Consider the following 72089-nt stretch of genomic DNA (forward strand, 5'->3'; position numbering starts at 1 on the left):
TACAAAAAGGAAATTAATACATCTCTCTCTCTCTCTCTATATATATATATATATATATATATATATATATATATATATATATAGGATTGTGATCAAGATAGAACCATTCTTAAATGTAGAACCATTCTTAAACGTAGAACAAATGCCAAACGAAGGTCGTTAGATCTTTTAATCCAATGGTGTTGATTTGCACAACAACTTCCCATTACAACCAAAACTATTATTAATGGGTGAATGCAGATAAGTGAAAAAATAAAGCATGCATGGACTCTTCTTCGTTTCATTCATTCTTCGATCAACATGTGAGTTTTTTCACATGTTGAGTCCGGAATGTCGTGAAAACATAGTCTAATATGTATGATTTTTAATCTTGACCGTCATTTTTTCCTCATCCAATGAATAAAATATGTAGAGTTCTAGGTTCTACACTTAAGAATGGTTCTATCTTTAACGCAACCCTATATATATATATATATATATATCTTGTATTCTATCACTCTCTCTCTCTCTCTTTGTGTGTCTCTCTCGTCCCTTCATCTTTCACACCATAAATGAGTCTATCGCGATTTCTCTCTCCTGTCCTATATTTCATTTTCTAATTTGTGAGCTGATGCTATTCCTTTAACTTTTGCTTTAAGATTTTCAAAAAATGGTGATATTAGTTCAATAAGAATTTCAAATACATGAAATAAGAACTATGAAACAAAGATAACCAATAGAAATAATTAAATAGATTCAACATCATTATTTCTTAGTTATATACCCATAATACTAAATATGAGATTTTATTTCATTGTAGACCACACCTAATAAAATATTTTACAAACACACTCCAGTAAAGCATTGGGAAAATATATTTCTTCTTGATTGTCTCGATTCATTGTTTCACAGGTGTACAAATGATGTTTTCTAATTTAGTTTAACACATTTTGAGGTACAAATAACAACAATAAAAAAACAAAAAAGTACATCAGCAACTCCTCAAAATCCTGCCAAAAAGGGTACCACAGTAATTTCAACCAACTCCCACTTTAAGTAGTATATATTTTACTACTTCTTCCGTTTCATATCCATTTCATAATAGTGGAGTCATTTCTATTTTTAGTAAAAGTCAAGACATTTTTTCTCACTTACTTTTCTATCTCTCTAACTTTATTACCTTTTTATTTAATACATTAGTATATCATATTCTTAATCTCTGTGCCGAAAAGAAATGTCATCATCACTATGGAACGGAGGAAGTACTAGTACACACTAGATTTATTTTCAATATCACCTATTATCCTCGATGGTTCAATTTATAATTTTTTATTACTTTAAATAAAATCACATAATTGATCGAATAAGTATTCATGGATTTTGACAATATTAAAATATGTAAATATATAATATTTAAATTAAATTTTCAATTTTTTTTATATCATAAAATGTACTCCTTCCCTCCCATTAGGCTATTTAGGGATATATGTCTCTAAAACCGTGAACTATAATTCAATTATGGTATTTTCCACAAATTTGAAAAGTGGTTTAAATAATTCAAATTTTAGTACTTCCTATGTCCCATTGAAGATGGCCTATTTTTCTTTTTAGTTTGACCCAATCAAGATAATTCATTACAAAAATGAAAACACATTTCTTTCTACTTTATTCCATCTCTCTTACTTTACTCTCTCCTCTCGTGCCGCCCAAGGAAGGGGTCATTGATAAGTCGTATTCTAGGCCTAGGTTACGGGTCAGTATGATGTGCATAATTGAATTATATCTGCAAAACTAGTTGCTTAAGCGTGCAGGGTAAGCGTTCTAACCAGTAGGCAGAGTTTCAGACACTTCAAGTGAAAAGGGCGTCAGGACGATTACGTACTGACCAGTATTCATGCAAAAATGGCTCGAGATGGAGAAGGAGGATAGCTGGGACTGCTCAATCACAATTAAGGGCAAAGAAGTCATCTCACCGCAAGGTCTTACCCTAAAAATCAAGGGTAAGCCTCCCTATAAAAGGAAGCCACTTGGAGAGAGAAGGGGATTATTCATCATCATCACTTTTAGGAGAGTTCTCTCGGAGTTTAGTCTTTCAGCCCAGTCCAGAATCTCGTTCCTCGCCACTGCCATGGTCACTTGAAGATCTAGATGTTCCCGGAGTTCCAAATCGTCCGTTCCAGCCAGCAAGACCGTAGCTTAGAGATTTCATCGCCCGGAGTGGCAAAACACTTTTATTCGCTTTCGTAGTTTAATTTACTTGCTTTCTTACGTTGGATCTTTGTTGCTTTTGGATATTTTCTGCTTTTGAAGTACTTGTTGAAGATCCGAACGTGTTTATGCTATGAAGTTGATTTCCGTTTCGGTTATTGTGTTGATTTATTTTCCTTCCTATTCCGCCTAGTTAGCTTAGATCTAAGGTTCCTTGTTGTTTAAGTGCTGAATCTTTTCTTTCCTTGTTTCCGTCGCAATTTCCTTAGTCAAACGTGGAACTGTTCGATCGTAAGTGAATCGTTGCATGTGAAGTTTAGTTTGAGTGCGTTTCGCTTCCTGTTGACCAGTACGCGGAGTTGCAGTTTCTGTGTTTTGATTTCAGATTTGGTGTTCTTATTTGTGGATCTGTGTTCGCGATTTGATAAACTGTGTTTCCGTGTTGAATCTGGAATTATTTTCTGATTTTGGTTTGTGTTGTTGAAGAAGATGATGTCCAAGTCTAATGTTGGGGACCACTTTGCTTTTTAGATGCTTTTTGCTTTTTGTCGTTTACATTTTAGTTATAACCTGCAGATCTGTCAGCCTAGTCACCATGACTACCACTACCCTGTTAATATTCTGTCTAGCCCAAAATAGAATCCCGTACTTTTCAAATATTTTCTGTTACAAAAATGTCTCCCCATTTCCACGCACACAGCTACACCTCTACACTTCGTTCCCCATTCTAGTCAGTAGGAAATTACCTTTAAGTTCTTGCCTAGGTAGAGACTCAACCCGAGCGTGGTAGCTAACCAAACTATCCAGAATATCACCACAACAGTTTTAACGCACCATCTCTGTGGGATTCGACCCTTACCACCACTATACTGATCAGTAGGAGTGGGTTGAGGAATTTTTGAAACCAGGGTCTAGGCTTAGTTAGGATCTCTATCCTGACCAGTAGGATATATCCTTGCTTGAACGACACCTTAAGCGCCCTGAGCGTACCAAGAAAAAACCCGTTTCAAATGGCGCCGTTGCCGGGGATGGATGGCGTTACTAGTTACTTTTGTGTGTGATACTTTGGCGTATATATTGTGCATAATCTTCTTTTTATTTTCTTTTCATTTCAGTTTATGAGAAGCAGTTCGGCTCCTGACCAGGGGAGACCGAAGATACTTCAGCGAGGATCTATACTCGTAACCACTCGTTCTGGCCTGTCGACCACCTTGTCTGACCTAGGCACGAGTAGTGACGAAGAGAAGGGCACCATAGAGGGACCGATACCAGAAGAGATACCACGGTTGGAAGGCAACCCAAGGGAAATGGCCAACCAGGGAGATGAGGACCCGGAGATCGGGACGCTGAACGCGCATACTGAAGGAGAACCCCCGCAAGCCATAGTCGTTACTCCAGGGCAAACCGCCTGCGATGTGAAGCCTCATGTGATCGCGATCCTGCCTACGTACTGCGGGAAGAGCTACGAAGGGCCGTATGAGTTTCTTCATGAGTTTTGCAAAATTTGTAGGGCGCAGAGGAGACCAGTAGGAGCAACTGAGGATGATTATAGGCTGAAGGCTTTGCCATTTGTGCTCAAGGGGGAAGCTAACACCTGGTTCATGCGCCTGCCCCCCAAATCTATTGAGACTTGGGCCGATTTCAAGTCAGCATTTCTGGGCGAGTTTTTTCCGTCATCCAAGACAAGCGCGCTGAAGATTCAAGCTTCGATTCCTCCGCCAATTGTAATCCGTATCATGAATTCTATTGTTTTCTTTAGTTTTTGTTTGTTTTCTACTTTGAACATGAGTAGCTAAACACTTTGTGTAGAATTCTTGGTGAAGATGCATTGATTCATAGTTATTAATCCAATTGACTTCGTTTTTATCTTGCTCTTGTAATTATTTAAATTATTCTTGTGCTTTTTCCTAACAATTGCTTGATCACCAATTGGGAGTGTAGGGTTTCTTAGAGTAATCGGGAGATGAAATAATTAATCTTGAAAGAAGAATAATTCACACCTTAATTCAATAGAACTCGGGAGAGTTGAGGTTTTGAGTGGAATCTGTTATCTAATCGATCTATTGGGAGTTAGGTCTAAGAATTAGAAGGGGACTTCAATTGTTACACTTAATCTACAGGTTTCTCACCTCGGGAGGGGGTTTAATCTACATGTGTGATTGATTCAATAATTCTAGAGACTTTAAATGGTAAATCGATTTCAACTGGGTTAGGCTATGAGTTGTGCATCGGATCCTTGAATTCTGCATATTTCTCCACCATCTTACACAGCTTTCTTAATTGCTTTCGTGTTTAAGTGTTCTATTCTATTCTCTGACTTTACATGCTTTTAGTAGTTGTTAGTTTTAAAACCAAAAATTTCTGATTGTCTGGATAGTAGTTGGAATTGGTTCGTGGTACTTAAGTTGACACTTATTTGTCTCTGTGGGATACGATATACTCTTGCTTGCTAAATGCTACAATAACCCCGTACACTTACGGGTATTAATTGGGTAAAATAAAGTTGAGTCACAAGGGTATGATGAGCCCTTGAGTGATTATTGGGCAAGATACATGGGTCTTTTGGAATCATGTCCCAACCATCGCATGGCGGACATTGAAGTACATCATACTTTCTACGAAGGCATGAACGCGGTAACCAAGGACCTGGCAAATTCATCGTCAGGAGGAAGCTTCACGCAATTACGGGTTAGCGAAGCAAAGAGAGTCCTAAGGAAGCTGCTGAATGCAAAGAAAGAGTATGACCATTCAAGGGAAGGATACAATCGAGAGCGGGCTGCTGTTGCCTCGGTTACTGATCAGGAAAATACACTGGAGCAGAAAATGGATGAGCTGAAGAAGTCACTTCTGAGGGCGATCGAGAAGAGCACTCCACCACCTCCCCCAGCTGGGAATTACAAGGGTGCAGAGCAGGGAAATCAAGGACCAAACTATGATCAGCCTACTGACTTCGGGAATATGGAGCAAGTTAATTCTGCGGGGTACTTCAATTCTAGTGGGCATTGGATTCAAGGTAGGCAACGGGATGCACCATGGAGGGATCATCCAAACATCCGATGGGGTGACGGGAGCCAAAATTCAGAACCAAGGTCAGAACCAGTATAACCCTCATCCGAACCAAAACCCTAACCGTGGACCAGCAAACCCAGACTACCAGCCCAACTGGTCAGGAAGAAACCAACATTCCCAAAACCAAAACCCACAAAACCAGAACCCGAACCCGAACCCTGTCTATGTGCCACCCCACCAGAGAAACTTCCAAAACTTCCAAAATCAGCCAAACCCAGGACCCCAAAACCATCAGAACCAAAATCAGTTCCAAGGCCAGCACCAGAATCAATATCCTCAAGATCAGTACACCCCTCCTGCCCAGTATAACCAATACCCGCCTAATCAAGGCCATCAAAACTCCCAGAACTATCAACACCAAGGGCCAAGTCATTTCCAAAACTCGAACAGGTCAAGGAGATCCGTAGAGGACATGATGGGTGATATGCTAGTGTCACAACAGAGCATCAAAGGAGAATTGCAATCCCATAATGAGGTCGTGCAGGGGATGCAAAATACCCAGAAGGAACATAAGGCGAACATGGATATGATGAGTAGGCAGTTAGCTCAACTGGCCAGTTCAGTGGGTGATTTGAAGGGAAATGCAGGGAAACTCCCATCTACAGTCCAAATCCCCGAAAAGGCAAATGTGAGTAAGGTTACGTTGAGGTCAGGAACCACTTATGACGCGCCTCAACCAAAACAACCTGGTGGAGGATCCAATGGAACGAAGATAGGAGGTGATACCATTTCAGCGGAAGAATTAGGGAGAACTATACCTCGGATGAAAGATCCATTCTTCTTGGATGATACACCAAGTGTACGAGGTGAACCCGACACCCTACTGACCAGGAAGGAACCTCCTCAAGAGGTCGAGCCCAAAATGGAGGCTCAGACCCAGGAACTACCCAAGAAAAACTCCAAGAAGGTTGCTGAGGAGCCAGTAGAGGAGAAAAAAGGGGAGAAACCATTCCCATTCCGATTTGTTACAAAGAGGAAGAAAGAGAACCCGGTTGACTACTTGTCAATTTTTGGGAAGTTGGATGTCACCATACCATTCCTCCAAGCCGTGAAGCTACCCCCTCTTGGGAAATTCATAAAGGACTTCATAGCCGGGAGAGCCCAGAAGGATGGCAAGATTATGGTGGAAGGGATAGCGTCAGTAATAGTGCAAGAGAAGTTGCCACCCAAGAGAGCCGATCCAGGTATGTTCACTCTGCCTATAGCTATAGGAGATGTGAAGGTCAAACGTGCAATGTGTGATTTGGGGGCATCCATAAATGCCATGCCGTTGTTTATCTATAACCAATTGAAGGGAGTTAGATTGTCGAATACTAGGGTGTTGATCCAACTGGCTGATAGGTCGTGCATAAGTCCTGAAGGAGTTTTAGAAAACGTGTTAGTAAGAGTGCATGATTTTACCTATCCTGCTGATTTTTATGTGATCAAAATGAGTGAGCATGAAGCTAGGGAATCTAGTGGAGTGTTGTTAGGAAGGCCATTTTTGAGAACGGCTAAGACAATAGTGGACATGGCCGAGGGGACAATTTGCATTGATTTTCATGGAGAGAAATTCACTTTTGATATCAATGAAGCCATGAAGAAACCGATTGATTCTGAAAATTTGTGTTATGTTGATGTGATTGACCCCCTTGTCCAAGATTTTCTTGAGACCGAACTATTGCAGGAGAAACTCCAAGCGTTAGATGTTTATGAGCAGGCTGACATCGAAGCTGCTGCATGGTGCGATCTGATCAGTAGCCAAGGGTTAACTGATGAGGAAATAGAAGCAGCAATCAAGGAATTCTGTCAGAAATCGGAGTTCATTGGAGCCGCAGGGGTTCAGCTACCAGCCAGTATAGAAGAACCCTCGGAGGGAGATTTAGAAAAAGAAGGAGAGATTGAGAAAAACCCTCTACCCGAAGACACACTTTCACCTCAAGTTGAGCTGAAGAAGTTACCACCAAATTTGAAGTATGCCTTCCTCGGAGAAGAGAACTCATATCCAGTGATCATCAGTAGCAGCCTTACGAAGGAACAAGAGGCTAGGCTACTGATCGTGCTGAGCAAGAACAAGAAGACGATTGGTTGGAGTCTTACAGATTTAGTGGGAATTAGCCCCGATGTCTGCATGCACCACATTAGGTTGGAGGAAGGAGCGAAGGCACATAGAGATGCTCAAAGGAAGGTAAACCCTAACATGCGAGAAGAGATATTGAAGGAGATCTTGAAGTTGTTGTCGCTAGGGATTATCTATTCAGTACCGGATAGTGAGTGGGTCAGCCCGATCCACATGGTCCCAAAGAAGTCGGGCATCCAAGTAGTTCAGAATGAGAGGAATGAACTGATCCCAACGAGCCTAGTCACGGGTTGGCGAATGTGCATCGATTACCGTAAGCTGAACAATGCGACCAGGAAGGACCATTTTCCCCTGCCGTTCATCGACCAAATGTTGGAGAGATTAGCTGGGAAGAAGTTTTTCTGCTTTCTAGATGGGTACAGCGGGTATTTCCAAATTTACGTAGATCCTGAGGACAAGGACAAGACCACTTTCACTTGCCCGTTTGGAACCTATGCATACCGTCGCATGCCTTTCGGCCTGTGCAACGCTCCAGGTACGTTTCAACGATGTATGATGAGCATATTTTCCGATTTGATTGAGGATTGCATAGAGATATTCATGGACGATTTCACGGTTTACGGAGACTCGTTCGACTCTTGCCTTCACCATTTGGATATAGTTTTGGAAAGATGTCAAGCAAAGAGTTTGGTTTTGAACTTTGAAAAGTGCCATTTTATGGTCACCGAAGGGATAGTTTTAGGACACGTGGTCTCAGAAAGAGGTATCCAAGTGGATCGAGCCAAGGTAGATGTTATATCCAAATTGCCATACCCTACTGATCAGAAGGGAATAAGGGGTTTTCTGGGGCACGCCGGATTTTATCGAAGATTTATCAAGGATTTCTCCAAGATCGCCCAGCCCCTTACTAGATTACTTCAGAATGACGTGGAATTCATCTTTGATGAGCAATGCAAGGCTGCTTTCAACCTTCTCAAGGAAAAGTTGACATCCGCACCTATCATAAGGGCTCCTGACTGGAACCATCCTTTCGAAGGAATGTGCGACGCCAGTGATTTTGCGGTAGGAGCCGTGCTGGGTCAGAAGATCGACGGGAAGAGGTACGTAATTTTTTATGCGTCCAAGACTTTAAATCAAGCCCAGCGGAATTACGATACCACTGAAAAGGAGATGCTGGCAGTGGTGTATTCTTTCGAGAAGTTCAGGCCATATTTGTTGGGATCCAAAGTCATAGTGTATACTGACCATGCGGCGATTAAGTATCTGATTGCCAAGAAGGAATCCAAACCACGTTTGATCCGATGGGTACTCTTGTTACAAGAATTCGACTGGGAGGTAGAAGATAAGCGAGGAGTCGAGAACAAGGTGGCAGACCATTTGAGCAGAATAGTGCAAGATGGAAACGGTGACGAAGTGCACGATAAATTTCCAGAGGAACATTTGTGTAAGGTGATTTTTGCGCCCAGAAGAATTGATTGGGAAGAAGTGTTCAAGCTTACTGGTCAGAATGATACGGCAAAAAGAAAAGAGAAGGTAGGGCAGGAACCATGGTATGCGGACCTGGCCAACTACCTAGTGACTGGAGAGCTTCCAGAAGTGCCGAGTGTTACCAAGGCCCAAAGAATGAAGATCAAGAGTGAAGCGAAATACTACTTTTGGGACGACCCCTATTTGTGGAGGGTAGGGTCCGATCAAGTGATAAGGAGGTGCATTCCTGACTGGGAGCAGCGGGATGTTTTAACCTACTGTCATTCATTAGCATGCGAAGGACATTTCGGGTCCAAGAAGAAGGCGAGGAAGATTTTGGATAGCGGCTTTTATTGGCCAACCCTCAACAAAGATGCGTACGAGTTTTGCAGAAGTTGTGAGCGTTGCCAACGGACCGGTGGAATATCTGCCCGGGATGAAATGTCGCAGGTACCCGTAATAGTTTGCGAGCTATTCGACATATGGGGAATGGATTTCATGGGGCATTTTCCTTCATCCTATGGGAATCTGTATATCCTAGTTGCTGTAGACTACGTCTCCAAATGGGTAGAAGCCAAGGCCACAGGCACGTGTGAAGCCAAGGAAGTGGCCAAGTTCTTAAAGAGTCATATCTTCAGCCGATTCGGTGTACCCAGGGCGATCATATCCGATCAAGGTACACACTTCTGTAATCGCACAATTGAAGCCTTGATGAAGAAATACGGTGTGCACCATAGACTATCCAGCCCTTACCATCCGCAAGCAAATGGCCAAGCAGAAATCTCTAACCGCGAGATAAAGAAAATTTTGGAGAAGACGGTGAGCACTTCTAGGAAGGATTGGAGTGTAAGGTTAGAGGATGCTCTCTGGGCGTATCGAACAGCCTACAAGACCCCCATAGGCATGTCCCCTTACCGGATTGTTTTTGGAAAGATGTGTCATTTGCCAGTTGGAATCGAGCATCAAGCATACTGGGCAGTACAGAAAGTGAATATGGATGCTACAGCCTGTGAAGAGGAAAGGAAGCTGCAACTGCAGGAGCTTGAGGAACTTAGATAGGAGTCATTCGACTCCGCCATGTGGTACAAAGAACGAACTAAATTATGGCATGATCGAAATCTGAGAACTAAGGAGCTCCATGTTGGCCAGAAAGTACTACTCTTCCAGTCAAGATTGAAGCTTATGCCAGGGAAACTCAAGTCCAAGTGGACAGGACCTTACATCATAACTGCGCTCCGATCTAATGGGGCAGTAGAAATTTCAGGGAGTTTCTCTAACTCTGAACCTTTCATAGTAAATGGGCATAGGTTGAAAATATTCAGGGATAATAGTGAGGTGGGTGTGGTGGATGAGATTCCACTACAGCCACTTACATCGGTTTCATACTGATCAGTAAGATAGGAATTTGGAGTTCCGCGCGGCCAGTTTCCCTTTGAAAATAGTTTGCATATACTGGCCAAGTTGAATTCCAAATTACCTAAGGAAGTTGTAAATATTGTAAATACGTAATTAATCTTTGCACGCTAGATAATTCCTAAAAATCCAAAAATATTTTCGGGCCTTAATTTTAATTTGAAGTGCACATTGACCAAGGGATTACTTATCTGGTGCTATTTCAAAATTTTATTTAAGTGCCCATTTGAATTAGTTTCTTTTTTTAGGTAAGTATGGGAGAAGTTATGGAGAGGACGAAAATTTGAATTAAAGCTTGTGCAGCTTTTGCAGGGTGGCAGCAGGAAAAATGGCGCGTGAGCAGAGGGAAAAGACGCGCGGACCAATCAGAGGCCAGAAACCTCAACCGCCTTTCCCGTCTGAAACGTCGCGACCGGCTACCCCTGATAACCGGTTACAACCACCTGGAACTGCATTCTCTCTCCCACATAACCATACCGCTTTACCTTTTCCCCCTCACAAACCCTCATTTTGCAATTACACTCTCTCTCGAAAAATTCCTTTTTTATCTCCGCCGACTCCCAACCCTAACTTCCAGATCGTAATTTCCGCTCATGGGTAAGAAGGCATTCGCCAAGAAAAACAAACCCAGCCACCGAGAAACCCCGGAGGCACGACCACAGCCAACCCCACCAGCACCCGTCGCTCAGCCATCGCCCATGGTTTCCTTGGATGCCATGATGGCATTTCTTCGCCAACAGGACCCAACTAGGGACTGGACGGCGGCATTGACTGGTTTTGGTCAAACGGGGGGCGTCGGAACCACATCCAGTGAAGCTCCGCCTGCGCCGGTAAGTCATGCAGCAGATTCAGTACCGGAATCGGCAGAACTCGACGCTATCGCCGCACACTACGACTCCGACTCTGAGGAGCGTAAGAAAAAGTCGAGCCAAGGCAAGACAACTCCGGAGGGGAGCGAAGGAACAGAGAAAACGCCAGAAGCGGAACCGGTATTTCAAGAAGTGAGAAGGCCGGAAATAGATTTGAATGAATCGGCCAGAAAACAAGGCCTCATGACAGACGAAGAATTTGACTCGATTCTGAACAGGGTCAACCGGAGAGAACAGGACACTGCACCAATGGCTGAGGGTCTAGACCTCGCATTGGGGGCAGTAGGAAACAGGGAGAAAGCCACATCAGGAACCATACCGGAAGGCCGACCTTTCCAGTTGGTAGGAGGGGAAGGAGAGGTACCGAGTAAAGAAAAAGAACCAGTAGACCCCCAAGTGAAAGCCGGGGATGATAAAGTACAAGTAGAAGAGGAAGGTACTGCGTCTACGGAAGCCAAGGATGCAGGAACAGAGACAGCAGAGCCGGAAGTAGAGGCACCCACCCCAGTGGCACCTCAGGTTGTAAAACCGATTCCGGTCAGACGAAAACTGGTGGTGAAACTGACCCCATGGCAGACTCGCCCAAGCCGCAGAGGGTATCGCAACGTTGTTTAGGTAAGTGGGCCTCCAGCAGGGCCAAACCGAACACGGTGGAGGACCCCATAGAGATCGCAAGCGAGGAAGAGCGAGCCACTCCGAAAGAGGCTGAAGGTGAACTTGTTCAAGCTACTGATCAGCAAGACACAGGGGTGTCTCCAGTACAGAACGAACCGGGCACGACAACGGAAGGAATGGCTGGGGGACCGAACCTCACATCAGAGTCAGGAAGGTCTGCTGGATCTGAGAAGGACGAGGCCTTACTCCAAGCTGAGGAGGAAGCCAGGTACAAGATGGAAAGAAAAAGGAAAGGAAAAGCCGTTGTGAAGAACAAGCCGAGTACAAAAAAACCACGCACCGTGAACACAGGCATAGTGATCACGGAGGCTGACCCGAGGACCCCATCAAACCGGCAAACACAGAGTGACAGTGAATATGAGATCAGTGAAGAATCTGAATCCGATAGCGATACGACAATGGAAGATGAGGAGTACAAGGAGCAGCAACTCCCTAACGATCATCGGGAATTATTGCATCCACCTGCAGAACCACTCCGATATAAGCGTTGGACGGTGGAGCTCACACATGACGTGGTGGAGGAGATGAAATTTTTTGACTCCAAGGAGCTCCAATCCATCTATCGCACCAAGAACGCAAAAGGCAAGAAGGTTAAGTGTGGAAAGGTAATTCATCTCCCCTCATTAGATGAACTGAAGATTCGGGAATCGTTTCTCGCCCTTGTGCAAGAGTTGGGTTTTGAATGGCTGTTAAGAAATGAGAATTTGAATGTTCCGGTCGATTTGGCCAAAGAATTTTTCGCGACCTTTCGATTCAAGGTCACGACGGATTTGGATGTAGAGTGTATCAGTTTCAGAGTATTTGGAGGTGAGATTAGGATGAATTTAATTGAATGGACTGTTCGACTAGGGATATGCAGTTTGGAGGAGGCCATAGGGCCCGAGTGGAGAGATAGGGAGCGGGGGATTCCCCGCAGGCATGTGGAATTCGAGCCCCAGGTAGCTTGGGAAGAACTTACTCACCCCGGGGCAGGACAATTTCAGTCCACTATCTGCCGATCTATCCATCTCAACGATCCTAAGCTACGCCTGGTTCAACTCTTCTTGGATTACAACCTTTTAGGACAGTCCAATTCGGCAGTCCGGACATCGATGACGGAGCTGTATCTTATGTGGTGTGCCAAGAAAGGCAGAAAGTTGCACTTAGGGTTCTGGACTGCATACACATGTCACCTCATCGCTACCCACCCAGCACGGAATATTTCCCTGTCACGACCGCCCATACAAGGGGTACCACAAACGCGGCGATCGTGACCGACATGCATGGATTACAATTTAAAAGAACAACTTGATTGAATTAAAGAAAGGAAAACAACCTAACTTAAAGATTTTAAGGTTTTATTTTTTTTTTTGAAAGGACATAAGATAAAAAGAATACTTTTAAAAAGTACAACGGAAAAGTTAGACTTAAGAAATACATCAATTAAAAATATAAGTAAAACAAGCATTAAACTTAAATCTCGAAGAATACCATTTTTAAAATGCAACGTAAAACTTGTTTAAAACTCATCACCACCATACATGTTCAGACACAAAAACATAAAGATTAAGGTCTTAAGACACAATTTAAAACATAGCAGCGGATAAATAAGGTTCAAAGAGAGTCAAGGATCACGCCTATGTATGACGACACAACGTATCCTAGGGTCTTTAGCCGGCTCAACATCCACCGCAACATCTCGCTCAACCTGCAAAATTTTTAAAAGAAATTGCAGGGCTGAGTACTTGTTGTACTCAATGGGCTCATGCCGAAAACATTTATCAAGTTATGTCATCCATACCAGTGATCTCGAGTTTTATACGCAGTAAAGAAAATATCACGAGAACACAAAAATGTTTCATAGACTGGCCAGTCAAATATTCTCCCCACTTTTCACATCAATCCAACAATCACAATCACAGTGCGACGAAAGTGTGGCCACCCTATTCGCCCACGAGACCGGCCGACTTGCAAGGACGGCTCACGATCCCACCAGTCAAATCTGGCTCAATCACTAGTGTCGCCACTCTTGCACCTACTGTCTCGGGCGCTTTCACTATTTCCAAACTCATCTTGTCAAACTCGTGAATCAAAGCTTCCTCTTGCGTTAGGAAATAAGCCAGTTGAGGTTGGTTCTTCCTACTCAAGGCATCGGCGACCACGTTCGCCTTGCCCGGATGGTAATTAATACCGCAGTCATAGTCTTTCACGACCTCTAACCAACGTCGTTGTCGCATGTTTAGCTCCTTCTGCTCGAAGAAGTACTTGAGACTCTTGTGATCGGTGTAGATTTCGCATCTCACTCCATAGAGATGATGTCTCCAAATTTTCAGTGCATGCACCACTGCTGCTAACTCCAAATCATGCGTCGGAAAATTCAACTCATTCGGTCTCAGCTGTCGGGAAGCATATGCTATCACCTTCCCATCTTGCATTAACACACATCCTAGTCCTACTTTCGACGCGTCCATATAGACGGCAAAGTCCTTGTCGGGTTCTGGTACCGCTAGGACTGGTGCTGTAGTCAATTTCTCCTTCAATAGTTGGAAACTCGCCTCGCACTCTGGCGTCCAAACCACCTTAATTCCTTTCTTTAGTATTGCGTCATCGGTCTCGCAATCTTAGAGAATCCCTCGATGAATCGTCGATAATATCCCGCCAATCCCAAGAAACTGCGGATTTCACTTGGCGTTTTCGGCGATTTCCAATTCTGTACGGCCTCGACCTTTGCTGGGTCTACTTGAATTCCGTTTGCCGTCACAATATGACCAAGGAAGTTCACTCGAGTTAACCAAAACTCACACTTACTAAACTTGGCATAAAGTTTCTCCCTTTGCAACGTTTCCAACACGAACAGGTGCTGTCCATGCTCCTCTTCGTTCTTCGAGTATACCAACACGTCGTCGATGAAGACTAACACAAACTTGTCAAGATACTCGTGGAAAACTCGGTTCATCAAGTCCATGAAAACGGCTGGGGCGTTGGTCAGCCCAAATGGCATCATGACGAATTCATAATGGCCATAACGAGTGCGAAAAGCAGTCTTAGGCACATCCTCTCGCCGGACCTTTAGTTGATGATACCCTGATCTCAAATCCATTTTCGAGAATACGCCCGCTCCTCGAAGTTGGTCAAACAAGTCGTCAATCCCTGGCAGTGGGTACTTATTCTTCAAGGTCATCTTGTTAAGCTCACGATAGTCGATGCACATCCTCATCGTCCCATCCTTCTTCTTAACGAACAAAACTGGTGCTCCCCATGGTGTCACACTGGGTCGAATGAAACCCAAGTCTAACAGTTCCTGCAACTGAACCTTCAACTCGGCCAACTCCTTAGGGGCCATTCGGTATGGTGCTTTCGATACTGGCGCCGACCCTGGTTCCAAATCAATAGTAAACTCCACCTGTCTGTCGGGTGGCGCTCCTGGCAAAGCTTCTGGAAACACCTCGGGAAAATCTCGCACTACTGCCACGTCTTCCACTTTCAAATCCTTCTTTTCCTCCCCATTCAAGTACACCAGATACGCCGAACGTCCTTTCCTTATCATCGTAGTTGCTTGCAATGCGGAGATTATGGAGGTTCGTCGGTTCATGGAGATCCCATACAAGATAGTCGGCTTTTCGCCCGGGGCTTGAAAAGAAATTTGTCTCTCTTTACAGTGAAAAGTTGCGTGGTTCTCGGTAAGCCAATCCATTCCCAAGATTATGTCTACATTCCCCAAAGGCATGACGTGTAAAAGTCGAGCTACTACTCCTAACTCTCCTAACACAAACTTTAGTCAAACAGTCTTAACTTGGATATGAACCGATTTTTGAATTGTAACAATTGGTTATGATCCACACATCAATGGATAATGACTTCAAGGGTTGAGGGAAAAGAAATGATCAGTTGCATGAGGATTTAGAAATGTAGCCATTTGTCACAAGGCGGTACTGATCATGGTTCAACGAAAATCATAATATGGATTGATAGAATAACATCAATGGGTTCATAAGTTTGTGAAAGGCAATCAAAGTCAAATGGGCTATTGAAAACAAAAATCAAGTGGATTAAGTTTGTTAAGGCAAGGAACAAAATGTAGGCCTTAACTTCATTTTGTAGAAAGAAAGGTTCTATTACGGAAAGGATACATGAACTTAACCAAAAAGAATTTCACTCTGTAAGAAAGAACTTGACATAGACATGGTGACAAAATAAAAGTTGAACAAAAGTTCCAAGAGAAATATCCCACAGAAAAACATGTCTACGAAACGTGATCGTATTGAAGGACATAACTGCAAGCAATCTTAGGAATGAAGGTCAATAGCAAAGGCTCACAAAGTCAAAATATGATCCGTATAAATAATAGGTCAAAGAAGACTACAATCAATCCAAGTGTCCAAAGTTATGAAGGCAACACCACTTTCCAAGAACTGAAAGTGAGTTATGACTCAATGGAGGAAAAGAAACAATATACATCACTTGCAAGGGGTGAATGAAACAAGCTGTTAAATAGACAATGGCTCACGGCTATTTGAAAGGTCCTGAAAGATAACTTCTTATAATCCAAGTAAGAACTGTTGATTAGAATAGTTTGTTCCAGCTATTAAAGTCGCACCTCCTTGTTCATATTTCGCAAGCCGAAACTGGTAACATCGCTCTAAGAACTGTGGATTCCACGCTGAGATTCTTCGTGTCATTGCCGCTAATAACGATAGTTGGAATCCATATCTTCATAAAATTCTTTGCCTGTCATAATGACTATCCTCGTAGGACATGGTTATCATCCTCGTGCTCCTTAGCAGGGTATGGAGATCATCTCCATCGTGCTTCCACTTACGCAAGATTAAACTATACTAATTTAAATCGCGAGTATGATCGCTCGTCGTTGCATGAAAATATCTCTTAGCATCGGTTCTTCTTGTCTCGCACCTTGACTTAAGCGTTTGCCTAAACTTTCATATTCTCGTACGTTTCATTGCTCGGAAAAGCAGTTGTTAAGTTTTCAACTTTGAGCTACGATTCGCGCGGTCAACTAGGCATTTTATTTTAGGTACCCTAAGTTCACAACACAATTCATCATCTCATAGATCATCGTCTACTTCAATTTACGTCATTCATACCTCAAGGTAAACAAACCACATTTTCACATCCCATAGCAAAACACTTTCGAACTTCACATCATATTCAAAACTTTTGAAACAAAATTTCTTTACACTTTCACACTTTCCAAAAAAAATTTTCCACATCTCACTTTTAAAGTAAAAGTTGACTCAAACTAAATCGTAGTTTCGCATCGACTTTCATCATTCGTATAAAACATTCCATAGAATAACACATCATACCTCGCACCTCATAACATACATAACATCACACTTCCACAGCTCAATTTTCCAAACGAAGTAATTTTTTTTTTTTGCAAAACTCATTTTTATTTTTTATTTTTTTTTGAACAATAAACACAACAATTTCCATTGATCAATTAATTTTCTCAAAAGAAAGAACTAACATATTTACATTTAAAGTTCAAAGATTTTTTTTTTTTCAAAAAGTTCCAACAACTTTCCACAACATAAATATTTTTCCCACTAGAACAACTAGTCATTAATATTGCAAAACTCATAACACATTTGCATTGCAACCAAAACACTCATGCACTTCACATATATGTTTGAGACAACATTTTTAGATTACTCATCTTTTCTCAAAAAAAATTTCAACATTCTCAAAACAACTCATTAATTTCCATCTTTCATGTAAAACACGCCATCTTCCCATAATCACATGCTTACGTCATAACACTTTCACACACATAGCACATACTTAAGTCATCATACCAATCTTGCTCATGTCCCACATAATCATACTATACCAATATCATATTCGCACATACAACACGTGCTTAAATCATCTTCTCAATTCATGCTCATATTGTTTTCACCCATAATACACGCGTTTAAATCATCATGCTCACATTCAACATACGTATGTCATCATATCATTTATTCTCGAATTTCAACATGAAAATAACCTCACATCATCACGTAATTACATGCTCATGCATTCTTTTGCCCAAAACATCCTCATCATATCGTCGATTTTATACATCGTTCACACATTTCATCAACAACTTAAAACATACCTCACTTTCCTTGGTTGAGCGTGATGCTTTGGATGTTGAGCCTTCGTGACACTTCTAGTCAATGAGGGTTCACTAACTTAGACTTAAAGTGAAAGAAGACTCTCGGAGCAGAGCGAAAGAACAAAGCTCTGATACCACTCTGTCACGACCGCCCATACAAGGGGTACCACAAACGCGGCGATCGTGACCGACATGCATGGATTACAATTTAAAAGAACAACTTGATTGAATTAAAGAAAGGAAAACAACCTAACTTAAAGATTTTAAGGTTTTATTTTTTTTTTGAAAGGACATAAGATAAAAAGAATACTTTTAAAAAGTACAACGGAAAAGTTAGACTTAAGAAATACATCAATTAAAAATATAAGTAAAACAAGCATTAAACTTAAATCTCGAAGAATACCATTTTTAAAATGCAACGTAAAACTTGTTTAAAACTCATCACCACCATACATGTTCAGACACAAAAACATAAAGATTAAGGTCTTAAGACACAATTTAAAACATAGCAGCGGATAAATAAGGTTCAAAGAGAGTCAAGGATCACGCCTATGTATGACGACACAACGTATCCTAGGGTCTTTAGCCAGCTCAACATCCACCGCAACATCTCGCTCAACCTGCAAAATTTTTAAAAGAAATTGCAGGGCTGAGTACTTGTTGTACTCAATGGGCTCATGCCGAAAACATTTATCAAGTTATGTCATCCATACCAGTGATCTCGAGTTTTATACGCAGTAAAGAAAATATCACGAGAACACAAAAATGTTTCATAGACTGGCCAGTCAAATATTCTCCCCACTTTTCACATCAATCCAACAATCACAATCACAGTGCGACGAAAGTGTGGCCACCCTATTCGCCCACGAGACCGGCCGACTTGCAAGGACGGCTCACGATCCCACCAGTGTACACAGCCCGATAGGGTTTACGGCCCTACTCGGACCCGAATTCGTTTCACAATACAGCCATATAGCCTAACGGAGTAAACTCATACGAACTAGGCATCAGGCACACAATCTCATAACAAAAACACTCCATGGCATGACATAACAGTTAAACCACCCTTGTATCTCCACATAATATTTTTCGGAAAAATAAAGAGGTTTGAAAAGAAAGCCCACCTCGTCTCTTAGCAATTCACAACCCAACTTAGCAACTCTCGATCCTCGAGTTCACGAGTACACAACACCCTTGTCAAAGACCACACAATTAGTTTCCCCCAACAACATATTACTATGCATGTCCTATCGATTCTCTCGTCGTTTTTCTCAAATTCCCGAACCAACATACGTCACAAAGATGGGAGAACACATCGTAACACATTTCGATTTATCACACGTGATCACATCATTTAAACACGTTCCTTGGACATACATGTATCATATAATACTTTTAAACATGAAAATAAGTGTTATTTTAACAAGGCAGAAAACTGGCAGAACTGCGAGACCGTTTTGTAAAAATTACTATAAAATCACCCGACCTCAAAAGATGCTAAATTTTGGCCACAATACAGAGGACACATTAAAGTTCATCCATGAAAATTTTCATATCGAAATCACGTTGTTTAGTCAGTCACATCACATATTGAACTCTCAGGTCGGAACATATAATTTCTGACAGTATTGCGCAGTTCATTTTAAAAATTCCCCATAAATTCATAAGATTCCCAAAAAGGCTGAATATTTAACACAACACAGAAGACACTTCATATTTTCATATAGTTCAAGAATCACATCGATCGGAGGTCATTTGGTCAGTCAAACAGAAAACGAAACATTCATGGCGAGAACTCACGTTTCTGGCAGATTTGCGCAGTCAACTTCAAAATTTATTAAAAATTCATTTTTTGATAGAACGGGCTGAAATTCACACGAGACACAGGAGACACCTTGACGTTTACTCAGTAAAAATTTCGTAGCCAAATTCGTTCGTTTGATGGGTCGAATACAGATCTTAAGTCACTGGTCGAGCATCACAGAATTCTGGTTCAAATTCGGAAATAGGGTTTTTAAAACTTCCACAACACAACCACCGATTTTTCATGCTCGAAAACACATAATCATGCTTACACGTTCCTCATACACATATTTGCATACAAACTCATATTATTCACAAATATTTCGATCCAATACACATGATTCCAATCAACAACGTAAAAATCAAACAAGTTCTTACGAACACACAATTTCCCTCCCGTTAAAACTTGCGATCTATCAAACCTACACTCTCTACGTGCATGTAGGACTCAAGACATGGTTCAAAAGAGAAGGAGGAGGAAAAGTGTGCGAATATACCTTCCTTTGACAAAACGAATCGGTAGAAGCGTAGAATGAAGTGATCCGTCGGAAACTCTTGAAGATACTTTCAATGGTTGCAAGAACAATGGTGGATGGAGGATTTTTGGAGATGGGAGAGTGGGAGAAGATGAAAAAAACGTGTGGGAGAGGGAGAGAATGAAAGTGGCGAAATTTTTGAGTGAATGGGGGCTAGGGTTTTATTATTTGGTATTTATTTGCTAGGTTTAAGTCCATGAATGAATTAAATAAATAAATTGTGAGGAATTAAATATATAGGCCAATGAATAAAAATCCCACAATTATGAAGAGCCAAATTTTCGAAAATTATGGCTGAAAAATTAATAAGGAATTATTTGGTATTTACTTGGAGAGAATTAATTCCACAACTTAGGAAATAAAAATAATGGATACAAGGAAACAAATAAATTAAATCTCTAAGTAGGAAAATTGTGGTGGGGGCCGAAAATTTCAAGGGCTTTGCACAAGGAAATTATTTAAATCCCCAATTAAATAGAATAGGATTTAAATTTGGTAATTTCTTTATGGAATAAGGCTCCCATAAAATAGGTAACAATTATTCAAATTCCCACAAGGAAAATAGTAGTATGGGGCGTGTGACATGGAAGGGAAGTAGTAGAAAAATTATTCACACCCCCAATTAAATAGAATAAGAATTTATTTGAATAATGAGGGATTCCACAAATTAGGAACAAATAAAAATATTCTCCAAATTTTATTGGAGAGGGCCGAAAATTGCTAGGCTCAAATAGTCAAGGAAATATCCCAACTCTCTATTTATTTTGGGTGAAGAAGTAAAATATAACATGATTTAATTGGATTAAATTCAAAAGAAGAGAGTCCATAAAGCACCAATTAAATCGAATGAAAAATAATCCAATCTCCTATTGGAGATTTTCGAAACTCCCAAGGAAAAAGGGATGGAGTTCGAATTTCATGTAGTGTAATTTAGGGTCCATTGGTTTGGATTTAATTTGGAATAAAGTCCCAAAACAATTAATTAAATCCACAAAGAGAAGTACTATTTCATTAATTTCGGAATGACCGGAAGTATCAATTAATTGAATCGAGAAATGATTAATGCATGATCCTATTAATCTTTTCCCCACATTGGAAAACGATAAAAAAACTCGAGCTCATCATTCCACAATTACCACGACAATTTATTTCACGCAAAGCACTTAATCACATTAAATCAAACGTTTCAAAATTCCAAAAAAATTCTAATAACATAATAAAAAGGGTCACAAAAGTTTGGGATGTTACATTCCCTCTGCCATATATTGGGAATCTTTGTGAGAGACAACATCACCGTTTCGGAGGACGAAGACTTAACCCCCTTGACGATGGTGGACGCCCCAGGATTGTTTGATACCCCCCTGTTCATCCGGACGAATACGGTGTACATGAGGCAAGGCGTGCCACACTTCTATGCGATGGGAGAGGAAGCTGTACCCACTGCTCGGTTAGCAGCAGCTCATGAAGCACCGGCACACGACCAGAGGCAAGAGGGGATGGAAAAAGCTGTGGAGGAAATAGCGGAGGAAAGCAGACAGATAAGGGCAGAAATGATCGGATTGGCATCAGACCAGGAACAGCGTCAAACCAGAATGGAGAAGACAATGGACGAAGTTAGAGAGGAGAATAAGCAGTTGAAGGCAGAGATGGTCAAGCTAGCGGGAGTAGTGGAACGGATGTTGGAAGGATCTGCAGAGCAGAGGACATTGGCTCAGAGGCAAGATGCTATGGAGACGTTAGTGATTATTTTAGGAGAGGAGAACCATCGATTGATCACGGAGATGGGCAGAATGGCATCCGTGATAGATGAGTTGTTGAAGGAAGTGACCAGCCGGAAGAAGGAACCAGCTACAGGAACAAGCGGCCATGGAGGCCAGGATGATGAGACCCACCCACCAGAGACAATGATAGAAGAGCCTGAGGAAGAGAACGCCGAGGTGCCGGGAGAGGCCGAGGAACCGGCGAAGGAAAATGAGGATCACACTGGAACGGAAGAGGAAACCCTGGAAAAGCAGCCTACACCACCTGCCCCACGGAGGAGCAGGAGACTTTGCTGGACCACCCCCCACCCTGACAAGTTAGTTTTTAGCTTTCTGTTTGTTTTTAAGTTTTTGTTGGTGTTAGCATGTTTTTGTTTTTTTTTCTTTTTTCTTGTTTCGTACGCATGTTAACTCACACTTAGTCCGTTGCACGGCCTAAGTGTGAGGAGTTTTATATATATGTGTGTTTTGTTGGTCTGTTTAGGTTTTCAAACTCTTCCACTTAGCCTATTCCATAGTCTAAATGTGAGAAGTTTTAGTTTTAATTTGTTGTTTCTGTATGTTTGTCTATGTGTCCATCATACTGGTCATTACCTTTTCCACCTCACAGCCTTATCTGAGGGCAGACACTTGTGAAGTGGGAGGGGGGACGCAATGACCAGTATGATGAGTATGTGTATATGTGTATATGTGTAGTTTTTGTGTTCGTGCTTGTGTTAGTATCCTGTTAAGTTTAGTTTTTTTTAATTTAATTTGTGTGTTGATTGGGCTTAAAACTCAACCGTCTTGAGCTGACGGTGAAGGAAACTGAGGGAAATAAGACATGCTGGAAAACCGAAACCACCCTCCCTAGTACCTCCTAGTCAGGATAGATGATGTGAGTATGAGAGAAAAGCCCATACTTAGAGCCAAACGCGAAAGCCCTCTTCAAATGTGAGTTATAAGCTTAAAGTGGAACCACTTTCCACAAATATTGAAAAAAAGGAGAGGCTGCCACAATTTGCCTAGGATGAAGTGACCACGGGTAGCAAACACTGAAGGCAGTAGGAAACCCCCCAAAAAGAAAAAAAAAAACCCCACCCTTAGAACCTCTTTTCCCAACTCTTTTATCCAGATAAATACCCCTAGCCGCTGGGGCTGTGTGTGTGCAAGGCATGAGGTGAATGAAGCTTACTGGCCAGAAAGATGTGAAAGAGAACAGACTCCAGCTGGGCAAGAAAGTTTGGAAGAAACTCAACCAGGGAGTTATCCCGGGTCCACAAAAAAGAAAAAAAGGGGGAGAGAAGAAGGTATAAGGGTGGCGAAGCCACAAAGGAAAAAAAAGAGAAGAATGTGGAGAAAAATGGTCAGAAACTTGACCACACAAAAAAGAGAAGGAATAAGGGTGGCAAAGCCACAAGATGATACTAACCAGTTGGAAACCCAAGCCAGAAGCGCCAGCTAAGAAGCAACTGATCAGAAGCCTAATGCACACAGTTCCCCCCCCCCCCCCCCACATCAATAAAATAGAAATGTTGAAACTTAGAGCCTTAGGAACATCTACCCCAAAACACTACAACCCAATAGCCCCATCACAAGCCTTTAAGCCCTTCAGTAGCTGCGCGTGAGATCCAAGTCCGAAGCAAGTGTGGTTAAGCATATTGAGAGAATGCGGTCCCAACATTCCCGGTGAGGTATGAGAGACCGAGTGAATCTAGTGTTTGGCCGAGAGTTTGGGCGATCTTGACAAGCGGATATACTGACCAGGAAGGAATGGGGGGTGGCAGAAGTTCAAGGCTGTCTAAGGCCGGATTGTACCAGATCCCGAGGTAAGGGATGGTTGAAAATATAGCCCAATCTTTGTGTTTTAGTTTTATTTGTGTTTGTGTGTTTGTGTGTTTTTTCTGTGTTTGACCAAGTGTTTTTCTTTGCGTCGTTGTAGTATAGAGTCTAGTTTAGGTAGAGTCGGTCAGGGGAGTAACCAGGCTAGAATTCGACTTATTCTTTTTTTGTTTGTTCTTCACGCTTGAGGACAAGCATGTGGTAAGTGTGAGCAGTTTGATAAGTCGTATTCTAGGCCTAGGTTACGGGTCAGTATGATGTGCATAATTGAATTATATCTGCAAAACTAGATGCTTAAGCGTGCAGGGTAAGCGTTCTAACCAGTAGGCAGAGTTTCAGACACTTCAAGTGAAAAGGGCGTCAGGACGATTACGTACTGACCAGTATTCATGCAAAAATGGCTCGAGATGGAGAAGGAGGATAGCTGGGACTGCTCAATCACAATTAAGGGCAAAGAAGTCATCTCACCGCAAGGTCTTACCCTAAAAATCAAGGGTAAGCCTCCCTATAAAAGGAAGCCACTTGGAGAGAGAAGGGGATTATTCATCATCATCACTTTTAGGAGAGTTCTCTCGGAGTTTAGTCTTTCAGCCCAGTCCAGAATCTCGTTCCTCGCCACTGCCATGGTCACTTGAAGATCTAGATGTTCCCGGAGTTCCAAATCGTCCGTTCCAGCCAGCAAGACCGTAGCTTAGAGATTTCATCGCCCGGAGTGGCAAAACACTTTTATTCGCTTTCTTAGTTTAATTTACTTGCTTTCTTACGTTGGATCTTTGTTGCTTTTGGATATTTTCTGCTTTTGAAGTACTTGTTGAAGATCCGAACGTGTTTATGCTATGAAGTTGATTTCCGTTTCGGTTATTGTGTTGATTTATTTTCCTTCCTATTCCGCCTAGTTAGCTTAGATCTAAGGTTCCTTGTTGTTTAAGTGCTGAATCTTTTCTTTCTTTGTTTCCGTCGCAATTTCCTTAGTCAAACGTGGAACTGTTCGATCGTAAGTGAATCGATGCATGTGAAGTTTAGTTTGAGTGCGTTTCGCTTCCTGTTGACCAGTACGCGGAGTTGCAGTTTCTGTGTTTTGATTTCAGATTTGGTGTTCTTATTTGTGGATCTGTGTTCGCGATTTGATAAACTGTGTTTCCGTGTTGAATCTGGAATTATTTTCTGATTTTGGTTTGTGTTGTTGAAGAAGATGATGTCCAAGTCTAATGTTGGGGACCACTTTGCTTTTTAGATGCTTTTTGCTTTTTGTCCTTTACTTTTTAGTTATAACCTGCAGATCTGTCAGCCTAATCACCATGGCTACCACTACCCTCTGAATATTCTGTCTAGCCCAAAATAGAATCCCGTACTTTCCAAATATTTTCTGTTACAAAAATGTCTCCCCATTTCCACGTACACAGCTACACCTCTACACTTCGTTCCCCATTCTAGTCAGTAGGAAATTACCTTTAAGTTCTTGCCTAGGTAGAGACTCAACCCGAGCGTGGTAGCTAACCAAACTATCCAGAATATCACCACAACAGTTCACCATCTCTGTGGGATTCGACCCTTACCACCACTATACTGATCAGTAGGAGTGGGTTGAGGAATTTTTTAAACCAGGGTCTAGCCTTAGTTAGGATCTCTATCCTGACCAGTAGGATATATCCTTGCTTGAACGACACCTAAGCGCCCTGAGCGTACCAAGAAAAAACCTGTTTCAGTCATCTTCCTTGGGACGGAGGAGGTACTACATTTCATGGGTTATGCCTACGGTGGGTCAAACATTATATTCGACTTATACACGTTAAACTGGCTTTGCATGTGGCTTTTTATCATACTTGCCACGAATTTAAAAACCATCTAAAATATCAAAATCGTTTCATCACAGGATAAGTCTTTATTGTCTGGGTTAGGATGGATTAGGATGTGAAATCATGGTTGTTCGGATGGTGATGTTCTCCAAGCGGTGATTTTCTCCCCTACGGTGATGTTATCCTCGTCGTTTTACATTTGCAAATTTTGGTGATATTCTGAGAGATTTATTTTCCTCCAGCGGTGATATGCAGTGAAATTTTAATTTTATTTTCGCCAAACACAAAATGACGTAGTCTTGTGTTCCGGCTACCTAGTCACGCTACCGGCTGCCACATATGATAAGTTTATGCCGGAAAACTATCGGGTCGAATCGTTTAGGAATTTGCGTAACGGAGATTGCAGAACAACCCAATCATTATCCAAATGTGGGCACGCGTAACGGAGATTGTAGAACAACAACGGCGGGAACAAGTACAGGCGGCAGTCCCTAGGACAATCCGACGTCGTCGGACAATTCACCGTAACCACGCCGAAGCTCATGATCGGCTATTCGCGGATTACTTTGTCGAGCAGCCACGCTATCCAGCGGCAGTTTTCCGTCGGTGTTTCAGAATGCAGAAGGAACTTTTCTTGCGCATTGTAAATGCGCTTTCGGCCCGTTATGAGTACTTCCTGCTCCGCACCGACGTCGCTGCTGCAGAAATACACGGTTGACATACGACAGTTGGCTTACGGAGGAACTGTCGATATGTTCCACGAATGTCTTCACGTCGGCGATACTACTGGACGCAAGTGTCTGAAGAATTTCTGTCAGGGAGTGAGAGAGACATTCGGTGACACCTATCTGCGGAAGCCAACTGTAGCTGATTGCCAGTACTTGTTGGATTTAGACAGGAGGACGCACAACTTCCCAAGAATGTTGGGAAGCATAGATTATATGCACTGGCAGTGGAAGAATAGCCCAGCGGCGTGGAGAGGCCAGTTTAACCGGGTTCAAAGGTACGCACCCCACCATCATACTCGAAGCCATTGCCGATCAACGGCTCTGAATTTGGCATGCTTACTTCGGTGTTGCCAGGTCGAATAATGACCTCAACGTCCTGCAGTCCTCGCCATTCTTTAGTCAGCAATGCAAGGGTTTAGGCCCAGCCATCTACTTCACTGTCAACGGCAATCCCTATAAGATGGGTTACTACTTGGCTGATGGCATCTACCCGTCGTGGCCCGTTTTTTCTAAGATGATCAGATGCCCAACTGAGTCGAAGAGGGCTTATTTTACCCAAAATCAAGAGGTCGCTCGAAAGGATGTGGAGCAGGCTTTTAGTGTGCTCCAAGCGTGTTAGGCATTAGTTAAAGGCCTTTAACGTCTATTTTACTTTGGAGATCTCGCTGATATCATGTATGCATGCATCATCATGCATAACATGATAGTTGATGAGGCTCATTTCACGCATGCGTTCTGTCATAAAACTATCTCAAATTTTATGAAGTAACGTCTAATTTTGAGCCATCTGTGTATGAAAGTCCGCCATTTTCAGAAAATGAGTTGATCAACTGGGCGGACGACTGAATCAGGAGAATGAGTCAAATTTGCTGCGCAAACGGATAAAGTTGGATAAGATGGCATGCAGCGGGAGCACCTAAGTAGAAGACTGATGCGTCACACAAGAAAGATCCCCAAGGGTGAAAGAGCAGGTTTGTGTAGGTGTCGTTCAAGCAAGATGCATCCTACTGATCAGTAAGGAAACCTCGGCTAAGCCTAGAACCTGGTATCAATAAATCCTCAACCCTCTTCTACTGGGTAGTATAGTGAAGGTAGGGGTCGAATCCCACAGAGATGGTGACGGTTGGAAAGATTGCGGTGATATTTTGGATGGTTTGGTTAGCTACCACGCTTGGGTTGAGTCTCTACCTAGACGGGAAATTAAGATGGTGTCCTACTGACTAGGAAGGGTGAATGGTGGTCGACATGTAGTGGTGTACGTGGAATTATGGTGAATGCGGTGTAACAGAAAATATGCGGAAAGTACTAGGTTTCTATAAAAGGCTAAACAGAAAAGCAGGGAATAAGTGGTAGTTGTGGTGACTAGACTGTCAGATCTGTAGGGTATAATTAAAAGTAAAGGACAAAAGCAAAAAGGTATCTAAAAAGTAAAGTAGTCCCCAACATCGGATATGGGCATCATCTTCTTCAACAAACACAAACTAAATCAGAAGAAAAACAAACCAGATTCAGCACCATTAAAAACACCGATTAACAACTCAAGAACACAGATCTACAAATTAAAGCTTAAACAAACAGATCGAAACCCGAAACTGCGATTACGCCCACTGGTCAACATGCAAGTATGCAGAAACCACGTGAACAGGGCTTTCCACACTTAACTAATTCAGATATAAAAACTAAAGACAATCTAGGCTAGCGAACACAGAAAGTTTAACTATGTAACTTAAAACATGCTATTCAACACTGGAGATTACCGTAACAGCTAGATCTAAATTATCTAGGCGGAAAGAAAAGAGAAAACGAAACGAACCAAAACGAAAACAACTTCATAGCACTTAGAAAACGTTTGGAATCACAACTAAAACTTTAAAGTACGAAATTGTTTGAGAACACAGCAGATCCAACGAAGGAAAACTAAATGCAAAAACTAAGAAAGCAAGTAAAAGGTGTTTTGCCACTTCGGGCGATAGAACAGTAACACGGCGAAAACAAGCGGGCTGGAACGAGAACTCTGGAACTCCGACGAACTACTGGAACTCAAGTGACCATGGCTGTGGCGAGGAACGAGAAACTCGAAATATAATGTTGAAGGACTGATTGACCGAAGAGAGATTGCTAACTAAGTTTAGGAGTTAACTAACTACTTGATGATCATTCTCTCTCCAAGTGGCTTCTTTATATAGGGAGGCCTCCCTTGATTTTTAGGGTCGACTCTCGGCGTGAAATGACTCTTTTGCCCCTTGCTAGCGGTTGATCTTCCCAGCTATCCTTCTTCTCCATCTCGAGCCTTTTTGGCATGCATACTGATCAGGATGGCAACATCCCGACGCCTTTTTCTCTTGAATTATTCCGAAGCTTCCCTACTGGCTAGAACACTCAACCTGCACACTTAAGCAACTTGTTTTGCAGATAAAGTTCAAATATGCACATCATACTGACCAGTAACCAAGGCCTAGAATGCGACTTATCAAACTGCTCACACTTACCACATGCTTGTCCTCAAGCGTGAAGACAAACAAAAGAAGTAAGTCGTATTCTAGCCTGGTTACTCCCCTGACCGACTCTACCTAAACTAGACTCTATACCACGACGTAAAGAAAAATACTTGAACAAACACAGAAAAACACACAATCAAACATAAAAAGACTAAAACACAAAGATTGGGCTATATTTTCAACCATCCCTCCCCTCGGGATTAGGTGCAATCCGGCCTTAGACAGCCTTGAACTTCCGCCACCCCCTCTTTCTTTCCCAGTCAGTATATCCGCTTGTCAAGATCGCCCAAACTCTCAGCCAAACACTAGGTTCACTCAGTCACTCATACCTTACCAGGAAGATTAGGACTGCATTCTCTCAATATGCTCAACCACAATTGCCTCGGACTTAGATCTCACGTGTAGCTACTGAAGGACTTAAAGGCTTGTAATGGGGCTATTGGTTTGTAATGTTTTTGGGCGGATGTTCCTAAGGCTCTAAGGTTCAAAACTTCTACCTTATTTGATATGGGAGACCTGTGTGCACTTGGGCTCCTGGTTAGTAACTTTTCTTTCCTGGCGCTTCTGGCATGGGTTTCCTACTGATTAGTAGCTCCTTGTGGCTTCGCCACCCTTATTCCTTCTCTTTTTTTTTTGTTTGTGGCTTCGCCATCCTTATACCTTCTTCTTCTTTTTTGGGACCTGGGATAACTCCCTGGTCGATTTTCTTCCAGACTTTCTTGTACACCTTTCTAGCAAATAAGCTTCATTCGCTTCATGGCTTGCACACACAGTCCCAGTGGCTAGGGGTATTTATCTGGGTATAAAGAGTTAGAAAAGGGGTTCTAAAGGTGGGTTTTTTTTTTGTGGGAGGGGGTTTCCTACTGCCTTCAGTGTTTGCCACACGCGGTCACTTCGCCCTAATCATTTTGTGGAAAGTGGTTCCACTTTAAGCTTATAACTCACATTTTAAGAGGGCTTTCGTGTTTGACTCTGAGGAAGGGCTTTTCCCTCATACTTGTGTCATCTATCCTGGCTAGGAGGTACTAAAGGGGGTGGTTTCTGTTTTCCGGCATGTCTTATCTCCCTCAATTCCCCTCACCGTCAGCTCAAGACAGTTGAGTTTTAAGCTCAATCAAGACAACAAATATAAAAAACTAAACCTAACAAAACACTAACACAAGCACAAACAGAAACCACACATACATCATACTGGCCATTGCGTCCCCCCTCCCACTTCACAAGTGTCTGCCCTCAGATAAGGCTGTGAAGTGGAAAATGTAATGGCCAGTATGGTGGACACACAGATAAAACAACAACACAACATATTAACACTAAAACTTCTCACACTTAGACTATGGAATAGGCTAAGTGGAAGAGTTTGAAAACCTAAACAGAAACCAACAGACACAAAACACATATATATACAAACTCCTCACACTTAGGCCAGGCAATGGGCTAACTGTGAGGAAACATGCTTACGAAAAATACAAAGAAGAGAACAACAGAAAGCATGCGCCCAGAAACAAACCCTTTACTTCTCACACTTAGACTATGAAATAGGCTAAGTGTTAGGAATGGGGTGTGCGCACATACACAATTTATACTACCTAAAAGCACAGAAAACAATAAAAATACGAAAAACTAAAGAGAAAGAAAAGAAAAACTAACTTGCGGTCGGGGGGTGTGGTCTATTTGTGTCGCCTGCTCCTTCGCGGGGCAGGTGGTGCAGGAGATTGTTCCTTCTCGGTCTCAGCTTGCTTTTGTCGTCCTTGGTGCGGTAAGCGGCCTTGAGCTTCTTGGAGTCGAACAACTTCATCTCTTCTACCACGTCGTCAGTGAGGTCAACCGTCCACCTCCGGTATCTTAATCTCTCTACCGGTGGGTGGACTAACTCTCTATGATCATCCAAGAGCTGCTGTTCAGTGTACTCCTCATCGGCCAGAGAGATGTTGCTGTCGGAAGATGATTCAGTGCTGGTTGTATACTCGTCGTCACTCAACTCCCGCCGGCTTGGTGGAGTTCTTTGAGTTGCTTCAGTAATGACGATTCTGGTGTTCACGATACGCGGTTTCTTGGTACTAGGCTGTTTCCTCATAACGGCCTTACCTTTTCATTTCCTCTCCTCTTTGTATCGGACTTCCTCCTGGGTAGTGGGGCTACTCTCTACCTTGGCGTCGTCCTTCTCCGGTCTTTCGGGGCTAACTGCCTTGGATGCGAGGTCCGGACCCTCAGCCATCCGTTCAGTTTCCACACCCTGATCCACTTGCACCAGAGAGGGTTCCTCGACCACCATTTCGGCATCCTCTGGGTCGGCAAAAGGTGAGGACTCCTCCCCAGGTTTTGTGGGAATTGTCCGTTCGTCGTCACTCACGATCTCCAGTGGATCTGCCGCCGTGTTCGGTTTCGCCCTGCTGGATGCCCACTTACCCAAACATCGTTGTGACACCCTTTGTGGTTTGGGCCGGTCTACCTTGGAATCCGCCTTCACTACCAGTCTCCGCTTGACGGGAATCGGCTTTACTACCTGAGGTGCCATTGGGGTAGGTGCTTCTACTTCTGGTTCTGCTGCCTCTGTTTCTGTTTCCTTGGCTTCCGTAATCGTATTACCCTTCTCTTCTTCCGGCTGGTATGCCGGGCTTTCTGGATCACTTACTCCCCTTGTCTCTTCACTCACGCCTACTGCCTTCGAAGCGAGGTCTAGACCCTCAGCCTCCGAGGTAGTAGCTTGTGCTGCTTGGTTCACTTGGTTCAAAATGGAATCGAACTCCTCATCAGTCATAAGAGTCCGCTTCTGGGCTGACTCGTTCAGATCTAAGTCCTCCCTTGCCACTTCTTGAGATACCGGCTCCGTTTCGGGTGTCTTCTCCGTTCCGCCGCTCCCCTCTTGAGTCATTTTTTCCTCATGCTCCTCAAGGCCAGAGTCGTAGTGGGCAGCGATGGCGTCGAGTTCCGCCGAATTCGGTATCGAGGTTTCCGATGGCGCGGTCGCCGAGGGAGTTCCCTCCTCTGAATGTACTACTGTATGGCTGACCGGCGCAGGCGGAACTTCACTTGTTGCGGTTCCTACGCCTCCCGTTTGGCCAAAACTGGTCAGCGCCGTCGTCCAGTCCCTTGTCGGGTCTTGTTGGCGCAGAAATGCCATTATGGCGTCTAAAGAAATCGTGGGTGGCGGCTGAGGTGTAGGCGCTGGTGGGCTTGGCTGCGGTGGTTGTGCCTCCGGGATTTCTTGGCGGCGGGGTTTGATCTTCCTGGTGAACGCTTTCTTACCCATGATTGAAAATTGCGATTTGGTGTTGGCAAGTAGGGTTCAAACTGGTGGAAATGGGGAAGAAACTTTTGGGAGAGAAAATGTAAATGAGGGTTTGTGAGGGAGAATGGGTGAGACGGTATAGTTATTTTGGAGAGAGAGTGCGGTTGTGGGTAGTTGAAACCGGCTATGGAAGGTGACCGGTCGCGTCGTTTCAAGCGAGAGACGGTTGAGAATGCCGGATCCTGATTGGTCTTCTTTCTGCTCACGCGCCTCTCCCAGCCGCTGCCACCCTGCAAAAGTTGCACCAACTTTAATTCAAATTTTCGTCCTCTCCATAATCCCCCCTATACTTACCTAATAAGGAAAATAAATCAAATGGGCCCTTAAATAAAATCTGAAATAGCACCAGATAGGTAATTTTTTTTCAATACGTACTCCAAATTAAAATTAAGGCCCGAAAATATTTTTGGATTTTTAGAAATTATCTTGCATACGGAGATTAATCGCTACGTATTTACAATATTTACATTTCCCATAGGCAATCTGGAATTCTACGTGGTCAATGCACTTATACTTGCAAAAGAATAGACCCCGTGGAATCCCAAATTCCTATCCTACTGATCAGTATGCGGCCAAAATTCATGGTTGCAGTGGAATCTCATCCACTACACCCACCTCACTATTCTCCCTAAATATTTTCAGCCTATGCACATTCACAATAAAAGGTTCAGAGTTAGGAAAACTCCCTGAAATTTTCACTGCTCCATTGGAACGGAGTGAGGTGATGACATAAGGCCCTGTCCATTTCGACTTGAGCTTCCCAGGCATGAGCTTCAGCCTCGACTGGAAGAGTAGTACTTTCTGCCCAACATGGAGATCCTTGGTCCTCAGATTCCGGTCGTGCCACAATTTGGTTCGCTCCTTGTACCACATGGGTGAGTCGAACGATTCCAATCTGAGTTCCTCCAACTCCTGCAATTGCAGCTTCCTTTCCTCTTCACAGGCTGCAGCATCAAAATTTACATGTTGTACTGCCCAGTATGCTCGGTGCTCAATTCCAACCGGTAGATGGCACATCTTCCCAAAAACGATTCGGTACGGGGACATCCCTATGGGGGTCTTGTAGGCTGTTCGATATGCCCAGAGAGAATCTTCTAACCTCACACTCCAATCCTTCCTAGAAGGGTTTACAGTCTTCTCCAAGATCTTCTTTATCTCGCGGTTAGAAATCTCCGCCTGACCGTTAGCTTGCGGATGGTAGGGGCTTGATAGTCTGTGGTGCACACCGTATTTTTTCAGTAAGGCTTCAATTGTGCGATTACAGAAATGTGTACCTTGGTCCGATATGATCGCCCTCGGAACTCCTAACCTGCTGAAGATATGACTCTTTAAGAACTTGGCCACCTCCTTTGCTTCACACGTGCTTGTGGCCTTGGCTTCTACCCATTTGGAGACGTAATCCACCGCGACTAGGATATACAGATTGCCATAGGACGACGCAAAAGGCCCCATGAAATCCATTCCCCATATGTCGAACAGCTCACTAACAATTACCGGAACTTGGGGCATCTCATCTCTCGCAGATATCCCACCGGTCAGTTGACATCGCTCACAACTTCTGCAGAACTCATACGCATCCTTGTTGAGGGTTGGCCAATAAAAACCGCTATCCAGAACCTTCCTTGCCGTCTTTTTAGATCCGAAATGTCCTCCACATGCTAACGAGTGGCAATGGATCAGAACGTCCCTTTGCTCCCAGTCAGGAATGCACCTCCTTATCACTTGATCGGATCCTACTCTCCACAGATAGGGGTCGTCCCAAAAGTAGTATTTCGCCTCACTTTTGATCTTCATTCTCTGGGCTTTAGTAATACTCGGCACCTCTGGAAGTTCTCCAGTCACTAGGTAGTTGGCCAGATCTGCATACCACGGCTCTTGCCCTATCTTTTCTTTTCCTTTTGTTGTATCGTACTGGCCAGTAAGTTTCATTACTTCTTCCCAGTCAATCTTTCTGACTTCAAAAATTACCTCACATAAATGCTCCTCTGGAAACTTGTCGTGCACCTCTTCGCTGTTTCCATCTTGCACTATTCTACTCAAATGATCCGCCACCTTGTTCTCGACTCCCTTCTTATCTTCCACTTCCCAATCAAATTCTTGTAACAAGAGGACCCATCGGATCAAGCGGGGTTTGGATTCCTTCTTAACAATCAGATACTTAATCGCTGCATGGTCAGTATAAACGATGACCTTGGATCCCAACAAATATGGCCGGAACTTCTCGAACGAATACACCACTGCCAGCATCTCCTTTTCGGTGGTATCGTAATTTCGCTGGGCTTGATTCAGAGTCTTAGATGCATAAAAAATTACGTACCTCTTCCCATCGATCTTCTGACCCAGTACGGCTCCCACTGCATAATCACTGGCGTCGCACATTACTTCGAAAGGGTAGTCCCAATCAGGAGCCCGTATGATAGGTGTGGATATGAGCTTTTCCTTGAGAAGGTTGAACGCAGCCTTGCATTGCTCATCAAAAACAAACTCTACTTCATTCTGAAGAAGTCGGGTGAGGAGTTGGGCAATCTTGGAGAAATCCTTGATAAATCTTCGATAAAAACCGGCGTGCCCTAGAAAACCCCTTATCCCCTTCTGATCAGTGGGGAACGGTAATTTGGATATCACATCCACTTTGGCTCGATCCACCTGGATACCTCTTTCCGAGACAACGTGTCCTAAAACTATCCCTTCGGTGACCATAAAATGGCACTTCTCAAAATTCAAAACCAAACTCTTGGCTTGACACCGCTCTAGAACTATGTCCAAATGATGAAGGCAAGTATCGAAAGAGTCTCCGTAAACCGTGAAGTCATCCATGAATATCTCTATGCAGTCCTCAATCAAATCGGAGAATATGCTCATCATACATCGGTGAAACGTACCTGGAGCGTTACATAAGCCGAAAGGCATGCGTTGGTATGCATAGGTTCCGAATGGGCAAGTGAAGGTGGTCTTATCCTGGTCTTCAGGATCCACGTAAATTTGGAAGTAACCGCTGTACCCATCTAGAAAACAGAAGTACTTCTTCCCAGCTAATCTCTCCAACATTTGGTCGATGAAAGGCAGGGGAAAATGGTCCTTCCTGGTCGCATTGTTCAACTTACGGTAATCGATGCACATTCGTCAACCCGTGACTAGCCTCGTTGAGATCAGCTCATTCCTCTCATTTTGAACGACTTGGATTCCCGATTTCTTTGGGACCATGTGGATCGGGCTGACCCACTCGCTGTCCTGCACTGATTAGATAATCCCTAGCGACAACAACTTCAAGATTTCCTTCAATATTTCCTCTCGCATGTTAGGGTTTACCTTCCTTTGGGCATCTCGATGTCCCAGCAGCGTTGACTTGCTCCATATTCCCGAAGTCATTGGGCTGATCATAGCTCGGTCCTTGGTTCCCTTGTTCTGCACCCTTGTAGTTTCCAGCTGGGGAAGTTGGTGGTGCATTCTTCTTGATTGCGCTCAGGAGTGTCTTCTTCAATTCGTCCATCTTCAAATCCATCTTCTGTTCTATCTTCTGCTCCAGGTCAGTAGACAAGGCGCTGGCAATCCTTTCTCTGCTGTAACCATCTCTAGAACTACCGTACTCCTTCTTCGCGCTTATAAGTTTTCCTAGGACCCTTTTAGCTTCGCTGACCCTTAGCTGCGTGAAGCTTCCTCCTGACGAGGAATTCGCTAGGTCCTTTGTTGCCTTGTTCATTCCCTCATAAAAAGTATGATGTATTTCTATATCTGCCATGCGATGGTTGGGACACGCATCCAAGAGGCTCATGTACTTCGCCCAATAATCGCTCAAAGGCTCATCGTACCCTTGCTTCACACTAATGATCTCTCTCTTCAGCACGCTTGTCTTCGATGATGGGAAGAACTCTCCTAAGAAGATTGCCTTGAAATCTGCCCAGCTCTCAATGGAATTGGGGGGTACTCGCATAAACCATGTGTTAGCCTCCCCTTTTAGAACAAATGGCAAAGCCTTCAATCTATATTCATCCTCGGTCGCCCCTGCTGGCCTCCTCTGCGCCCTACAAATCTTACAAAACTCATGAAGGAACTCGTAAGGGCATTCATAGCTCTTCCCGCAGTATGTAGGCAGAATTGCGATAACATGGGGCTTCACATCACAGGGAGTCTGCCCCGGGGTGACTACTATGGCTTGCGGTGGTTCTCCCTCGGTATGCGCGTTCAGCGTACCGATTTCTGGATCTTCGTCTCCGTTGGCAGCCATCCCCCTTGGGTTGCCTTCCAACAGTGGTATCTCTTCTGGTATTGGCCCTTCTATTGTGTATTGCTCATCGTCTCTACTCGAACCCAAGTCAGACAAAGCCGTCGACAAGCCGGATCGAGTGGTTACGAGTATAGATCCTCGCTGAAGTATCTTCGGTCACCACTGATCAGGAGCCGAGCTGCTTCTCATAAACTGAAATAAAAGAAAGAGAAAATATTGTCCACAATATACACGCCAAAGTATCACACACAATAGCTACTAATAACGCCATCCATCCCCGGCAACGGTGCCATTTGAAAGAGCAGGTTTGTGTAGGTGTCGTTCAAGCAAGATGCGTCCTACTGATCAGTAAGGAAACCTCGGCTAAGCCTAGAACCTGGTATCAATAAATCCTCAACCCTCTTCTACTGGGTAGTATAGTGAAGGTAGGGGTCGAATCCCACAGAGATGGTGACGGTTGGAAAGATTGCGGTGATATTTTGGATGGTTTGGTTAGCTACCACACTTGGGTTGAGTCTCTACCTAGACGGGAAATTAAGATGGTGTCCTACTGACTAGGAAGGGTGAATGGTGGTCGACATGTAGTGGTGTACGTGGAATTATGGTGAATGCGGTGTAACAGAAAATATGCGGAAAGTACTAGGTTTCTATAAAAGGCTAAACAGAAAAGCAGGGAATAAGTGGTAGTTGTGGTGACTAGACTGTCAGATCTGTAGGGTATAATTAAAAGTAAATGACAAAAGCAAAAAGGTATCTAAAAAGTAAAGTGGTCCCCAACATCGGATATGGACATCATCTTCTTCAACAAACACAAACTAAATCAGAAGAAAAACAAACCAGATTCAGCACCATTAAAAACACCGATTAACAACTCAAGAACACAGATCTACAAATTAAACCTTAAACAAACAGATCGAAACCCGAAACTGCGATTACGCCCACTGGTCAACATGCAAGTATGCAGAAACCACGTGAGCAGGGCTTTCCACACTTAACTAATTCAGATCTAAAAACTAAAGACAATCTAGGCTAGCGAACACAGAAAGTTTAACTATGTAACTTAAAACATGCTATTCAACACTGGAGATTACCGTAACAGCTAGATCTAAATTATCTAGGCGGAAAGAAAAGAGAAAACGAAACGAACCAAAACGAAAACAACTTCATAGCACTTAGAAAACGTTTGGAATCACAACTAAAACTTTAAAGTACGAAATTGTTTGAGAACACAGCAGATCCAACGAAGGAAAACTAAATGCGAAAACTAAGAAAGCAAGTAAAAGGTGTTTTGCCACTTCGGGCGATAGAACAGTAACACGGCAGAAACAAGCGGGCTGGAACGAGAACTCTGGAACTCCGGCGAACTACTGGAACTCAAGTGACCATGGCTGTGGCGAGGAACGAGAAACTCGAAAGATAATGCTGAAGGACTGATTGACCGAAGAGAGATTGCTAACTAAGTTTAGGAGTTAACTAACTACTTGATGATCATTCTCTCTCCAAGTGGCTTCTTTATATAGGTAGGCCTCCCTTGATTTTTAGGGTCGACTCTCGGCGTTAAATGACTCTTTTGCCCCCTTGCTAGCGGTTGATCTTCCCAGCTATCCTTCTTCTCCATCTCGAGCCTTTTTGGCATGCATACTGATCAGGATGGCAACATCCCGACGCCTTTTTCTCTTGAATTATTCCGAAGCTTCCCTACTGGCTAGATCACTCAACCTGCACACTTAAGCAACTTGTTTTGCAGATAAAGTTCAAATATGCACATCATACTGACCAGTAACCAAGGCCTAGAATGCGACTTATCAAAGGGTAAAGAGCAAAGCAGACTTTTCAGAGAAAAAATGCCCTAAGGATCAAGATCTCACGCCTTCCAATTAATGAAAATAGAGAAAGAGGAAGGAGGCAGCTTCCAACCGGTGACGCTCATTAGTCTTCAGCTCTCTTCCAGAGCTGAAATGGCAGCTCAATCTACTCAAAATTCTTCAGCTCAATCTACTCAAAATTCCTGATCCCAGTCACATACACTCTTGGTTCTCAGCTTAGTTTAGTTTAGTTTTGGTTTGGTGTTGGTTTTTGTCATCGTTATCGTTTTGTTCTGTTATTCCGCTTCAACAAGAGGTGATGAAACAATTTCCTGTTTTTCTTTTGTCTACCTTCAGTTTATGTTTTGGTGCAACACTTATGATTTTTTATCTAGAGATTCAGTGTTACGACTTCAATTCCATTTGGATTTCTATGCTCTGTTGCATGGTTTCTCCTATCTGCTTTTGATTTCCTATTCGCGATTAATATCTTAGCTCAAATGTTTGCTGCGAATTGATATGATTTATCTGAGTCTTCGATTTATGTTTAATTTGATTGCGAAGGAGAATTATAGATGAAATGTGTTAGGACGTTTAGATCTGATAGATTAGTTGAAAGTTATACATGATCATGGGTTAGTTTCTTGTTTACGTGTACGTAGTTTAGTTCTTAGATGCAGATTTCAATCTACAAGCTTTTCTGATGAGTTTGTCATTCGTAAGAGTCCAGATCTGATTTTACTCTACTTTCCATGTTGATTCTGTGAAGAGGATGAAGTCGTTAGGAAAGTTTTACTTTACCGTACGATTTGCAGGAGACTAGCAGTCGTCGCTTTATTCTGTTTGTCCATTTCGGGAAAATTTTAGTATGAATTGATCAAGTGGATTTAGTTAAGTTTTAGCAAGTGGATCAGTTTGTCAGTTTAATCTCTCAAGTCAGGTGTCTCAACTTAACCCACAATAGTGAAGCGTGGCAGCAGCCATCCCATTCGTGTCCGCAACCAATGTTAAACACATCATCTCAGTGGGATCGATCTTTACTTCCCTATACTAGTTAATAGTATTGTGGGTTAAGGTTTTGAAAATACTTTTGAGCTCTCACTCGAGTCAGATCTAGTCAGCTGGATCAGTTTGACATTTCAACTTGAGTAATCCAACGATAATACAGCAAAGAGAAGAGTGAAGAAAGTCTAGAGTTTCAATAGTCGAAAATGAAGGTGAAGGAATCGTAGACGTCGTCGATGAAAACACTGCTGGACCAAGCCACGGTGTTGCAAGCGAGTCTCATTGTCAGGGTCTACCATACAACGATGATGAGCGTTTTCAGGCATTTGTTGACATGCGACAGGCCAAAGCCCATCGTGTACTCCAACGTGATATGATTGAAGAACTTTGGTCACGGAGGCACTAATGTTTTATTTAAATTCATTTTTCGATGTATTATGTTTTCCAATATTGTAATACATCGAAAATGAATTTATTATGTAATTGTATTTATATTATTTAGACATTTATGCTTTATATTTCATTTTTAAAATGAAATATGTTTTTGTCGTATATTTTACGTTGTTTTTAATTACATCAACAAAAATTAAAAGAGTGAAATAAAATAGTGATGATGTGGAAATGAGATAGGATTTGAGATAGGCTTTGGGATGCGCTCTTATTGCATGGAGATAGGCTCTAAGATGAGTCTGCTCACGTGGCATGAAAAAATGGAGATAGGCTCTGAGATAGGCTCCGGAGATAGGTTACCATTGTGAATGCTCTTAACCCAAAACTCTTAAAATCATGTGTCGATCAAGAAATGTGTCATCTTAGACGGGACGGAGGGAGAGTAATATTAAAATTGGACCATAGTTGACTATTTTAGGACAATATCCTTCGAATTTTTTAAACATACTGTCATTCATTACTGATTTTAAAAATACAAAACATATTCTCTGTCGCAGGTGATCGAAGCTCAGATCCCGACGCCATGGCCACGCACCGTCAGCCACTCATCTCCGCCGCCATGGTCCTCCTTTTCCTCTCCCCACTCTCCGCCATCGACGACAAAGAATCCGACCCCATATCCCGCTTCCAAAACTACCTAAGAATTAACACCGCTCACCCAACCCCAAATTACACCGCCGCAGTAGACTACCTGACCTCCTTAGCCGCCACCATCCCATCCCTCCAAACCAGAATCCTCCACCTCACCACCCCCTCCAAGCCCCTCCTCCTCATCACCTGTGTTATGTAATCAAGGAACGATTGATTGTTGTTTTAAGAATCAAGTTGAAGAATTTGAAAGTTTTATTCACTGGAATTGAATCGGATGAAAAAGAACAAAAACTTAGCTAAACTAACTAACAAGCCTTATTTAAACACAAGACAAAACTAACGGCTACTTTCTAATCGGACGGCTACGATTAGATCTCCCTAACTAACCAAGATCCAACGGCTGCTGAAACAAGCAGTTGTAACAGCCAAACCTCAACTTTTAGCTCTGATTTTCACTCCAATTCAAGGAGCTTTCTTCATGGTGCTTGAGCCATCACAACTCATCACAAACTCCACCTTGATTGCTCAATCACCATCCAAACTTCTTCTCACCAATCCCACCAACTTCAAGCACAGCAGAAACTTGTCTCTCGGCAGTGGTTTAGTTAACATATCAGCTGGATTCTCTGAAGTGTGGACTTTGAAGACCTTTGCATTCCCTCTTTCAATCTCTTCTCTGATGAAGTGGTAACGCACATCAATGTGCTTTGATCTCTCATGATAAGCTTGATGCTTTGCCAAATGTATAGCACTATTATTGTCACAGCCAACTGCTATGGCATCCTGCTCAATCCCAAGATCAGATAACATCCCCTTTATCCAGAAACTTTCCTTGATTGCAGCAGCAAGAGATATAAATTCAGCTTCTGTTGTGGAAAGAGCTACCACGCTTTGCAAATTAGATTTCCAGCTTACAACAGAGCCAAATATACTTCTTTTCAGTAGGCAAACTTTATTTTTATCCCCTGGTTTAATGAAACCCTCGGGCTGAGACATATATATGGTCTCTTCCAGCCCTCCATGCAAGAAGGCAGTTTTGACATCAAGTTGTTCCAATTCCAGATCCAACTTGGCCACTATTGCTAGCAACATTCTGATGGAAGTGTGTTTTACCACAGGTGAAAAAATTTCATTGAAATCAATCCCATGTTCCTGAGTGAAGCCTCTAGCCACCAACCGGGCTTTAAATCTGATTTGATCACCCTCAACACCCTCCAGCTTCTTCTTATAGATCCACTTGCAGCTTATTACCTTCCTACCATCAGGTTTCTCCACCAGTATCCACGTACCATTTTTTAACAAGGATTCTATATCCTCCACCATAGCTTTCATCCATCTTTCCCATTCCTTACTTTCCATGGCTTCTCTGTAAGATGAAGGCTCTGCATACTCAACATCCTCAGCCACACACAATGCATAGAACAACATCTCAGAATCACTGAATCTAGATGGCAGCTTGGTTTTTCTTCTTGCTCTGTCTCTGGCCAACTGATAATTTCTCAGATCACCATTAGCATTCTGAGGTTCATTGTTCCTCTCAGACTGTTCAGGCTCTCCATTCTCCACCTCAACTTCAATTTTATCAGGAGACACAGCCTCAGATACAGACTTATCAAGGCTCACCTTTTCCTTTTCCAGAAATGGCATCTCAGATTCAGAGAACACAACATCTCGGCTGATAACTATCTTGTGATTTCCTGGTTCATAACACCATAATCGATATCCCTTCACTCCAGATTGATATCCCAACATCACACACCTGATAGCTCTAGCATCCAATTTCCCTTGCTTGAGATGAGCATATGCCTTACACCCAAACACCCTCAGATTGGTATAATCACCATGACTCCCATACCATCTATAATCAGGTGTATCACCTCCAATGCTTGATGATGGACACTTATTAATCAACCTCACAGCAGTAGATGCAGCCTCAGCCCAAAATTTCTTCTCAAGACCAGATGACAGCAGCATACATCTGACTCTCTCTAATATTGTCCTATTGGCTCTTTCTGCAACTCCATTTTGTTGTGGATTGAGAGGCACGGTTCTATGCCTTTTAATCCCCTTCTCCTTGCAGAAACTATCAAATTCCCTAGAAAGATACTCTAGGCCATTGTCAGTCCTCAAACACCTAAGAACCAGAGACTTTTCTTTCTCAACCTCCACACACCACTGCTTGAACTTACTGAAAACTTCTGATTTTTCTTTAAGGATGTATAACCACATTTTTCTTGAGTAATCATCTATAATGGTCATGTAATACTTCCCTCCCCCCAAAGAAACAACAGATGCAGGCCCCCATAGATCACTATGGGCATAATCAAGCACTGATGTGGAAGTGTGTTTACCTGCGGGATAAGGCTGTTTCTTTGACTTTCCCAGAGCACATTCTTCACATGGAATGCCACCACCTGTGTATCCAGAACCAGGGATTACTCCTTTCTTTTCAAGTTCTTTAATGCTCCCCTCAGCTGCATGAGCCAGCCTCATATGCCATGTTCTATAGTCATCAGCTTTCACATTATTTACTTGTGATTTGGGAGCCTCCACAGTGGCCAATAAGTAGTACAAACTTCCTCTTCTCTCTGCCTCCATCACCACCTTTCCATCTTTAGTGACTACCATCCTGCCTCCAGTGGAGCTAAAAGTGTAGCCTTTTCGTTCAAGAAGACCAAGAGATATAAGATTTCTCTTAATTTCAGGGATATACCTCACTTCACTTATGATTTTGACGGATCCATCATGCATCCGCATTCTGATTTTGTCAATCCCTTGAATGGAGCACACTTGGTTATTTCCCAAGATTACTGACCCTGTCATTTCCTGTATTTCCTCAAACCAACTCAGATTCGGGCTCATGTGTAGACTACACCCCGAGTCCATAATCCAAGAACCTCCCAAATTACCCTCCATCACATTCAGAATTTCAGGAGTGTCATTTTCTTCAACACAGTCAGATGTAGAGACCCTATTGCCACCATTTGCCTGCTTTTTCTTCCATACAAAACAATCCCTCTTGAGATGGCCCGGCTTTTTACACCAATAGCAAGAGCGGGTCTCCTTTTGATCATTGGAAGGAGCTTTCTGACCATCTTGATTTGGCTTCGGAAATTTCTTGTTGTTCTTGAACCTTTTAACATTCAGACTTTCAGCCATCATTTCTGGATTTCTTGAGCCCAACTTGTGAACTTCTTTGGCTCTAATAGCAGACTGGACTTCAACAAGTGTCACAGTGCCTTCCCTTCCATACAAGATGGCATCGCGAAGCTGATCATATGACTTTGGCAGAGCGTTGAGAAGTAGAATCGCCTTATCCTCCTCTCCTATCACAACGTCGATGTTTTCTAAATCATCAACCGCTTTATTGAAGTCTTCTAGTTGCTCCAATATCCCCTTATCATCCAGGAACCGATAGGAATACAATCGTTGTTTCATGAACAACCGATTCGCCAAAGATTTGGTCATATACAAATCCTCAAGTTTCTTGAGTACTCCGGCTGCCTTTGTCTCCTTCGCAACCTCTCGAAGAACTTTATCACCAAGACAAAGCACAATTGCACTATGAGCCTTTGCCTCGGTCTCTGCTCGCTTCAAGATCTCCTTCTCATCAAGATCTTTCTCTTTTCCATCCCCCTCATCCGACTTATCATCCTTGCCCTCCAACGCCGAAGCAAGGCCTTGATGAATCAGCATAGCCCGCATCTTCATCCGCCATAAGCCGAAATCATTCCTACCCGTGAATTTCTCGGCCTCGAACCTAGAAGCCATAACTCTCTTCAAGCAGCACAAACGAACAGATCAAATCAGCCAATCGCGCCTCCACCTTCCCACAGACGGCGCCAATTTGTTATGTAATCAAGGAACGATTGATTGTTGTTTTAAGAATCAAGTTGAAGAATTTGAAAGTTTTATTCACTGGAATTGAATCGGATGAAAAAGAACAAAAACTTAGCTAAACTAACTAACAAGCCTTATTTAAACACAAGACAAAACTAACGGCTACTTTCTAATCGAACGGCTACGATTAGATCTCCCTAACTAACCAAGATCCAACGGCTGCTGAAACAAGCAGTTGTAACAGCCAAACCTCAACTTTTAGCTCTGATTTTCACTCCAATTCAAGGAGCTTTCTTCATGGTGCTTGAGCCATCACAACTCATCACAACCTGGCCCGGCTCCGACCCTTCCCTCCCTTCAATTCTCCTCAATTCCCACCACGATTCCGTCCCCTCCGAGCCCTCCAAATGGCTCCACCCCCCCCTCCCTTCGCCGCCCACCGCGCCGCCGACGGCCGAATCTACGCCCGCGGCGCCCAGGACGACAAGTGCATCGGTATGCAGTATCTCGAAGCCATCAGGGAGCTAAAAAAATCGAGTCTTGGCCACACCCCTCTTCGCACCGTGCACATTTCCTACGTCCCGGAAGAGGAAATCGGTGGATTTGATGGGATGATGAAGTTTGTTGAGACCAGGGAGTTTGAGGAGTTGAATATTGGGTTTATGCTGGATGAAGGGCAGGCCTCTGTTGGTGATGAGTTCAGGGTGTTCTACGCTGATCGCTCGCCTTGGCACGTCGTGATCGAGGATGAAGGGCAGGCCTCTGGCCACGGGTCGAGGATGTTCGACGGTGGGGCCATGGAGAATTTGATGAAGAGTGTGGAGATGATGATGAGGTTTAGGGAGAGTAGCTTTGAGTTGGTGAAGGCCAGTTTGGCTGCGAATTCGGAGGTTATTTCGGTTAATCCTGTGTTCTTGAATGCTGGGATTAAGTCTAGTGATGTGAGTGTTTTTGTTTTTGTTTGATTGTTTCTTGTGGAGTTGTGTTTTGTTGTCCTACTGTGGAGATGTTGGTGATTTGGGTGGATTAGGGGTATGAGATGAATTTGCAGCCGTCTGAGGCAGAGGCTGGATTTGATATCCGGATGACGCCCACTGCAGATCCTGATCTCATGAGGAGGAGGATCGCGGAGGAGTGGGCGCCGGCTTGGAGGAACATGACTTATGAGGTGAATCTTTTTGTTGTGGATGATATTCAAGATGATTGTTTTCTTGTATGTGAGTATGATGATTGAGGTTATTTGCCATTGGAGTTGGAACAAATGACTTATAGTTGGATTTTCTTGGTGAAAGTGATGAATATGTTGTGTTTTTGGGCAACTTGATAAATTTATTTGAGTTAATATATAGAGAACCATGAATTCTACATTTCTTGTGGTCAAGAATCTTGAAAATTGGTTGGTTGTTACAAGAAAAGAGTATAGAAGGAGATATAAGGCTATGAAAAGCTAAATTGAATACTCCCTCCGTCCCAAGGAAGATGACCCCTTCTTGGGACGGCACGGGATTTTATGCATGCTAATTTTATAAATGGAGAGGGAAAATTGTTGGGAGTTTAAAAGTATGAGAGATAAATAAAGTAGGAGAGATAAAATGTTGTTGATGTTTAAAAATAGGAGAGATGCAAAAAGTAAGTGAGAGAAAAGGTTGTTGGGAGTTTAAAAGTAGGAGAGATGAATAAAGTAAGGAAGAAAAAAGATAGTTGAGTATTTTAAATATTTCCTAAATAAGATAGGGGTCATCTTAGTTGGGACGGACGAAAAAGAAAAGTGGGTCATCTTCATTGGGACGGAGGGAGTACTATAATAACCAGGAAACAACTATATTGACCTTCCACAGAGAATTCCATAGTGTACCTTTCCCGTTTTTCCTTAACGGGAAGTTACGTTGCCTTGATCACTTTTCTCGCGTTGTAGATAACAGAAAAGGGTCCTCTAAGAGACTTCAAAGGGCGCCCTCTGATGACAGCAACTGATGGTTCTAATCCGTGGTGGGCCGTGTTCAACCAAGCCATTGCAGCAGCGGGGGGAAAGCTTGCAAAGCCTGAAATCTTAGCTTCGACGACTGATGCTAGGTTCCTGAGACAGTTGGGAATTCCTAACTTTGGATTCTCTCCGATGAAGAATACACCCATACTGCTTCATGATCACAATGAGGTAATTACTAATTTTGGTAATGTATCGTGCAACGGTATATCGAATGCTGTTTGAGATAACAATTTTTCTTCATCCACAGTTTCTCCAAGATAGTGTCTATTTAGAAGGGATTAAGGTTTATGAGCATGTAATCAGATTTTTGAGTTCCTTGGATGGAGCTTCAGTCGCAAAACAAGACGAGTAGGTGTGGAAACGGATCACTTGTGTGATGAGTAGTACTTCAACACTGCAGGTATCATACTCACATCCCGATTAGTCCGTTTTATGCAGTATTTAAGAGTTGTAAGTCGATCATCGTGTACATCTTGCATTAGTTTCCTGATCAAGCTGGATCCGAATCGCTTATTGTGTTTAGGTTTTAACTTGCAACATTAGTAGTATCTTGTTGCAGTTGTATGGAGTATATATTATCAATCTGAAATGCTGCAGTGTGTGTGAATTATATGAATTTAAGCATTACAGACGGTTCATTGGAGATTACACGAGTCCAAAGTCATGTCGCCACCGTTCAGGTGCTCGACTTGGGTATGTTGTCTGTGGTTTTTCTACACAGTTTTGGAAACTAGAAGTGAAACCATATCTTGATAGTCCAGAGAAGCCCAGTCACGTTTTTATGCTAAAAACAGCGTGATCAGGAGAGAATGGTTGAACCGATCGACTGCAGGCCGGTTCACAGTCCAACCGGCCAGTTTTTCCAATTCAATTCAGTCCAATATTCAACTAGTTTTTACATGCAAAGCGGACTCGACTTGGCCAAACTGATCGAACTGATCGATCTGATCCGATTTTTTAAACACTGGGTTTGAGCTAGACATGCCCACCGGTTCCGGTTCCGGCGGTTAACCGCCGAACCGGAACCGGCGCAATATTCCCGAACCGGAACCGTCGCAATTCGGTTCGCGGTCCGGTTCAGGTTCAAGATATTTCGAACCGGAACCGTCACCGAACCGGCGGTTCGGGACGGTTCGGAACCGGCGGTTAACCGTGGAACCGCCGGTTCCGGCGCTTAAATCGAGGCAGAGGGATGGGGGCCGGTGCTGATCTTCCAAACCGGTCGGAACCGCCGGTTTAGTGGCTTTCGAGGCGGCGCGGAGCACGAGGCGATAATGGAGCAGCTTTTGCAGACGGTTCGTTGACCGAACCGGCGGTTTTATTTCGGAAACCGGCGGTTTTGGCCCGGAAACCGGCGGTTCCGGCGGTTTTTCGCCAAAACCGCCGGTTTTGTGAAATTTCAAATTTTGAACAAGCTTTTAGTGTCGGCGGTTGTGTCCTAGACGACAAAAGGAGCAATCTCTCCGCCAAGAACATGGAAGCCACTATGTTACTTGACGATTGGGCAAAGGCGGACATGAGAGCACAAGAGCCGGATTTCGACTTCCGTGTAGAGAGTGATGGTGAAGAATTTTCTTCCGATGGCGATGACGAGGTCAGAAGCGATAGCACTCAACATTAGCAATGAGTCGACGGGGGCGGTGAACGGCGAGCACTGCCGACCAAAAAGGTAAGCAAGGTAAGAGAACTACTTGGGCTTTGATTCCTCAATAAAATTGTGGATACGTAGGCACCTCAACTTAAATTTGAAAAGTTTAACTTCGAAAGTTTAAGTTGAGCTCAAGCCCTTTTCAAATTTTTTTTTCCCCCCTATTTCATAGATCATTCAGGATGCGGCTAAGTTGTACTTGAAGATCATTAAAATATATTCCCCATTTGATATTTATCAAATGGGGAATATATTTTAATGATCTTCAAGTACAACTTAGCCGCATCCTGAATGATCTATGAAATTTTTTCTCGGAATCAACCTTTTTTTCTTGCAAAATGTTGCCCATTTTCTAAGCAAACACATATCAGCACGCTATATACACTGATACACATTGCTGCATTTCTAATAGGGGCAATTTGATCTTCCAAAGCAATCAATGCATCTCGAACACACATAGTCAGAACATTATTCAAGCATCTAGCATGGAAAAAATCAGAACAAACTATCTATTAGTACTAATTTTTTCCATGCTAGATGCTTGAATAATATTCTGACTATGTGTGTTCGAGATGCATTGATTGCTTTGGAAGATCAAATTGCCCCTATTAGAAATGCAGCAATGTGTATATAGCGTGCTGATATGTGTTTGCTTAGAAAATGGGCAACATTTTGCAAGAAAAAAGGGTTGATCCCAAGGTAAGAGAACTACGTGGGCTTTGATTCCTCAATAAAATTGTGGATACGTAGGCAACTCAACTTAAATTTGAAAAATTTAACTTTGAAAGTTTAAGTTGATCTCAAGCCCTTTTCAATTTTTCCTTTTTCCCCCCCATTTCATTTTTTTTTTAATTTACCTTCCGAGTCCGACGAGGCGACGAGCCGACGACACTTGTAAATTATATTACATTGTTGTATGTTGTTGTATTGTATACTTATGTATTGTAAATTGTAATGTATCGTTGTCCGTTACAACTCAAAATCAATAAAATTTATTTCATTTTCTCCTTATTCGTCTTATTTGTGCTTGAATTATGCATTGTCTTGTTCCGATTTGTTGTATAAAGCCAAATTTCAAATTTTAAAAAAAAAATAATAATAATTGAACCGGCGAAACCGCCGGTTCAAAAACCGGAACCGCCAAAACCGCCGGAAAACCGGCGGTTTCGAACCGGAACCGGAACCGCCCGGTTTTCGAACCGGAACCGGAACCGTGAAATAGCCTCACGGTCCGGTTCCAGTTCCGCTTCCGCCAAAACCGGAACCGGCGGTTCCGAACCGGAACCGCCGGTTTTCGAACCGTGGGCAAGTCTAGTTTGAGCCAGGATGAATTAGGTACTCAACAAAGCTTTATTGTGAATTTAAAACCAAACTAGACTAATTAATTAAAACTAACTACCTAACAAACACTGAGCTAATAACAATTGAAATCTAATTCAATTATTTTAATTACATAAAGAGAACAGATCCATCACTTATTTAATCACTCCAGGAGCTCAACTCCCTACTTAGACTAAAGGCAATTGAGCTTCAAAGTTGTATTATAATATTACTAATTTGAGGTATCTTATAGTACTCCCTCCGTCATAAAAAAAAAAAAGATAAGTTTTATCATTTTTGTCCTCCATCAAAATTAGACTACTTTCTAAATATGGAAAGTTTAAAACATTTAAATACTATTAATAATGTAGACTCTACAATCCACTAACATTATTCATTTCTTACTTTTTCCTCTCTCTCATTTTTACTAATTTTATATTAAAACTCATATCATACACAGATACAATATATCTTATTTTGGTGGAGGGGGTATTTTAAATTATAATATGGAGTGAGTAGTAATGACTTATATCAAAAATTTAATTATAGTTTATGGTCCAAACTATGAACTGATTTGCATATAAAAATGCACAAAAGGTATCTAAACTCTTCTCCCTCGGTCTATACAAATTTTACTATGTTGCATTTGCTACTTTGTTTAAAGGATATTAGTTTCTAAAATAATAAACTTTGATCACATTTTATTATTTTCATGAATTTTAAAATTAATCTAAAATATAACAATTTTACGTTTTACTCCCTCCGTCCTAATTAGTTAGGGCACAAGTTTTAAGAAATGTAAAACAAAATGGATTGAATAAGTCAGTGGAATATTATATATAGTGATAAAATGCAAAACCTATATTTGTACAAACTCAAACTCTAATCCTAGCCCTTAATAATATAAAATCAACAGTTTTGTTATAAATAAATTAAAATCTATCAACAATGGTAAATTAGGGACAATTGAATTAGAGGGTAAATTGGGGACAATAGAATTAGACGCGTTTTTTAATTTTGGTATGATTGTGTAATCCCACTATTAATGGACATAAAAAACCGAGTTAGTCACTCCTTCCCACTATTGAAATTAATTATACCGTTTCAATTCTCTCTCCCCCACCTTCCCACTTTCTCAATTCACTCACTGTTCATCTCTGCTAAAAATTCCGGCTACTATTTGTTTGTGCTTCTGAAAATTATTGAATTTGCTTCTGTTGATTTCTTGTTGAATTTTGATTAGCTTCTGTTGAAGTCGCATTGAATTTGCGTTGATATTAGTGGGGAAGTTGAATTTGAGTTGATTCTGTGAAATTAACACAAATTTAGTGTTGATTTTGTGTTGATGTTGATTTTGTGAAATTAACACAGATTTGGTGTTGTTTATTTGTCGATTTTGTGCGCTGATTTTGAAATTAACAAATATTTTGTGGTTGTTTCCTTCTCTTATTTTCTTCATTTTCTGCAGATTTTGTGTTGATTCTATAATAAATATCAACACAATAGAATAATATCAACATGATGTCAACACAATAGAATCAACCGCGATATGTTAAATGAACGTAACAGAAATAAATATCAACATAGAATCAACAATTATTCATGTCTATGTATAAAAATGTCTAACATATAATCAACCACGTTCCATGAAATATAAACAGAAAATAACAAAATCAACATAGGATAAGCCGCTTACAAAAACAGAAAGCTCCCAAAGAAACCACAAAAAAAATATTTACTAAGAATCAACGCCGTTCAATGCAAAATCATCAACAAACGCATATAGTTAAATTTTCAAATCAATTTTAATGGGGTCAAGATTCTTTCCATGAAAAGAATAATTTCAGTTTGGAATGTGGGAGAAAATTAAGGAACGTATAAACTACAAAAAACTTGAGTTACAGAAATACCCTTTGTTGACAAAATACATGCTCTTGTTGAAATTAAAATTCAGCAACTTTATAACTATAGATTTGTTATATTTAATGGCTAGGATTAAAGTTTGGAGTTTATATGTGCGTTATATTGATAACCTCTAAATATCGTAATAACCCTATAACTAAATCTGGACCGCACATTTTTAAAATCACGCGGTTGATATTCAAACTTAGATTTACTTCATAAAAAAAAGGCGGAGGGGTAAAACTGTCATTTCGTTCATTTAATTTCTGAATTTCGCCAAATATCACGTAAAATGATACAATGATAAAATGATAGGTTTATTGCATAGAATGATAGTTTTGCCGGATAGAATGATACTCTGAGTTGATAAAATGATACTATGAGTTGATAAAATGATACTCTGAATTTCGCCAAATATCACGTAAAATGATAAAATGATAGGTTTATCAACTAAAGTATCATTCTATCTGCTGTGAGTATCATTTTATCATTTTATCAGTCAAGAGTAACATTTTATCAACTCATAGTATCATTCTATCCGGCAAAACTATCATTCTATCCAATAAACCTATCATTTTATCATTTTACGTGATATTTGGCGAAATTCAGAGTATCATTTTATCAATCAAGAGTATTATTCTATCCGGCAAAACTATCATTCTATGCAATAAACCTAACATAATCGGCACAATACATAATATACAAACCTACAAAGCAGTAAACGTATCATTTTATCAACTCAGAGTATCATTTTTATAAGGTTTCTGTCATTTTATCCGCTTAGATTATCATTTTATCAGGTAAAAGTATCATTTTATTAAACAAAAATGTCATTTTATACACCAAAAATACCTATCATTCTATCGGCTGAAAGTATCATTCTACCCGCCAAAACTATCATTCTATCGGCTGAAAGTATCATTCTATCCGGCAAAACTATCATTTTATGCAGTAAACCTAACATTTATAAGCTAAAAGTATCATTTTATCAACTCAGAATATCATTCTATCCGGAAAAACTATCATTCTATGCAATAAACCTAACATATATCATTTTATCAGTCAGTCAAAAGTATCATTTTATCAACTCAGAGTATCATTCTATCCGGCAAAACTATCATTCTATTCAATAAACCTAACATAATCGGCACAATACATAATATACAAACCTACAAAGCAGTAAACGTATCATTTTATCAACTCAGAGTATCATTTTTATAAGGTTTCTGTCATTTTATCCGCTTAGATTATCATTTTATCAGGTAAAAGTATCATTTTATTAAACAAAAATGTCATTTTATACACCAAAAATACCTATCATTCTATCGGCTGAAAGTATCATTCTACCCGCCAAAACTATCATTCTATCGGCTGAAAGTATCATTCTATCCGCCAAAACTATCATTTTATGCAGTAAACCTAACATTTATAAGCTAAAAGTATCATTTTATCAACTCAGAGTATCATTCTATCCGGAAAAACTATCATTCTATGCAATAAACCTAACATATATCATTTTATCATTTTATCATTTTATCAGTCAGTCAAAAGTATCATTTTATCAACTCAGAGTATCATTTTATCCGGCAAAACTATCATTCTATGCAATAAACCTGTCATTTTATCATTTTACGTGATATTTGGCGAAATTCAGAGTATCATTTTATCAATCAAGAGTATCATTTTATCAACTCAGAGTATCATTCTATCCGGCAAAACTATCATTCTATGCAATAAACCTAACATATGTCATTTTATCATTTTACGTGATATTTGGCGAAATTCAGAAATTAAATGAGCGAAATGACATATTTACCCCTCCGCCTTTTTTTATGAAGTTGAGTATCATTCTATCCGGCAAGACTATCATTCTATGCAATAAACCTAACATATATCATTTTATCATTTTACGTGATATTTGGTGAAATTCAGAAATTAAATGAGGCAAATGACATATTTACCCCTCCGCCTTTTTTTTATGAAGTAAATCTAACTTTGAATCTCAGCCACAAGATTAGAAATATGTGCGGTCCAGATTTGGTTATAGGGTTATTACGAGATTTAGGGGTTATCATATGATCACAACTCTATATATATATATATATATATATATATATATATATATATATATATATATATGTGGTTGTGATCAATTGAGATTTTTTAGCCTAATTGAGAATTGAGATGCATTATTAGCCACTCATTTTTATTAAATGAGTGGTCCAGAATTTACCACATGGAAAATATTTTTACATTAATTAATTGTGAAAGGGCAGAATGGTAATTTCATCATACATTTTATTTAATAAATATTTTTTTATTTTTTTAAAAAAAATTAATTTTTTTTTTCGATTTTTTATTTTTTTATTATTTTTATTTTTTTTGTCAACTACATATACAATTCATGTCAACTACACACATATAATGTCAACTACATATACAATTCATGTCAACTGCACATATATAATGTCAACTACATATATGATTCATATCACCTATACACATATAATGTCAACTATAAGCTGTTGACATTTGATGTGCAGGCTATTGACATTTGATGTGCAGGCTACACATCGTAGTTGACATCGCGTGAAAATTAAAAAAATTAAAAAAAATTTAAAAATTTTTTTAAAAATTTTTTAAGAAAATAAAAAAATAAATTTTTTTAGTTGTTGACATTTTAATATGAGTTGTTGACATTTGATATTCTGGCTATTGAAATGAAATGACGATAATACCCTTAGTTGATATAATCTACTTGTAGTTGACATTTCAAAATGAGTGGCTGAAAATGCATCTCAATTCTCAATTAAGCTAAAAAATCTCAACCTAACAAGACCCTATATATATATATATATGGGAGCGTTATTCTCCTATTCATCCCTTAAATCCTTTATTCTTCTTAATATGAGCCGTTAGATCTCATTCATCAATGGTCCAGATGATCTGCATTATTACACTATAATGGTGCATTATTAGTCGGTGTGCATTATTCAACTGAAAATCTGCATTATTACACTATAATGGTGCATTATTAGTCGGTGTGCATTATTCAACGGAAAATCTGCATTATTAAATGACACGTGGCACTAATCTAACCGTCGGATGACAGAATCGTGGGGCTGAGATCAAGAAGGAAAAAGGAGAAAATATGCAAAAATGAAATGAATACATCCCTATGTATATATATATATATATAGTAGTGATCTATGGCAAACAACCCTTAACCAAATAACTAGAGAACAAATAATAGTGTAATAGCCGAGACTTAGATTTCTCGGGAATTATGAAATAAAATACTAGAACTTTTATTGACGAATGAAAGAGTATTTTTATTTCTTGAATAAGGGTACAAGTACAACTTCAGAAATTTCAAAGCCACCAAATTTCAAGTGTTTGGAATTAAATACACACCAATAAACTTTTACGTGTTAAGAAAAAGAGAGAATTTCAAATAGAAACCCTATCTCTTTACAAATGAAACTACTAGCTTCGGGCCCTTCTTCTAGCATGGTTTCGGCCCAGTTTCCGATGGCCCGTTGGGCTGAACAGACGAGACAGCAACCGAGAAGAGTCAGCCTCTTGTCCCTGCCAGAAAACAACAAGATAAACAATAGGTTACATAAGACACTAAAGCTTTTAGTTGGCAAAGTAAGCAAGGATAAGGAACAAACCTACTTTGAGCTTTGAAGACCAAAACTTACCGAAAAAAAAGAAAGGTAAGAGGTTGCTTTATCCCTGCACTCCACGGCTCACACCAGCCAAACGAGCAGCCACCAAGCACGGCAGTTCGGCACCGAGCTCGGCAGTTCGCCACCAAGCACGGCAGTTCGGCACCGAGCTCGGCAGTTCGCCACCAAGCACGGCAGTTCGGCACCGAGCTCGGCAGTTCGCCACCAAGCTCGGCAGTTCGGCACCAAGCTCGGCAACTCCGTGATCTGGAGAGAAAGATCAAAACATGAAGAAGAGCTCGGCTGTTATGACAACTCGTTTCAACAGCCGTTAGATCTCCTCAATCGTTTACAGAGACAACAAGAGAAGTGTATTAAGAAAGGGAAGGGAAAACAATACCTTGCAGAAATGTGAGTGAGTGTTGGACCGAAAGAAGCAAACTCCAGCCAGCAGGCTCCCCTCCAGCTAATACTCTGCAAAGCTGCAGATAACAGCCCTTGCTTTCCCTACCCAAACCGGTTATAGTCCGGAAATCAGCCCCCACAGTGCCACCTCTAGTGTGCACCTGCAAAAGAAGACAAAATTCATGAATGAATCAGAGTACAAGGCAGCACAAAACACCAAAATCAGTTAAAGAATGCTGCAAGGTCAGCCAAGTACCTCAGTCATTGTGCAGCTTTCAGTTACAAGCTGTGCATAAATATGCCAATCTCCTCCTCAGTTCCACCCCCCACCACACAACAAACTAGTTACTAAACGGAGCAGCAAGCGGAGGAGCAAGAGAGGTCAAGACCAAGGAAGGGAGTAGCTTAGCAAGTTCAGCGGAGGTACAAGGGAAAGGTAACACCCATCAGCTTAAATCTCAAGTTTAATGGCATCATTCGAGCATGATAGAAACAAAACATGGAAACGATTTATGATAACATGAGAATCTGAGAAATCAGTAAACCTCCCTTGCACATACCCCAGCCTCATTAGGATGCATGTCTAGGGTAGTGTAGCACTTTTAAGACTGGAGGAAAGGAACCATGGAATGGTGTCTTCCACACAGAATCAGTCACATAGAAGCACAACCACATTGCTTTTCAAACGCGAACTAGGACTAGACTATGACAAGAGAAAGAAGATAACTAGTAGGAACTTAGCTTCGGCGAGGTGACTGCCTGATTAAACGGCGCACTGCTACGAGGGTCTCCGCAGCGGCAGAACCGCCGTCTGCGTGTCACCCCTAAGCCGAGGGGTCCAGCGTCGCCGAAGGGAGGAAGATGGAGGCGACGGCAGCGTGGACCGAGGGATGCCGCTGAAGGACGGAGAATACGACGTCTTCCCTCCACGGGTGACCCCTCCGCGAACGAAACGTCGTCAAAATTGCCCGTACAAGGTTATGCCTCAAAGGGGGAAGAGATGGTGGGTAGTGGGTCGCCGGTTAGACAGCGACGAGTCCTCCACCTCCCCAGGTTTCCGAATTTTAGACCCCTTCTTGCCGAGTAGGAGACAGAGGGTGGGAGCGGTCGTGCGATGCAGAGAGGAACGGAATAGAAATGGGCTGACTCCGGTTCCTCACACGCCGGCGAGGAGCGCTGAAGGTGGCGGGGTGCGAAATCGCCGAGAGGAAGGAGAGAAAGGGGGCTAGGGTTCCTCATTTTCAATTTGGGGATTTTTGAGAAATGAGAGAGAGATAGTGACGATGGTTGGTGAAGGGGGTATTTGGGCCTTTTCCACTATTCATCACTTGGGCCTGGAATTAATTAAGCTGGGCCAGATTAAATGAGAAGAAGAAAAGAATTGGGCCAATTAGTTAAGCTGGACCGAAAATGCTTAATGAAATAATACCTTTGCCCAGATTAAGTAAACTCCTTGCTGGACTTAAGAAATTAGTTCTTGGTTTAATACTTTTAGTGAAGAGCCTCTTTTCAAGTATAATGGAAATTATTTCCTAAGCCACGGAAGAAAAGAACTTATAAGCCGTGAGTGAAATAAAAGCCAGTGAATAATTAAAGCGGACTTTAATAGTCACAGAAAGTATTTCTTAAAATACTTAAGATAATCCGAGAATTCTAATACCGAACGGGTCAGCCGGTTACAGAACAAATTAAATCACCGATTTAAAGATTTAAGACTTCTAATTTTAGAAGGCAGAAATTAAAATAATAAGCACACGCTTAGGCATGCATTCATGCAAGATTTTTGAGGTCTAATTTAAATATATTAATTTTGTAAAGGAACGTCGTCGTTCGACGCATAATCTCAGAACAGGGGAAAGCACCTATTTTGCAAGAGTTAAGCAATTGAGGTGTGGGCTTCTTTCCTTTTTATTTACAGAACTCTATGAGAATAAGTGTGAACTTTTGAATGAATTGTCATGCCATGTTTTATTTTGTGATTGCCATTCATGGTTAAAACGAATTCGGGTCCCAGTAGGTCAGTAAATCCTACTCGGACTAGTGTACACATAGGGACCGTGAGCTAGCGCAAGGTTGGCCGGTTCGTGGGTCGTGAGCTAGCGCCAGGTTGGCCGACCCAGTGATCGTGGAATGTGGCCACATTCCCGATTCACACAGCTTGACATGGTATATCATCAGAAAGTTAAAAGATTGCAGTCTATTTCAGAAAGAAATAACAGATTTTAGTGACCGGGACTTGTTTTCAGAAAAACCCCGCGTTCACTCAGCTTGGCAGACAATTAAAAGAAAAACAGTTTTCGGCATAAGCCACTGAGTATATCAAGTACTCAGCCCTGCATATTGTTTTCCTTAATGTGCAGGTTGATCGATCGAGGCAGAGGAGGTGTTGGGACTGAAGATGAAATAAAAGAAGGGTAGCTAGTGTAGTATGTCTCCATACATGTTATACTTGTCTTGGAACTCTTCCGCTGCATAGACCTAGCTTTGTCTCAGTAAAGACAATGTCCCCCTTTTCACTCTGATGTAATAATTTGCTATTTTGATGACTTTTAGACAGTATTTCCTTAATTTCAGTAATTATGATGATGTGTTGAGACCGTTTAGAATTTTTAGTCGCGAAATAGCTGCGCTTTCTTTGACTAGGAAGTTGTGGTCGTGACAGAGTGGTATCAGAGCACTTTTCTTTCGCTCTGACCCAAGAACCTTCTTTCTAAGCCTCAGTCCAGAACAGTAGCACTAGGCTAGAAAGTGAACAGAATGATCAGTACAAGATCCCAACACCTCAGCTCGACACGATCAACTGCACCAGGAACAGGGGTCGACGCCCGCTCGCCCAGAAAAGAGAATTCTGAAGAAAGAAAGTATTTTTCCATTTTGAGAAAGAAAATGAAATTTTCTAAGTTTTTCCAGAAAAAGAAAATAATTTTCACAGCCCTTATGGGAACGAAAATGTTTATTTGAAATGCTTGCAAGATGCAACGTGATAGCCGATACTTTGCATAAGATATGCTTACTGTATCTGTGTTTTATGAGCTTGACATGAATGAATAGATGTCATGGGGACTATGTATGTGAACCTAGAGTGCTTTAGAGAAGTACCTTAGGTGAGACATGCAGAATCAAGTATTAGCAGAATGAGAACTTGTTACCGCCTTCCACGGCGACGAGACCAACTGAAACCATCAGTTAGGGAGAACCCCTAATTCCACAGAATTTCAAAAAAAAAAAAAAAATCAAAAGACGAGCCAAAAAGTACTATTGTACTACTTATAGACAGCAATTAAAGGAAGTCCATTCTTTTAAGCACACAGATAGTATACATATATATATGTATACTAGACGATGAACCAAGAAGTTCCCAATGTCTTTACAAAGACCAAGTTTTAACGAAAATAGTTTACTTTCAAGCCTGTTCGGGAGATGCATCCCTACACGGAAAGAGATCGTACCCGTGATCTAGTAAAGTGATCTAATGTGGCGTAACAAGCCCAAGTGGCTACGTGATCCAGAAGCGATACTTATAGCGTGCTACGAAGCACGATGGAGAATGTGATGTTTTACCAGAATCGGCGTTCTAAGTTATCAAGAACGATATGAAAGTATGACCTCCAGCTGCGGTTATCAGTTTAACAGCACGAGGAACCCCATCTTGGAATGTATGGTTTCCCAGAACGCGTTTATCATGTGCGAGCTCCACAAGAAAAACAAGGGAGTGTCACATAACTAGAACCGATGATTATAATCAATAGTACTTACTTGGATTCCCAATGAAATCCCTTCTAAGAGTCCTTCCAAGGACGATACCCCCGTCTATTCAGACTCTAGTTTTGACTCGCAAGTACCATGTCAGTGTTCCTTTTTCTGTGCGAGGTTTGACTCATTTCCAGCTTATGGACTGCAGTCCTTTTTGACTCATCGTACATAAAGAGTAAAGTTTTGACTGTTTAAGCTCCAGTCGTAAACCCTAAATTCTACAGTTGTTCATATCCATGATCTTCGGAATGAGCGTATTCCTCAGACATTCTTTGAACCTCCGGGACAACGATGTCCTGTCGGTTATTAAGACCTTTGATTGACTCACGTTCTGCAAGTAGTACGCCACTTTCATTTTCTTCAGGAAAGCGGCGACTCAGTTTCAGTTCCCAAATTTTGGATACCTTTATGTTTCAAGCATCGTTATTTGTTGTTGTCTCCTTTGAGCCACAATATTGGAGATTTATATCTCGATTTCTTAGACCTATGCAATGAAATTTCATTCTTACGATGCTTACGTTGTGATCCCCAGAGTGATCAAGACAGTTAAACATTTTCCTCAGGGAATTTCATGTGGTGCTGGAACTTTTGTTTACCTCCCTATTTTGAAATCCTACAAAGGCGAAATTTTTCGACCTCGATCCCAGTACATGTATTATTCCTAGTCTCGGAATTTTTCTGCAGCTCGAAGTTAAGGCAAGCATATTGCACCTTTCCCTAACAAGCTTGCCCTAGCTGATTCTTTCTGAATAGTTCATTTCAGTGCGTTGCCTTAATGAACCTATGAAATCATTGATGTGATTTTGTTATTCCATATCAAGATGCCTTTGAAACATGATCAATGTTCCTTCATTGCAATCGCCTACGTTTATAAATTTTCGTGGTTGATCATCTTAGGCGATGACATGTTTGAACCACTGTCCTTGATGCCCAGATCCTTTCAGTTTAATTGGACAACTGTATTGTCCTATTTTGCAGCTTACTATGGGAATTTACAGTTAATTCATTTCCATCCAGTTTTCATGACCTATCTCATGATTATTCCTAGCTCCCACCAGGGGTGAGCCTCAGCTTCTATGAGTTTGCCTGGAACCAGTTGAACTACGTAGTTCTTTGAATGAACTCAATACTTACCTTCAAGGTCGATTATCGACGAAAATTCATATAAGTTGAACAAGAGCTGTTATTCTAGTCCAGTTGGGTATTCAGTAGCCCTTCAAATTTTCAGTCATACTCTCCTGTGTGAATAATAATCCAAGTTAAGACTATTAGATTAATCATTGAGTTATTGATACGAGGCTAGCAGAAAAAGGCATGGTCTCAGTTTCTTTCAGATACGCATAATAAATACGTCCCCATGGAGACACGTGCAGGAAATGATGCACCAACCAGAAGCGTCACATAACCGACAGCAAAGCGTTAAATACTTCGAATCTACGTACCGCTTGTGACCAGCAGGTGGAAGATCGAATATTTTGTTGTATAGAGGAGCAACTAGCCTTGAGTAGAGGAAAATCAAGGAATATTTGAGGATTAAATGATGTCCGAAGACGTAAAAGACCTATATGGTAGTTTGAACGATCAAAATGCTTACTCCGAGTAAGATAAGTAAGCCACAAGAACAAAGACTCAATCATGGGCATGTAATGAAAGCCATGGAGAAAGTACGAGTGTATTCGTAGTTTATGTTTGACGGAACAAATCCCATCAGCAAAAGGGATTCGTCTGAGAGGTGGCCAGGAAAGGCTAAAGCTGGAGAGACATTCGGGGAGAGGAACGCGTGAGAGCACAGCTACCCTCACCATCACTACTATGAAGGGAAAATCGAAAATTTTCCTTAAAGAGTTATCGCAAGAGAACGGGTTTAGAGCCCTATAATATAGAGCAAGGGCAAACGTTAGCATTAAAACGCGAATAAGTATTCTACGATATGCCACGCCCCAAGTAAGCGGCCAGGGAGGAGCTGTCAATAGAGTTTTGTGTTAATCTAGACACGGGATCTAGATCACTTTGGAAAGTCATGCTAGATTATTTCACCATGAATAGCTCAGTCGAACCAAAAGAACATGGAGACAGTAGCGTTGGGAGAAAGAAGCCAACACCTCCACATGCACAGATCCAGTATTCAAGGTTTAACGCGAGTGGAATAAAGTCTGTGCTAAATCATGACAAAGAATCGCGGTAAACACAAAAGCATCTTGAAAACGATGAAAGTAGACTACCTCAACTAAGCGAGAGGTTACCAGGTCATTAGGCCAGCTCAATGACTACGATTACGATCGATACAAGCATTTGAGAACTTAGTATCTGACGATGAAATCTAAAACGAGGAATGGCTTCATCAGCCAGACGAAATGAAACGTCTAATGGACGACTTGAATCAGTCATATTATCTCAGTCACCAGATAGAATGGCGCTTAAGGAAACAAACAGAACTTAAGACCCAGTTACAAGAATAAGTAAACATGGGTTCATCCGACCCAATGTATCGCTTTTGGGCGCACCAGTACTCTTCGTGAAGAAGAAGGATAGAACTTTGCGAATGTGTGTCGACTAACGAGAGCTGAACAAGTTGACCCTGAGGAACAAGTACCTTTACCAAGAATCGACGACCTCTTCGACCAGCTGCGAGGAGGTGGTGTATTCTCGAGGATGCACTTGAGGACCACCTTAGAGACGTTAAGAGCCGAGAAACTCTATGGTAAGTTTAGCAAGTGTGAGTTCTGGCTTAACGAAGTGAGTTTCCTTGGACGCATAGTGACAGCAGAAGGGATCCGAGTGGACCCCGCTAAAGTTGAAGCCGTGCAACGTTGGCAGTCACCAGCGACACCCAATGAAATTCGGAGTTTCCTAGGACTGGCAGGATACTACCGAAGATTTATTGAAGGGTTTTCTAAAATAGCGAGGCCGATGACTCAACAGCTCAAGAAAGGAGTTAAAGTCAATTGGACCCCAGAATGTGAAGCAAACTTCCAGTTGCTAAAGGAGAAGTTGACCACAGCGCCAGTTCTAGCTGTGCCAGAAGCGGGAGTCAACTATGTGGTGTATACAGATGCATCGAAGGTCGGACTCGGGTGCGTGCTGATGCAGAGGGGTAAGGTGATAGCATATGTGTCACGCCAATTGAGGCCGCACGAGTCGAACTATCCGACGCACGATCTGGAATTAGCAGCAGTGGTCCATGCGCTGAAGATTTGGAGACATCACCTCTACGGAGTTCGGTGTGAGATCTTCACAGATCATAAGAGTCTCAAATACTTTTTCGAACAGAAGGATCTGAATATGAGACAGCGCAGATGGCTGGAACTAGTCAAAGACTACGACTGTGGTATAAACTACCACCCAGGCAAAGCCAATGTAGTAGCAGATGCTTTGAGCAGAAAGACAGCGCCTCAAGCAGCTGTTTTCCTCACACAAGAGGAAGAGCTTATCCGGGAATTCGCCAAGATGCGGCTGGAAATAGTAAGAGCCCCGGAGACAGTGGACAGCAGAATATCCACCTTGGTCATAGAACCAGATTTAAGAGCCAGAATTGTGGAAGCCCAGAGAGACGATGACGCTCTAGAAAAGATCCGTCTCAGAGTAAGGACGGGAAAAGGGGAATACTACCACGAAGAGGCGGATAATGCTCTCACTTTCAAAGGGAGATTATGCGTACCCAATAAGGAGACACTCAGAAATGAGATCATGAGTGAAGCTCATGAGACACCCTATACTGCCCATCCTGGAAGTACGAAGATGTATCAGGACTTGAAGAAGCAATTTTGGTGGGATGGCATGAAGAGAAGCATAGCGTCATTTGTGGAAAAATGCCTGGCTTGTCAGCAAGTGAAAGCTTTGCATCAACGACCCTATGGAAAGTTGCAGCCTCTCGAGATTCCAGAATGGAAATGGGAGCATATGGCAATGGATTTTGTGACAGGATTGCCAAAATCACAACGGGGAAACACGGCCATCTGGGTTGTAATCGATCGCCTCACCAAAAGTGCTCATTTCATACCAATTCGTATCACATACGGTTCAGACAAGTTGGCACAGATTTACGTGCGAGAGATCGTACGTTTACATGGTGTCCCAGTAACGATCACCTCAGATCGAGATTCAAAATTTACTTCTAGATTTTGGATAAGCCTACAGCGAGAGTTAGGCACTCAGCTGAATTTCAGCACAGCGTTCCATCCACAGACGGACGGACAGTCCGAAAGGACGATCCAGACATTGGAAGATATGTTAAGAGCTGTAGTGCTCGACCGTGGAGTGAGCTGGGAGTCAGTACTTCCACTTATAGAGTTCGCCTACAATAACAGTTACCAGGCAACTATTGACATGGCTCCATACGAGGCATTATATGGGAAAAAGTGCAGATCACCACTTTACTGGGATGAAGTTGGTGAGAGAAGGATTCTCGGACCGGACTCGGTAGAGGAAATGATAGAAATTGTCCGACAAATCCGAGGGAGAATCAAGGAAGCTCAAGATAGACAGAAATCCTATGCAGATGCTCGCAGAACGGATTTACAGTTCAAGACAGGAGACAAGGTCTTTCTGAAAATATCCCCATCGAAAGGGATAACCAGATTTGGCGTCAAGGGCAAGCTGAAACCGCGTTTTATCGGACCTTATGAGATCCTAGAAACAGTCGGCCCTGTGGCGTACAGATTAGCGCTCCCGCCAAGTTTCGGGAATGTTCACAATGTGTTTCATGTATCACAGTTGAGAAAGTACGTGTTTGACCCCAAACACATAGTGCACCAAGAAGAAATGGTGTTAGAACCAGATTTGAGCTATGAAGAAAAGCCAGAAGCAATTCTGGACAGAAAAGTTAAAGAGTTGAGAAATAAGAATATTGTAACAGTGAAAGTCCTATGGAAGCATCACGGCCGCGAGGAGGCGACGTGGGAGCTCGAGGACCAGATGAAAGAGAAGTACCCACAGCTTTTTACCTAACTGAGACAAAATTTCGGGACGAAATTTTTGTTAAGGGGGGTAGAATGTAATAGCCGAGACTTAGATTTCTCGGGAATTATGAAATAAAATACTAGAACTTTTATTGACGAATGAAAGAGTATTTTTATTTCTTGAATAAGGGTACAAGTACAACTTCAGAAATTTCAAAGCCACCAAATTTCAAGTGTTTGGAATTAAATACACACCAATAAACTTTTACGTGTTAAGAAAAAGAGAGAATTTCAAATAGAAACCCTATCTCTTTACAAATGAAACTACTAGCTTCGGGCCCTTCTTCTAGCATGGTTTCGGCCCAGTTTCCGATGGCCCGTTGGGCTGAACAGACGAGACAGCAACCGAGAAGAGTCAGCCTCTTGTCCCTGCCAGAAAACAACAAGATAAACAATAGGTTACATAAGACACTAAAGCTTTTAGTTGGCAAAGTAAGCAAGGATAAGGAACAAACCTACTTTGAGCTTTGAAGACCAAAACTTACCGAAAAAAAAGAAAGGTAAGAGGTTGCTTTATCCCTGCACTCCACGGCTCACACCAGCCAAACGAGCAGCCACCAAGCACGGCAGTTCGGCACCGAGCTCGGCAGTTCGCCACCAAGCACGGCAGTTCGGCACCGAGCTCGGCAGTTCGCCACCAAGCACGGCAGTTCGGCACCGAGCTCGGCAGTTCGCCACCAAGCTCGGCAGTTCGGCACCAAGCTCGGCAACTCCGTGATCTGGAGAGAAAGATCAAAACATGAAGAAGAGCTCGGCTGTTATGACAACTCGTTTCAACAGCCGTTAGATCTCCTCAATCGTTTACAGAGACAACAAGAGAAGTGTATTAAGAAATGGAAGGGAAAACAATACCTTGCAGAAACGTGAGTGAGTGTTGGACCGAAAGAAGCAAACTCCAGCCAGCAGGCTCCCCTCCAGCTAATACTCTGCAAAGCTGCAGATAACAGCCCTTGCTTTCCCTACCCAAACCGGTTATAGTCCGGAAATCAGCCCCCACAGTGCCACCTCTAGTGTGCACCTGCAAAAGAAGACAAAATTCATGAATGAATCAGAGTACAAGGCAGCACAAAACACCAAAATCAGTTAAAGAATGCTGCAAGGTCAGCCAAGTACCTCAGTCATTGTGCAGCTTTCAGTTACAAGCTGTGCATAAATATGCCAATCTCCTCCTCAGTTCCACCCCCCACCACACAACAAACTAGTTACTAAACGGAGCAGCAAGCGGAGGAGCAAGAGAGGTCAAGACCAAGGAAGGGAGTAGCTTAGCAAGTTCAGCGGAGGTACAAGGGAAAGGTAACACCCATCAGCTTAAATCTCAAGTTTAATGGCATCATTCGAGCATGATAGAAACAAAACATGGAAACGATTTATGATAACATGAGAATCTGAGAAATCAGTAAACCTCCCTTGCACATACCCCAGCCTCATTAGGATGCATGTCTAGGGTAGTGTAGCACTTTTAAGACTGGAGGAAAGGAACCATGGAATGGTGTCTTCCACACAGAATCAGTCACATAGAAGCACAACCACATTGCTTTTCAAACGCGAACTAGGACTAGACTATGACAAGAGAAAGAAGATAACTAGTAGGAACTTAGCTTCGGCGAGGTGACTGCCTGATTAAACGGCGCACTGCTACGAGGGTCTCCGCAGCGGCAGAACCGCCGTCTGCGTGTCACCCCTAAGCCGAGGGGTCCAGCGTCGCCGAAGGGAGGAAGATGGAGGCGACGGCAGCGTGGACCGAGGGATGCCGCTGAAGGACGGAGAATACGACGTCTTCCCTCCACGGGTGACCCCTCCGCGAACGAAACGTCGTCAAAATTGCCCGTACAAGGTTATGCCTCAAAGGGGGAAGAGATGGTGGGTAGTGGGTCGCCGGTTAGACAGCGACGAGTCCTCCACCTCCCCAGGTTTCCGAATTTTAGACCCCTTCTTGCCGAGTAGGAGACAGAGGGTGGGAGCGGTCGTGCGATGCGGAGAGGAACGGAATAGAAATGGGCTGACTCCGGTTCCTCACACGCCGGCGAGGAGCGCTGAAGGTGGCGGGGTGCGAAATCGCCGAGAGGAAGGAGAGAAAGGGGGCTAGGGTTCCTCATTTTCAATTTGGGGATTTTTGAGAAATGAGAGAGAGATAGTGACGATGGTTGGTGAAGGGGGTATTTGGGCCTTTTCCACTATTCATCACTTGGGCCTGGAATTAATTAAGCTGGGCCAGATTAAATGAGAAGAAGAAAAGAATTGGGCCAATTAGTTAAGCTGGACCGAAAATGCTTAATGAAATAATACCTTGGCCCAGATTAAGTAAACTCCTTGCTGGACTTAAGAAATTAGTTCTTGGTTTAATACTTTTAGTGAAGAGCCTCTTTTCAAGTATAATGGAAATTATTTCCTAAGCCACGGAAGAAAAGAACTTATAAGCCGTGAGTGAAATAAAAGCCAGTGAATAATTAAAGCGGACTTTAATAGTCACAGAAAGTATTTCTTAAAATACTTAAGATAATCCGAGAATTCTAATACCGAACGGGTCAGCCGGTTACAGAACAAATTAAATCACCGATTTAAAGATTTAAGACTTCTAATTTTAGAAGGCAGAAATTAAAATAATAAGCACACGCTTAGGCATGCATTCATGCAAGATTTTTGAGGTCTAATTTAAATATATTAATTTTGTAAAGGAACGTCGTCGTTCGACGCATAATCTCAGAACAGGGGAAAGCACCTATTTTGCAAGAGTTAAGCAATTGAGGTGTGGGCTTCTTTCCTTTTTATTTACAGAACTCTATGAGAATAAGTGTGAACTTTTGAATGAATTGTCATGCCATGTTTTATTTTGTGATTGCCATTCATGGTTAAAACGAATTCGGGTCCCAGTAGGTCAGTAAATCCTACTCGGACTAGTGTACACATAGGGACCGTGAGCTAGCGCAAGGTTGGCCGGTTCGTGGGTCGTGAGCTAGCGCCAGGTTGGCCGACCCAGTGATCGTGGAATGTGGCCACATTCCCGATTCACACAGCTTGACATGGTATATCATCAGAAAGTTAAAAGACTGCAGTCTATTTCAGAAAGAAATAACAGATTTTAGTGACCGGGACTTGTTTTCAGAAAAACCCCGCGTTCACTCAGCTTGGCAGACAATTAAAAGAAAAACAGTTTTCGGCATAAGCCACTGAGTATATCAAGTACTCAGCCCTGCATATTGTTTTCCTTAATGTGCAGGTTGATCGATCGAGGCAGAGGAGGTGTTGGGACTGAAGATGAAATAAAAGAAGGGTAGCTAGTGTAGTATGTCTCCATACATGTTATACTTGTCTTGGAACTCTTCCGCTGCATAGACCTAGCTTTGTCTCAGTAAAGACAATGTCCCCCTTTTCACTCTGATGTAATAATTTGCTATTTTGATGACTTTTAGACAGTATTTCCTTAATTTCAGTAATTATGATGATGTGTTGAGACCGTTTAGAATTTTTAGTCACGAAATAGCTGCGCTTTCTTTGACTAGGAAGTTGTGGTCGTGACAAATAGTCACAAGATCAAAAAAATCAAGGGCTAATATTAATTTTTGAATTTAATGAGATTTTGACTCCCTCAATCACAAATTTATTCCATAATAACAAGTCATGGGTATTATTGTCATTGAACATCGAATTAAATCCAAAATCATGTTAGGTGCGTAAATTGAATTGATTTGAAAACCGCGTCTCGTCATCTTTCACACATCGTTTCGTCTCTCTTCTCCTCTCTGTTTAGCATCGTAAAATCGCCGATTAAACCGCATTCAAGTCGTCAACATCATCTACTTTGTCTAACAAATGGATACAACTCTAAAGGATTTTTTGAAAAGTAAAATTCCTACTGATTAACAATCATTTCTAGGTTTTATTTTACATCTGATTTAGATTTGTATTTTTTGTAGCTTTTCAACGAGCGAAGAAAAATACAACCGGAAGTTCCGGTTCTATTCACTCAGGTTCGAACCGTGAGTCATTCCTACTATTTATTGTGATTATGAAAACCGTAGTTTCTGTGTATTGTGATTATGAAAACCGTAGTTTCTGTGTTTAGATTTATAGTTGTTTCACTGATGTTAGGTGATTATGAAAACCGTAGTTTCTGTGGTTATATTTATAGTTGTTTCACTGATGTTAAGTGATTATGAAAATCGTATGACCTCTATATTATGTTTACATGGTTAGATTTATAGTTGTTTTGCAAATAAGAGTGAAGTGAAATCATAATAAGAGTGATGTGTTTTGTGAACAAGAGTAAAATGTTTCCTGAACAAGAGTGATGTGTTTGGTGAAAAAGAGTGAAGTGTTTTCTGAATAAGGTGATGTGTTTTGTGAACAAGAGTGAAGTGTTTTGTGAACAAGAGTGAAGTAAAATCAGAATAAGAGTGATGTGTTTTGTGAACAAGAGTAAAGTAAAATCAGAATAAGAGTGATGTGTTTTGTGAACAAGAGTGGAGTGTTTTCTGAACAAGAGTGAAGTAAAATCAGAATAAGAGTGATGTGTTTTGTGAACAAGAGTGAAGTAAAATCAGAATAAGAGTGATGTGTTTTGTGAACAAGAGTGAAGTGTTTTGTGAACAAGAGTGAAGTGTTTTGTGAACAAGAGTGAAGTAAAATCAGAATAAGAGTGATGTGTTTTGTGAATAAGAGTGATGTGTTTTGTGAACAAGAGTGAAGTGTTTTTTTGAACAAGAGTGATGTGTCTTTGATTTTTTGCTATATTGATTTTTTTTTCTCATATCCATGAAGCTGCTGCAGCCGAAAAAAGGTCTAAGATGCGTGAGGATAGACCGCAACAAATTGTTGCACCTACAACTGAAATAAGGACAAAAAATCAACAAGACCTTCGAACAACAACTTCTCCCGAAATAAGGTCTAAAAAGAAACATGATATGCAGAAACCAGAGAGTGAGTTATTTAATTATTTATGTGTTGGGCATAGTCATTAATGTATAATTTTGAGCTATATTAAGTGTGTATTCATGAATTTGATCACTTTTCTTGTATATCTTCCAGCCTCAAAGCGTGGGAGGTCACAATGCATCGATGAACCAGAAATGCCTGCCAGAAAGAAACAGGCTAAAGCAAAGAGTGTTAAATCTATTACATGTAAAATCAGAAGAACTAAATTGGCCGTAAAGGTAGGGGTGAAAGTTCTGGTTGATGCCATTGAGAAAATGAACTCCAAACAAAAACCTGCTCTGGAAGAGATGTGTTTCGGACAGCTTGTGCATTTGAAGATACGATGTATTCCTGCTGACATGGCATTTTCACTACTTGAAAATTTTAATCATGACAACTGCTCCAGAATAAAACTTGTTGATGATCAACCATTACACATCACTGAGGAGGATGTGTATGCTACGTTGGGACTGCCAAGAGGAGAGTTGATGATTAAAAGAGAAAAGAAGCATGAAATGAATGATGTGATGAAGACCATTGTCAATGCTAAGAAGAACAAAGCAATAACCCCAGCTGATTTGCAAGAGCAGCTTGATAGTGATCTAGAAGGTGGTGAGTGGTTTAAGAAAATATTTCTTATTCTGTTGGACAATGTTCTGATCTCACCAACTGCCAACGGAAAATGTCTTGGCCGTATCTTGGACGATATTGGCAACATTTCAAATGTGAGGCAGTACAATTGGTGCAGCTACGTGTTGGATACGCTAATCACAGCACATGATAGCTGGAAACTCAAGAACAAATCCACCCCATTCACTGGACCAATCACTTTCCTCTTGGTGAGTTTTCTATTTTAACCACTCCTTTATAGTGAAGTAAAAACATGCTTAGAGTGAAGTAAAATCATATTTAAAGTGATGTTTTTCACGGTTAAGTAGTAAATGCATGGTTAGAGTGATGTGTTTTTTATACATGAGTGAAATCAGAATAAGAGTGATGTGTTTTGCGAGTGAAGTAAAATGTGAATAAGAGTGAAGTGTTTTGTGAACAAGAGTGAAGTAAAATCAGAACAAGAGTGAAGTGTTTTGTGAACAAGAGTGATGTGTTTTGTGAACAAGAGTGAAGTAAAATGAGAATAAGAGTGAAGTGTTTTGTGAACAAGAGTGAAGTAAAATGAGAATAAGAGTGAAGTGTTTTGTAAACAAGAGTGAAGTAAAATCAGAATAAGAGTGAAGTCCTTGTAATGCATTTTATTATTGATCTGTTTTTGCAGGCATGCTATGTAGATAGGGTTGTCTACAGAACAAGACTGGTGGTTAGAAGATTCCCAACTGTCCGTAAGTGGACAGAATCCATTCTTAAGGAGAGAGGACAGATGGAATTTGATAATGGAGGCACCGTTGGAAGAGGAAGCATAGAAAGTATCATTGATCCTGTCTCCATTGAATCTTTATATGCCAACAAGGATTCAATAACTGTCACTACCTCTGTCCCTTCAACTGATGAAGCAACTTTACCTGATGAAGCCCCCCCTTCAACTGATGAAGTCCCCCTTCAAGTGATCAAGTTCCTTCGTCTGATGAAATTAAAAGTTCAATTAGGGAGGCTGCAGATGCAATTAGTAAAATAATGAGGTATATAAAGGCTGCTCCAGCAAATACCAATGACATCAATTGCTTCAAAGTTGCATCTATAAATGCACTAAAGATGGTTGGTGTGGAGGTTGATCAAGGGGACCAAGCTGTGTCTAAGCCAATTGAAAACATGACACAAGCTATGGAAGAGGATCAAGAAGATGATCCAGAATGGATTCAGCTTATGGAAATACTGATGGAAATCCATGATGAAAAATGCAAATTAGTGAATGAAGGCACAACAATTTTGCCTGATATTAACTTGGGAAAGAAACCAGTAAGTGGAAGATTTGGAACAGAAACCATGGATATTTTAAACAATTTGATTGTGGTCTGTTGTATTTTAACACTTGACATTTGATTCAGAGTGAACTAAAAACAATTTGTATTATGTTATGTACTAATGCATAATATTTATTTACTTTTTTGACTTTTTATTCTTATGTTATATCGCATTTCACTATTTGCAGGAGACAAATGAATTTTATGAAGATGTAGCTAAAGCAACATCACAAAACACACAGATGAAGGTATAAAAAAGTGCTTCGAGTGATGTGTTCCATTATTAAGTGAGGTTTCTGTGTTTGTTAACAAGAGTGAAGTGAATTCAGAATAAGAGTGATGTGTTTTGTGAACAAGAGTGAAGTGTTTTCTGAAAAGAGTGATGTGTTTTGTGAACAAGAGTAAAGTGTTTTCTGAATAAGAGTGATGTGATTTGTTAACAAGAGTGAAGTGAAATAAGAATAAGATTGATTTGTTTTGTGAACAAGAGTGAAGTAAAATCGAAGTAAGAATGATGTGTGTTATGAACAAGAGTGAAGTGTTTTCTGAAAAAGAGTGATGTGTTTTGTGAACAAGAGTGAAGTGTTTTGTGAACAAGAGTGAAGTGAAATCTCAATAAGATTGATGTGTTTTGTAAACAAGTGTGAAGTAAAAATCGTGTTAATAGTGATGTGTTTTCATTTCTTATTATGAAAATAGGACGACATTGTAGATGCCCAAATTGCATCTGCAATAGAAGCATGCATGGAGATATATGCTGATGATGATTGTGTTCAATCATAGTTAAATGTATCTGGCAAAAATCCTTCAACCGAAATAGTAGTTTACAATCCAGACATTGTAAGTGTTAAACAATGATATATCTCATCCATTCACCAACACTTTTAACAAACATCAAGTGAACTATATGTCTTATATAGTGAAGTTTTCATATCATTCTTGCCCTGACAGGTAACTGCTAGGATTGAACAAATGGAGATACGTTTAAAAGCTGAGAAGAGAATATCAGCTGCATTGAAATCTCCATTCCATGAAAGAGTGGTTCAGGCTAAAACCAAGTTTACCTTGAAAGAGTCACAAGTCTTTTTGTGGATTATGACAACAAATGAATTAAATGAGTAAGATTTATATTATAGTTCTGATTTAGAAAAAAAACATACAAAAGATGTGCTAACACACACACATGTTTGAACAGGGACACCATAGTGTATAATGATGATGTCATAATGGTAACAAAAAAAGAATTCTGTTCACTGTTGCCACATACGCTAATAAAAGTGGGTGTGATAAGTGCATGGGCTTCTTATTTAAATAACATGGAAGAATACAGGTCCCTATCTTCATTGAGGCGCCTCTTTTTCACAACATACCCAACGGTAAGAATAGAATAAATTTTGAACAGTATTGTGATTATGAAAACCGTAGTTTCTGTGGTAAGATTTGTAGTTGTTTCACTGATTTTAAGTGATTATGAAAACCGTATGGCCTTTGTATTATGTTTACATGGTTAGATTTACGAGTGAAGTGTTTTGTGAACATGAGTGAAGTAAAATCAAAGTAAGAGTGATGTGTTTTGTGAACAAGAGTGAAGTAAATTCAGAGTAAGAGTGATGTGTTTTGTGAACAAGA

General features: G+C 41.6%; 3 protein-coding genes and 1 pseudogene across 3 annotated transcripts; 2 read left to right on the forward strand and 2 right to left on the reverse strand.

Annotated features, from left to right (window-relative positions):
* The first annotated feature begins 26220 nt into the window (after window positions 1-26220).
* Window positions 26221-26902, forward strand: LOC121754642. The gene is made up of 2 exons (XM_042149966.1): window positions 26221-26558; window positions 26638-26902. Exons 1-2 carry the CDS (start codon window positions 26221-26223, stop codon window positions 26900-26902), a joined length of 603 nt encoding a protein of 200 aa, XP_042005900.1.
* A 3971-nt stretch (window positions 26903-30873) lies between these two features.
* Window positions 30874-32034, reverse strand: LOC121754643 (proline-, glutamic acid- and leucine-rich protein 1-like). Its single transcript, XM_042149967.1, has one exon. The coding sequence runs from the start codon at window positions 32032-32034 to the stop codon at window positions 30874-30876; it is 1161 nt and encodes a 386-aa protein (XP_042005901.1).
* An 8047-nt stretch (window positions 32035-40081) lies between these two features.
* LOC121754644 lies at window positions 40082-46328 on the forward strand (annotated as a pseudogene).
* Window positions 46329-54321: 7993 nt separating this feature from the next.
* LOC121755388 lies at window positions 54322-55259 on the reverse strand. The gene is made up of 4 exons (XM_042150692.1): window positions 55179-55259; window positions 54918-55083; window positions 54551-54784; window positions 54322-54434 (listed from the first exon to the last, which is right to left on the reverse strand). The coding sequence occupies exons 1-3, from the start codon at window positions 55185-55187 to the stop codon at window positions 54579-54581; spliced, it is 381 nt and encodes a 126-aa protein (XP_042006626.1). The 5' UTR covers window positions 55188-55259; the 3' UTR covers window positions 54322-54434; window positions 54551-54578.
* Window positions 55260-72089: the final 16830 nt, after the last annotated feature.

The sequence above is a fragment of the Salvia splendens genome, chromosome 11 (assembly GCF_004379255.2).
Source record: "Salvia splendens isolate huo1 chromosome 11, SspV2, whole genome shotgun sequence".
Lineage (NCBI taxonomy): Eukaryota > Viridiplantae > Streptophyta > Magnoliopsida > Lamiales > Lamiaceae > Salvia > Salvia splendens.

What these genes read in the sequence shown, in the direction of transcription:
- LOC121754642 (XM_042149966.1), top strand. Translation starts at nt 26,221, where the DNA reads ATGAGTACTTCCTGCTCCGCACCGACGTCGCTGCTGCAGAAATACACG. An exon ending in CAGTTTAACCGGGTTCAAAG is followed by an intron (nt 26,559 to 26,637) that starts GTACGCACCCCA and finishes CGGTGTTGCCAG; the next exon opens with GTCGAATAATGACCTCAACG.
- LOC121754643 (XM_042149967.1), bottom strand. Translation starts at nt 32,034, where the DNA reads ATGGGTAAGAAAGCGTTCACCAGGAAGATCAAACCCCGCCGCCAAGAA.
- LOC121755388 (XM_042150692.1), bottom strand. An exon ending in CTCACTCACATTTCTGCAAG is followed by an intron (nt 54,785 to 54,917) that starts GTATTGTTTTCC and finishes CTTTCTCTCCAG; the next exon opens with ATCACGGAGTTGCCGAGCTT.